This window comes from Homalodisca vitripennis, chromosome 1, assembly GCF_021130785.1.
Source record: "Homalodisca vitripennis isolate AUS2020 chromosome 1, UT_GWSS_2.1, whole genome shotgun sequence".
NCBI lineage: Eukaryota > Metazoa > Arthropoda > Insecta > Hemiptera > Cicadellidae > Homalodisca > Homalodisca vitripennis.
Window position 1 is genome coordinate 220,567,398 of NC_060207.1, and position 72,089 is coordinate 220,639,486.

General features: G+C 34.3%; 2 protein-coding genes across 2 annotated transcripts; both read right to left on the reverse strand.

Annotated features, from left to right (window-relative positions):
• Nucleotides 1-536: 536 nt before the first annotated feature.
• On the reverse strand, nucleotides 537-11,170 carry LOC124356172 (nose resistant to fluoxetine protein 6-like). Its single transcript, XM_046807346.1, has 7 exons — nucleotides 10,834-11,170; nucleotides 9,205-9,395; nucleotides 8,174-8,312; nucleotides 7,546-7,735; nucleotides 4,630-4,772; nucleotides 3,390-3,495; nucleotides 537-723 (listed from the first exon to the last, which is right to left on the reverse strand). The coding sequence occupies exons 1-7, from the start codon at nucleotides 10,915-10,917 to the stop codon at nucleotides 662-664; spliced, it is 915 nt and encodes a 304-aa protein (XP_046663302.1). The 5' UTR covers nucleotides 10,918-11,170; the 3' UTR covers nucleotides 537-661.
• Nucleotides 10,995-25,046, reverse strand: LOC124354918. The gene is made up of 12 exons (XM_046805728.1): nucleotides 24,975-25,046; nucleotides 21,238-21,450; nucleotides 19,185-19,363; nucleotides 18,174-18,364; nucleotides 16,360-16,430; nucleotides 14,927-15,117; nucleotides 13,501-13,661; nucleotides 12,280-12,403; nucleotides 12,036-12,234; nucleotides 11,632-11,786; nucleotides 11,284-11,435; nucleotides 10,995-11,199 (listed from the first exon to the last, which is right to left on the reverse strand). Exons 1-12 carry the CDS (start codon nucleotides 25,030-25,032, stop codon nucleotides 10,995-10,997), a joined length of 1,899 nt encoding a protein of 632 aa, XP_046661684.1. The 5' UTR covers nucleotides 25,033-25,046.
• Nucleotides 25,047-72,089: the final 47,043 nt, after the last annotated feature.

Consider the following 72,089-nt stretch of genomic DNA (forward strand, 5'->3'; position numbering starts at 1 on the left):
CTCTACTAACTGATCTCGATCCATGAGGAAGCTGTTAAACCAAGACTAGGTAGATTTCTGGAATCCAAGAGACCTGAGCTTTGCTAGGATCGTGTCATGGCTAAGGCAGTCGAACGCCTTACTCAGGTCCAGGAAAAGGCTAATGACGTTCTCTCCCTCCTCAATCCGATCGATCACGTGTTCCACAAAGTTCACTAGAGCAGTTTGGGTGGATTTTCTTTGTTGAAAGCCGTGTTGCTCCTTCAATTCGATGTTGTTCCTTTGTAAGTGCTCAAATATTCTGTTGAGGACAACCTTCTCTATAATCTTAGAAAAGGTTGACACCAAGGATATGGGTCTAAAGTTGCTAACGTCATGTTTGCTCCCCTTTTTATGAAGCGGGATAACTTTAGAATGTTTTAATTTACTGGGGAAGAGACCCTGACGGAAACCTTTGTTAATGATATCAATCAAAGGCATTGAAAGCTCCTGTATAGATTCCAATCCTCGAAAATTTTTTTTATACCTTTTGTAACATGTTATCATGTTGTTAACATGTTGTTATCATGTTGTTAACATGTTGTTATCATTAGTTTACTTAACACATAACACCCATTTGATATTATTCTAAAAGTCTTTAAGATGAGATGAAGTGTTTCTGAAGATGTGGAGGATATCTTCATCATGGATTTGTTATTGCAGACATCACAACATTCTGGCTCTTCTCGGTCGACGTTTGCGAGTCTGTGAATACAAAACTATGGTAATTATACATTTAAACAAAATTACGTTAGTTTATTTACTGTAAATTATTTAATCACGACTGTAGATTATCCTCACCTACAATAAAAACTACTTATATAAGAAATAACATTTCATGGAACATCATTTCTGACCCATTAATAACGGGTAGTAACGGTCGGGAGCCAATCGTGATTGAAAATAAGTTCAACGAAGGCAGCATCAGGTTATTGAAAACTTGGCAGCCTGTGATACAAGAGCCATACGTATCGCTGATTGGTCAGACAGATCGGTGGTTGGTCAAGGTTCAGCCAATCACGATAATGCTCCGCCTATTTACTCATCTGCGGAAGTGTATTACTGGTCCTGCCAGTTTTGGTTCAACATGTTTTTACTGAAGATGCGGTTCCCTCCCCGTTGATACCAAAATATTTCTAGTTCTCAATTGTATTGCCTACTTTTCCACGCTGCGTGGACCAGAAAACCTAGATGGTACTCATTGTACAGGTGTATCATACACAAGATGCATGTGCACGGGTGATTCTAAAATGTATGACAAAAATAGGTACACAATTAAAATATTTGAAATTTTAAGATAGAAAAATATTAATATAACCTAGATTATAAAAATGTCTCTTTATATTAAATATCCAAGTTGAAATAGATCAAGTATATATATATATATATATTATATATATATATATATATATATATATATATATATATATATATATATATCCTTTTACAAAGTAATGTTATTACTAGTATCCTTGAGGAACTTAGAGATATCATGACTTCGTATATACATACATGTCGAGAAATATCCGTACTACACTAGAAAATATTCCTGTAAGTCTTTAGATGAGGGCTGACAAAAAGCATATGCACTTGTCTATTAGGTTTTCAGTTCAAACATTTATTTTTTTAGTGCCGTTCCTTTAAAATATTTTCCCTGCACGATAACAGAGGCAAATCAGATGATAATTAAAGCATTTTATGTATTGTAGAAATAAATTAATATGGACCTAAACACTATAAAAAGGTCGTGTCCTTATCTTAAGTTGTTTTCTCTTAAGTTAATTACGAAATTGTTTAAAATTACTACTTTAAATTCATATAACTCCTTGTGAAGTACACAAAAGGACTTCCTCCATTTTACTTTTCTTTGGGAATATCTTTGTAACCTTGAAATTTAAAATTTTTTCACCACCCCAAATTACACATTTTTCTTTAAACACCAAAAGGATTACACCATTAAACGTTATTATTACTTATATTTGACAACGATAAGTTGAGGGTTTATCCTATACTATAATTATAATTATTGATAAAACAGAAATGATCTAAGAAGTTGAGATAATGCGATGTGAGCAGAGTAAATTCGACTAGAATTCTGAGAGCAACAATATGAGTTTTACTCATGTAATAAGATCTGTAAAAGCTCCTCTATAAAAGGAGTGATTTTTATCAGTTCACACCCATGGGAGTCGGGCGGTATTCAATATTATCCAGGTACCTTTCTTTTAATCTTTTTTGCCCTCTTTTAATCTTATTTTACGTGTTTTGCTGTAGATGCTGTAAAATGGTTTTGAATAGACACAACCTCCACTCTTGAAATGAGCCACAACATTAAATTTTGTATAATGTCCCAATAAAATATATTAAATTCTATGAAGGCCCAATCATCGTTCATGTAAGATGAGAAACTGTTACTAAGTAGTTTTTATCTAGTAAGATGAAAGGGAATTGGAGCTTAACTCAACATGCGCATTGAATCAACCCTCCCCATCATTGCTGCGTAATGTGTAGAAGACTCGGTTGCTCCACCGTGCTCTGTTATCGTGTCAGTCATCATAGTGCACTCAATTGTGCACCTGATGAGACAATTAGAATACCTCCTCACCTAGATTACACTTGATTTGTAATCGAGGTGTATCCGATGCCGAAATGACGCAAAAATTCGTTTTGACCTTCTTTGTTCTTCTTCGCCGACTATTTTTGGATCCATTCAGATGAACATGACTCCAGATTTCAGGAGTTAAGTCTGCAACAGCCTCACATTTCAGATTCTGCACGTAAGAGGAAGGTGAATTGGATCTGAACTCAACAATCACATTGAATCAACCCTTCCCACCATAGCTGCGTTATACACAACATGTCGTGTGAGTATTTTTTTTCTTTTTTTGTATATAGTTGATTTAAACATAGAACTGATAGTATTCCAAATATTTCCTCGTAAGAGTTTTTTTATATATTTGCATCAAGTAAAGATTTCAGTAACCCCATGAATAAACATCTGGAGTCAGAAAAACTTACGTATGACAGATTGTAAAATAAATCTATATTCATTTAATCATGCATCATTATGTATTGGACCTGTTGTTGCAACAAAAATAACACTCAGTTATGTGCGAGATTTAAAATGTGCAGTGATGCCAATCACTATTGATTGAAACGTTTCGATTGAATAAACATAATTATTCCATGAGCGAGAACGAATTTGAGTTGGACACATATTTATGGAAATCTACATTGTAACTGTAGTAAATTCCGAAATTTACCCTTTATTCATTTACTAATTTTTCCTTACATTTAGTAACATTTAAAATTGATCTTAGCTTATTATTATCTCTCTAGTTCAAATTTTATAAAAAAACATGCTGGTTTACCTTTGAATAAATTGTTGAAGATATTGCTGACAGGGGCTTCCACGCCCAGGTACAAGAAAGTGGCAAGGATATAACTGATGAAGACATCAGAGAAGAACAAGTACCACTACGAAGAAAAAATTCCAATAATAAAATTTAAAGTCTCACAGTGTAATAAACTTCACAAAATTATTGGCCTAACCAATATTCTAACTTATTTCTAAATTAACGTAACTTAACCTAAACTAACCTATGTGAATGTTTAGTTTAGCTCCAGTTCACCTTCCTTTTAGTGCTCAATATTCACGTTGTTGAATAAATCATTCCCCCATAGCTACGCTAACCTAACCTATTACCGTTATGTCCCTATTAATGAATAGGTTTCTATTCTTGCTCCAGAAGTATACAAGAACAGGTTTCTAAGATTTTTATTTTATTTTTTGTTTTACAATCTAATTTTCATACAAAAATGGTTAGTTCTAATCCATTAGGAATGTTTTCACTTGTTTCTAGCCTTGCTTACTATATATATAGTAGTATAGGCTAGTATATATATAGTATATATATATATATATATATATATATATATATATATATATATATATATATAATAGTATATATAGTATATATATAGTAAAATTTGAAATAGATCTTGAAGTATTGTTACGTGATTTATAGACAGTTTATCATCGGTTACTAATATAATATCTCTGTAGGAAAAATTTCTAAATTTATTTTAACTAAAACCATCAATCTATATTGTAAAATTATTGTACATATTTTCGAGATCTATAATTTCAAATCCTATTTTGGAAGCAAACCTCAAAAATTCTAAGCTGTTTATTTACGCAGTTTAAAACCACCTCTTTTATTTATTAATTTATTTAATACTCAAAAACTACAAAAACTTTTATGTACTAACACGATAAAAAAGTTTTTTATTCAGTCAATTTTATTTTAATGCCATTAAAATGTGTAATTATTTGAGTATTTTCTTCAATATACTGTACATAAATCGAATTGAGTATGCGCCAACAGTTTAAAGTTCCATGAACCCGTGTAATTTAAAATGTTGACAATAAGAATATAACTAGCCGTTTGGTTTATTATTCAGCAAAGCAGGTGAATAAGCCCAGCATTCTTCCGTGAATAACTTTTAGTCAATCATTTAAAATGTTTGATACAAATATAGTTTTTAATTATTTCAGCTCAAACTTAGGGAACCATGACCTGCTATAGAATTAAACCAATAATTACTCACAATGTCAAAGGTGTCAACTGTGACACTAGTTCTTGTCCTGTAGATCTGGAGTTGTTGCACGAAGAAGTGCAGCAGGTACACACAGTACGTGAGACGCGACAGAGGAATCAACGCTTTCCACGACAGTATTTTATCAATTATACCTGAAAACATCACATCCATAACTCGCCGGATTTATTCATATCAAACACGCATATCATACACATTTTTAAAGTAGATGCAATCTGTGCAAATTCCATCTTTAAATAAGATGGTTAAAATTTACTGTTTTACTATTGTTAATATTTACCATCTTATTGGTAACGAAACTTGATTGCAGGACAAAGAAAAACTAGTATGCTAGTACGAGCCCCTACGGGACAGCTGTTAACAGCCAGTGTATATGGTTTTACGTGGTTCGTGTACCCGCCACCAGAGTCGCAATCATCGCTTGCTTCACCCATCAGCCCCGATTGGTTTGTCGGTGGCAGTCGGAACTGCTCGGCTCTGTCTACCTTCTCTTCGCTGCTCGACGATCGCTGCGTGTGTTTCTAGCGTTAGCCGCTAGGTGACGCATATGTGGAGAGATTTCAAACAGAAACAACTAATAGCATAGAAAAGTCTTTCTTCTTTGAATGATTCATAATCAAGGGTATGAGCTATGCATGTGTTAATATATTTTTTGTGTACACATTTTTAACGATTATAAGAAAATATTTAACAAAAGTTTACTAGCTGAGCGTTAGCAAAGTCTCTCCCGTCAATTTCTGATCATGAAACTCGATTTTATCTGTCTGTATCCACGATAACTGTCGATCACATTGACCTAGAGGGTTGAAATTTGTGGTATAACTCTATATTTAGTGTGAACGAATGAATAGATGCTTTCAATACAGCGTAATTTAGTTACCTCTGGACATTATATATGACCTAAAGGAAAAAATAGTGTGAAAAGTCTAGGTTGAAACAGGGTTAGCAAAAATTAACTACCATATTCAGCAGCTCAATGGAAAGGGGATGACCTATATTCAAACACCTACCCGTGGCGCTAATTTAAAATATTCATCATCACAACTCTGGTTCCATCCATGATGAGCAATTATTCAGTTGACTTTCATTTGCACATTTCACTCCAATAGTTCAGCGGTTTTCAATTGCAATTTCGTTTATTGCGATGCAATATACGATTGATTGCCCTCTTATTTGATTGGTGTAAGAAGTAAGGCTTACATTTCGTACGTGTGATAAACGCGATTTTCATTTTATTTTTTTTAGGACAAGAAGCTTAGAAGTTGCACTTCCTAAAAGTACCTTTGCGCTGCTTTCGGATTGACAAGATATTCTGGAGGGGTAAGGTTGGGGTAGGGGCCGCCTCCTGTCAAGATCCACTTAGAAGGATTTAGGGCATAAATCTCAATCATATCTCCTAGGAAGGAGAAGCCAGCTTTGAACCAGCCTCTCCGGTCAAAGTAGACAGGGTACGGCACGCCCTTGTGCCCTTATATCTAGATAATAAGGGTTTTAGTTTAGATATATCTTTTAAAACTATAGATTTTAAGAGAAAATGTTTTAATATTATTTCGCAAACCTTATAAATGTAGTATTATTTTTTTATGTAGCTCTAGTATGTTTAAAATACAATATAATGGTACATTTATATAAATTTTTATTATAAAATTAAGTACTATATTATAATATATGTATACAATTTTTTTTATGATAGAAGTAATAAGTTTGTGTTAATTTTACCACTTCTGTAGTTTGGCAGACTCTTTTACATAGATATCAGATTTATTATGAAAGTTGTTGTTTCTTCAATTTGATATAAGGATTTTATTTAATTTTAGTTTTACCGGGGAGGTAAACCTTAGCATAGGGTTCCCTTATAATTGGGCTTTATGCCTGTAAGGACTACCTTTTGCGTGAATATACATATTTATAGTATATATTTGAGTAGTAATTATTGTTAGTTGTAAGTAATTATTGTTTATTTATGAACTGTTTTAATCATGTGTTATTTGTTTGATTTCATTTGAAATTGAGTTTGTATATTCCTGCAATAAAGAGAGTTTTCTATTCTATTCTATTCGTATGTCTAGAATAGCAACAGCCGTTAACACTTGGGGAGCCTCACCAACTCCAACAGTCATCTCTCTCAGTAGACTAGACCGATCGATCTACCCTTGCACCACAGAATTTGGACATTTGCGGTTACTGATGTGTGTCTCCTGGACATCCATTAGGTTACCCAGGTTTAAGTGACGTAACCCATCGGGTTTTGCTGTAACCAGTGTAGGGTCAATTGGAAAGTTTAAACGGCCAGAAGTGAATCCTTCTAGGGTGTTCAATGGAGTTAAACAAATATGAATGAACATGCCAAAATATAGCGAGCTAACTAAGAATTTTTAATAAACACGACACAATGTAACGAAAGGGGTATCGCAAAGACGCGTGGGCCCTTGAATCCCTCTTTAACATTTTGAACTCAAAATCAATAGGGTTCTTCTTTGTCCCAAGATGTACCTATGCCTAGTATCAAGTATTTGGGACCTTTTTTATCGCGATTTATCGCACAGACACGTGTCTCCTGACCTTTTGGCTCTAAAATCAATAGTCGTTTTCCTTAGAACAGGGAGGAATCCAAGTTTAAAATCTCTAGGACCTTCCCATCAAGAATGTACATAATACAGACAGCACGATTTCAAGGAGGTCTTATCACAAGATCCTTAATAATAAAATAGGAAGAAGTCATATTGATTTGCAACAGCTTCACAAGAAACATATTTCTTTTTCTATACTTTTTCTTACTAAAATTGTTGGAAAACAGTATCCACACATGTATAAACTTTCCAATTCGTAAATCTCTGTGCACCCTTTAATTGTGACTATTGTATTTACGTTGCAAAATTTGTATTTGTATAAGGAAGACGCCGTTACCTCCACTGCCGATTGTGCAGACAAGGATGACCCAGGTGACTCCTAGGCCGACGGCTTGCCGGCTCCAGACATGGTAGACTGAGTCCAGCCAGGGAATGTGCACGTACTGGGGATCGTCGAATATGCTGGTGGACAAGACGGTGCTTAGGATCAAGAGCACCGCCACCGTCCACCCCACCAACAGCTGCGGCTAAGGCAGAAAAGGTATTGAAAATAATTGCACCATTTATCGTCAGGATTTGTGGATGCCAAAGTAGTAAAGTAGCTAAAACCAGAAAGCCATCAAATTGGATAAAAGCAAAAGATTTTTAATAATTGATCCCGCTCACAAGACCTTAAGTTTTCTAGAGTTCCGCACTCAATTGGAACCTAATGCCCTTGTTACTGATCTTACGGTGACTCTCCGTCACCTAAAAGTTTCTGTTATTTGAGTGTAGCATTTGACAAGTTACCTTGTTTGATGTTAATATCAATTAAGACAAACATGGGGACGTAACTTAATTTTCAACTGGTTCTGATTGATCCTGAACAAAATGTTGCCGAGACAAAGGGCTATAATGAACAACGTCAGAATGAATTGGGTTTAATGTAATTAACAATTATTACAATCATGGGGATGATAACTTACCTTTGATAGCTTAATTTTCAACTGGTTTTGTTTGATCCTGAACAAGAGGTTGCCAAGACACAGACCTACGATGAATAATGCCAGTCTGAATTGGGTTTGGACATGTTGTACGAGTGTTATCTTCTGGTGTGACTGGTCTCTGTTAACAAAACACAGAGTTTAATATTTCTTCGCCTATAGGCTGTTATTCAAAAATCGTATCCTATAAATATTTAACAACAATTATAAAATTTTTAGAACTTAAGGATTATTAAAAATAATTTCATTGTTAAAGTCTTAGGCAATTCTTCATACTACTGAAGTAGGATTGGAGGTAAATCTCAGCCTTACAACATTTAGTTTGTCTATTTTAAATACACACAATCTAGTAAAACAAATGTAAAAGAACGCTCACATTTTAATTGAGCAGTAGGCCTAACCCTTCTGCATATTTGTTTTCAAAGCAGAAATTATTACAATAAGTAGTTTACATAATTTGTTGATTTTTGTTATTTTATAGCTACAATAACATTTTGTCTTAGATGTTTTGAGTTGAGGTAGAAATATATTAACTAACACTTTTCGTATTCTGTAAATATTCCAGACTAACAAACTTAAAGGCAGTTCTAAATTTCCTTTATTTTCTGCAGTTTATGGCGTGATTATATTGACTATAAGTTTAATCTATGTGAATGTTGGTTATAGCTCTAGTTCATCTTCCTCTTCGTGCAGCATCTGGAACTAGACTCATCTTGGTGCAGCATCTGGAACCTGAATCCTCTTGGTGCAGCATCTGGAACCTGACTCATCTTGGTGCAGCATCTGGAACCTGACTCCTCTTGGTGCAGCATCTGTGACCTGACACAATCCGGTGCAACTGTGCACCTGATGTGACAATCAGAACACCTCTTTATCTAGATTACAATATATGTTGCAGTTTAGGTGGGTCTGTTCCAGACGCTAGACTAAGAGGAAGGTGAACTGGAGGTAAAAACAACATACAAATTGAACCATCATAGCTACGTCATGTGTAGCTTAATCTAGTCATTTACCTCTGGGCAATTCCACCGGCTGGTATTTCGTACCAAAAGTAGAAGGCCAACGCTCCAGCGATTGAGACCAAGATGATGAAGGCTGCAAGAAGAAACCCTCGAGTTCTATCTTTGTATATCAGTAGGAGCAGAAGAGGAGAGAGGACATGTAGCTGGAAGTCAGCTGACACATACCATGTCCATGGCAAACACTGGAACACGGTGCAAGGTATGCTATAATTAGACAATTTCGTAAGAAGATCTAAATTTACAGCATTTTAAAAGAGAATTCGCCAGTTAACCCAAAATTAAAACTACTTGATCAATTGTCCTGTAATTTCCAAGATATGTTGTTTGAATATATGATACAAAAAGGGTATAATTATCAAAAAACTTGTTATTAAAGTGATATGTTTCTTCTAAATTTTATAACTAAAAAAACACTTTTCTTAATGTAAATTAATTTTCTCCTTCCCAATTCCAAAAATTCTAATACACATTATATACATTTTTAGAATTCAGTTTTTAGAAGTTTTCAAGAGTTTTTGGATGGCGAATTGAACCTAAATATTCAAAACAGTGAGTAAAAACTATAGCTTTTTTTGTTTATATATACTTTTGGCCTACTAAACAACACTCTCTTCACTCTGTTTTGTTTGGTTTATTCATCTGCTCCTTTTTTTGTTTAAAAAATATATACTCTTCAGGTTTTAATGTTATCGTTTAAAAATTTATTAGGTTCTGCCACTCCACCTTATCAAAACAGAAGACATTAAAAGCTTTAACATTTTTTTTTTTATTTCAAACCCAACTTTAGTAATTCTCTTCCAAATGCAAACATACATGAATGTGCAACATTTTGATTTTGGGTATTTCCATAAAGGCACCACTATAGAAGTTCTATAGCAATTAAATTTTTGTAATTAGGCATGATTAATTGATAGAATAACTGCCTCAGGTAATAAATATTTATTTTTATGTGTCTAGATTATTGTTTAGAGTAATAGCTTTATTTGATCGAATTACGTAGAATTTTTGAAATTTTCCTCATTGTAATACTTAAAGCAATATCGAAATAATTTCACCGAACATAGCCCCATGGGCCAAAACAAGTCTTTTTTCCAGAGTATATACATAAAACGTGGTTTGGGAAAACGATAACTGTTCCGAAGAAATCCCAAACAAGTTCAAAATCAGTACAAAAATGTGTTTTATAAATATCTTGGCTGAATTCGGTTCGCTATTTTGTATCTATATAGCGACCGTTCAAGCTTCAAAACCCCTTCGATTTCGTCAACCTGTAGAAAAAATTTTTTTAGAAAAAATCTATGGAATTTTCATTTCTTTATCTCGTAAGGTTTTCGAGATACTGATACTTCGAGAAAATACGTTAATCGTATGAGAAATTAGTTTTTCTACAAGACAAAAATTTGTTTGTCATAAAATCTACCTCATTCTTTCGACTGAACCAGAAGGCCTCTTTTTAGGGCTATATATTTTAAATTTTATGCATGTGGATCACGGAATATTTCATTGGAAAACGAAAACTACATTTGTATTTATATAGATAAAAAACATACCCCGAATACCCACACACTTATAATGCCTTGTTCATGTTTTAAATCTTATATGCTTATCAAAACAACTTACAGTGCTATAAGGGACATAGTTGCTAATGTACAGCAGGTTAATCCACCAACTCTCCTGGCAGTTCTCTTGGTACATGCTGAACATCCTCTTCCAGATAGGACCGTCCGCCACACGTATCAGCAAGGTAGCGTAGAGAATAGATACCAACAACACTGGTGGAGTCAACCTGTCACAATGTATATTGATAAACAACTCACAGTGCTGTAAGGAACCACATAGTTGCTAATGTACAGCAGGTTAATCCACCAACTCTCCTGGCAGTTCTCTTGGTACATGCTGAACATCCTCTTCCAGATAGGACCGTCCGCCACACGTATCAGCAAGGTAGCGTAGAGAATAGATACCAGCAACACTGGTGGAGTCAACCTGTCACAATGTATATTGATAAACAACTCACGGTGCTGTAAGGGACCACATAATTGCTAATGTAAAGCAGGTTAATCCACCAACCTCTCCTGGCAGTTCTCTTGGTACATGCTGAACATCCTCTTCCAGATAGGACCGTCCGCCACACGTATCAGCAAGGTAGCGTAGAGAATAGATACCAGCAACACTGGTGGAGTCAACCTGTCACAATGTATATTGATAAACAACTCACGGTGCTGTAAGGGACCACATAATTGCTAATGTAAAGCAGGTTAATCCACCAATTCTCCTGACAGTTCTCTTGGTACATGCTGAACATCCTCTTCCAGATAGGACCGTCCGCCACACGTATCGGCAAGGTAGCGTAGAGAATAGGCACCAACAACACTGGTGGAGTCAACGTGTCACAATGTATATTGATAAACAACTCACGGTGCTGTAAGGCACCACATAGTTGCTAATGTACAGCAGGTTAATCCACCAATTCTCCTGACAGGTCTCTTGGTACATGCTGAACATCCTCTTCCAGATAGGACCGTCCGCCACACGTATCGGCAAGGTAGCGTAGAGAATAGGCACCAACAACACTGGTGGAGTCAACGTGTCACAATGTATATTGATAAACAACTCACGGTGCTGTAAGGCACCACATAGTTGCTAATGTACAGCAGGTTAATCCACCAATTCTCCTGACAGTTCTCTTGGTATATGGTGAACATCCTCTTCCAGATATCTGGAAGAGGGTAGAGGATTCTTCAGCAAGGTAGCGTAAAGAATAGATACCAGCAACACTGGTGGAGTCAACCTGTCACAATGTATATTGATAAACAACTTACATGCTATAAGGACATAGTTGCTAATGTACAGCAGGTTAATCCACCAATTCTCCTGACAGTTCTCTTGGTACATGCTGAACATCCTCTTCCAGATAGGACCGTCCGCCACACGTATCGGCAAGGTAGCGTAGAGAATAGGCACCAACAACACTGGTGGAGTCAACGTGTCACAATGTATATTGATAAACAATTCACGGTGCTGTAAGGCACCACATAGTTGCTAATGTACAGCAGGTTAATCCACCAATTCTCCTGACAGTTCTCTTGGTATATGGTGAACATCCTCTTCCAGATATCTGGAAGAGGGTAGAGGATTCTTCAGCAAGGTAGCGTAAAGAATAGATACCAACAACACTGGTGGAATCAACCTGTCACAATATAAAAAACTCAGGGTGCTGTAAGGTATCACATAATTGCTAATGTACATGACTCCAGATACTAGAAGTCAAGTCTGAGACACCATCAGACACCAGATGTAGCAATAAAAGGAGGTGAACAGGAGCTAAACTGAACATTAAATTGCAATTAATTCTTAGATGCGTTATGTGTAGAAAACTTGGGAGGATAAATCTTGCAGAGATCGTGTCAGGAACATTTTAGTGCACTCAACTGTGCACTGGTGAGACAATGATACTGCCACTTCACCTATGTACAGGTGTCTTTGATGCCAAAACGATATAAAGGTTAGTTTCGAGCTTCTTCGTCACTGATTTTCTTTGGATCTCATCAGACGAACCCGTCTCCAGGAGTCAGGTTTGAGACAGCGTCAGATACCAGACGCTGCAATAAAAGGATGGTGAACTGGAGCTAAAGTCATTATTCAAATTTAATCTGAGTTATGTTAGAAAACATGCTGCTGAAAACTGTTTGGTTTTATTCATTTTTGCATGTGTATCATAATCAAGGTAGGGTTAATAACGGCATAGTTAAAAACATCTTACTAATTGCCGTAAGAGAAAAAAAATAAAGTTTTTGACTTTAAAAACCTTTCTTGGGACATGCGCCTGCGATTCTGCGAAAGATAGAAGGGCGCTCTCCATCGCTTTATAGTGTTGCCGATGACAACCCCACAATTGTAGCACATTATCAACCAATAGTTACATGATTGTAAAAATAACACGGTTGCTCAACCGGTGTGTATAAAACATCGCAGTCCACTCATTGTAGACCTGATGAGACAATGAGAACACTTCTTCTCCCAGATTACACTATTTTGGAGTCTGGGCGTCCTTGATGTCAAAACTATGTAAAGATTACATTTTATGCTTCTTTTTTTGGATCTCTTTATTCGAACATGACTCCATATTCCAGGAGTCAAGTCTGTGACCGCAGCAGATTCCAGACGCTGCACTGAGAGGAAGGTGAACTGGATCTAAACTCAACATTTACATTGCATAAACCCTTCTATCATAGCTACTATATGTGCAGTCAAATGATGTTTAGCTATACATATATTTCTACAGACCTTCGGTAACGATGACCGCAAATTTTGAGATAGTTGAATTTTTTCCCCTCGAGTCGATCCCGGAGGAAGTTGTAGGCTGCCAGAGTCCCGGAAAGCAGGAAGAATATCCCTAATACTTTGTCGATACTCTGGCTTGGAGTCCAGGCCAGACGGCCGAGATTCTGGAGCAAGGAGAGTTTTAATAGTTCTGCAATTTTGAAAGCTCACAACATAGTAGTTAGCTCAATTTCTAACACTATAGTCACCTAAAGTGATAATACTTTTATTAGGCTTATATTTCATATTATTATACTTATAATTTCATATTCATACTTATTTCATATTAATGCTTATTACTTCATATTTATACTTATTATTTTATATTCATACTTATTATTTCATATTGATGACTTCAACGCCGCGCCACGAGCTCCTGAATCTGCAGTACACAATCACCTCAAGAATATAGACGCAAATTAAACTCAGGAATCCCAACTCCTCGAAAGCTCCCCTACACGACTCTCTATGATCCATTTTGCAAATTATTCTTAAATTCCTTTTTTGAAATCTGGAGACTGGCTCTATTTTATTTCTAGCACAACCTCCCCAAAAATCTCGCTCCATACACAAAATGTGAGTGGATTTAAGCCAAAATAGGCCATTTTTTAAACCCTCGGAGCAGAACATTGGTAGACTTCGCAGAGCACAGATGCCTGAGGTGACTACTACTAGCACAAAGTATTGGAGTATTATTCGTTAAAAATGAGTCACAGCATTTGAATTCCTTGTTAAATTTAAGAACACAAAATACTTTACAAACCGAGGTGAAAGAAAATGTGTTACAATAAAGAGACCTACCATGGTATACGATATCCTAGTTCATTGCTATTACTAATTATTTAATATTTACCCTACTTAACACGTACTTTAGGCCTTGAGACTCTAGTATTTAACTTTTAAAAATGTATAAATTAAATTACACTTAACAAAAACATTTAATTTCTGAAAATACCATATTCGTTTTGGTTCTTGGATCCTGTTGATGACTCTTCCATAGGAAAAAAAAGTGTATTCCATAGCAAATTTTTAACTTTAATTTTACATCCTACTATGACAGTCTTAAAACTTCTACTGGTTCAAAGCTGCTATATATGGCCCTTCTTTCAGGATTCAGTGCTCCAACCTTTTGACCTACTCCAAATTGGGACAAATTCAGATTCAGGAATTTAAAGTCTGTATTTCAATACATCAATCGACTACTCTGAGTCTATATATACAATCACGTATAATTGATTATGACACAGTTTTATGGACAAAGTTTTCAGAAACCATTTTTGACTCCAGTATGGTGCCAAACAATTAAGCAAACTATAAAATAATAGTTAATTTTCTGGATAACTAAAATTATTTATCCTACAATAAATATGGGAGAAAATATGTAACAAACCTGGACAACTTTGAGGCCGTCACTTCCTGGAACGAGGGTTAGGTTGACGAAACGGTGGCCCACGATTATCCAAGCCATGGCGAGGACCCTCAGTCCGTGCAGGCAGGGTAGACTGTTCGGGGACTCGGTGGTGGACAACAGCTGACTAGTATTAGACGTGATAGAGAAACTGACCAGCAGGTCCTTTCGTTCTGGAAGTTAACTCAGTCAACTCAATGTTACAGCAATAATACACCAAATAGTATGCACCGCTAAAACATTATACAGTAAGTCTCTGCAGGCAACGTAGATAGAGATACAGATACGGACCCTATGGTACTGGAGAAGAATAGTTGTTTACCTGTACATTGGTGAACATCAGGAAAGTTTTTGTTCTAGAAGAATCGGTATTGATTAGCATCTTTATGTAAAAGCTAGTGATTTATTGGCCAAGACATAGGAAACTCACAAAGAGTCCTTGACTGGGTGTCATGTTTTTTAACCCTCCTTAAATTTCAGAACTGGTTTTCTACGCGAAATCCAAATTTAATCGTTTACAATTCCTCTATCGATCGCTAAATAGTTCACGTTTTCTGCCGTGACAAAAATAAAAAGCACTGATTTTGAGCTATGACACAGAAAGACTACCCCTTAGATTAGACCTAGACGTTCCACTAGTAATGCTCAGATCATGAGCGAACCGGCTCACTGATCCGGGTCACGAAATCATTTTTCTATGATTTGATATCAAAATAATTAGATTAATCGGTATTTTTGCATAATTTATGAGGTCTGTGGCCAACAAATTACAGTTGAATATTTGTATTTTAGATTTGAGAGGTAGTAATTTTTTTAACAATATATAAAATTGTTTATTTTTATTATTATGTTGATTATTGTAATACCGCTGTGCACAGCAACAAGAATTCGACTCGTCACCACGCACAAGCCTCTGTGGCCCATGTGGGACTAATTTCGTGTATGTAAAGTGTACTATGTATGAAGTTCTGAAATACATTTTATTTTATATAATTACTTATTATACTGATGTTTTGACTTCCACAGCAAACCTTGTGTTCTATTGTGTGAATTAATTATTCTCATTCTTATTGTTACTCTCATAAAGAGAGGCTCAGAGGCCCTGCTCCCCCCCCCCAAAAAAAAACTTAGAAAATAAAATATTAAATTGCACCAGATAGGTTTGTTTTGAACTAGAACACATTTATGAGGGTCTCAATTCCTACGGGAAAGCTTCCCGAGCCCCTGTTTTTTAAGTATATTTTATACCTCCTAAACCACCTAGTTTTTTCAGCCCGTCCGAAATAATTTTCTATGCACGTCACTGCCTCACGATTCGATCATTTCCTATAAATTGACCTTTCTTAGTTATTAAATAGTTACTCCAGGATTCTTAAAACTAGTGTGAGTTACGTTCTATATCTAAAGTTTTTTACCTGACTTCGCAGTGAGATGTTCATAGCATGTGCTCAGAACAACTAGAACCACGATGATGACAAGCACCATTCTGTAAACAACAGTTACAAAATCGTCATTATTCGCAGTTATTTATTCTATGTACTACGATGATTTAATTGTATACTGTTCCTTGAATTATGCTATAAACTATATTTTAAATTATATCAAAATACAGTTACTCTGATAAGCCACAGTTTTGATACTTATGGCTACGGTGGTTTACGGCACTTCTTAAGATGTCATTTAATTTTACAGCATTCTAGAACGCAAAAACATTTTACATTCAAATTCAGTTTTTCATGCAATGAGCTGTTACAGTCGGTGTCGTAGAAACAACTAAAAATATGACGAAATGTGTACCGATTTTAGCACCCAGACACCCATATACATTACACATCGCAGTGTCCATTTTCCAACCAATTCTCTTCAACTTTCTTATGAGTATCATATAGGTGCTTTTAATGGATGGTACCTAACCATATGATAACACAAAACTGAGTAGAACGTAATCCATCCGTGATCTTGTAACCGTATTTATTTCTAATTATGAAGAATCTAAACGATTACACCGTTTGCATAACGAATTTGTTGTCGTAATTGCAAAATGAATTCCCTTGTAAATTAAACTAAAATACGTGCAATCACAGTTTTGCGGTGGGTTATGGTAATAATAACGGAGGATAAGTTATACTAATTCCAGGTTGCGTAATTGACTAAGCAGAATTGTTATTAACGTAGAAAATTCCAAGGACAACTAAGCTCGGAAACATCTAATTATTCTACTCTTGCATTGTTTATGACTGTGGTTACCACTCCAGAGGTTTCTGTCTTCTTAAGCTTTGACAATTTTTATCTTTAAGAAGGGAACACTACAACCTTTTGTTGCAGACCCTCAATGTGTGGCTGGGGGGAGGGGATCTTGAGGATTCTGCACTTGTTTGATCGATTGGAGTTTATTCCATCAAAGCAATTTACATACAAAATTAAATGTGTTTTTTATTTTAAAAGTTTAAAATTATTTTAGGAGTTTTAGCCCCACGTGACCATCAACAGTCTGCGCTTGAGTTCACTCAAAAATCTTTAAATAATAACAAGATAAATTTCGGATAAATGACTACATAAATTTAAACCTTTAAATAACAACAAACAAGATTAAAACAAAATACAAAACTAGAACACGGAATCTATCCATACTACATCAGTTTTTGCCGGTAAAGGAATAATAAGAGCATATTCTTCAATAGCCTACAAAACGGCTAAAGTTAAGAAGTATCTCCTATGCAGCAACATTCTTCGATCCTGCAGTACACTCAAGTTACGTATCAGCCAACCACTAGTGTCCTGGCAATTTTTGAAATATGATGCTAAAACATTTAGGCTTCCTTACAATTTTAATTGAGCCATCATTTTCTGTACCAACACTAATATTTGATATGAGAAGCATAGAGCGCCATTTTTCTAACCACATTCCGACAGCAAAAGTCATGTTTCTGCCTTCGAAGCTTCAATTATTTAATCGTGATAAACGACACAAGAAAAATACGAGCATGTTAAGTTTAGGTAGTATTAAAACATATTGGATTAAATATAGACGTAGACGTGCCTTATTGTGGTAAATCTTCTTTTAAGAAGAAAAAATAGCGTAATAAGCGTAATAGGAATAAGCGTAAGCTGTATGGATTCTTCCGCAATATTCTAGAGATTCCGTAAGCGATTTCATACTGCAACGAGTTGCAAGGAAACAATGACAGGGTTTTCACATTTCCATGTCGAATCAACGAACTTATCTCACATGACGATGTAGTCAGACAGATCCAGGGGCGGGGAGGTGGCAGAAGAGCAGCTCGAGTCGTACATGATGGCAGTCGCGTTGACGGAGTTGAGAGTCACGTCCAGGTGGATCTTGACGTCCTGCGCCGTGCAGGAGTCCGGCACACAGACTGAGAACATCACATCCTTGCGGATCGTGCGCATTATCTCTTCCTGCAACCAACAGAGTATTCTCATAACCATGTTGTAATGGTGGCTACCAATAGCATAGGAGAATCCAGGGAGTTGAGAGTCACGTCCAAGTGGATCTTGGCGGACAAACAACATCACATACTTGCACATAGGATTTGAAACAACGCTAAGTCTAAGACAGTCAAATTTCCGACGCCTTCGATTGCACGGATATCTGCATTATACATTTTAATTTTACTTAACTCTGTAACTAACTGGATTTTTGTTTTGAAGCCATTTTTGCAAAAGAATAAAACAACATCAGGTATAAACATCACTGTATTTCTCTCCATACATATTTATTTAATTATAGTGTCTTAGAATTAATTTGTTTTCCTAAAACATTAGCTAATTTCATAGAACATGATCAATCCAATAGAATTTCTTACATTTTTTTGGGAAAATTTGGTAAAAATTTCAGGTGAACCACCTAGAACCAACAACTGTATACGAGTAAAGTTTCCCTCCATCCTCTGATGCAGAATTTAATTTGTTTCAGCCTAGAGGGAACGGCCCATAGAGAACGTCGTCTAATTAAATTAAATGGTACATCATTTAATGGTATCATTTATTTTTGAGTAAGAAGACGCAAGTTTCAACTTAAAAGGATCACTCTAAAATGGCGAGTGGTATGTAACCAGTTCCTAAGTGCACGAATCTACGAATACTCGAGGAAATGTGCATGGTCTGTATATAAATGTTTCCTATAAGAAGAAGGGAGCAAACAACATATTTCAAGTAACTAATGTGGTGTGTGTTTAATCTATGCTTAGCTGTAGGTTACATTTGACTCAATTATTACCATAGGTGAGAACTTGTCTATTGTATCGGTTGGCAATATGCCTCTGGTCTCGACGATGCAGTGTTGACCTTGGAAGAGACCACCAGGAGCAGAGACAGATAAACATTCGTCATAATTTCCCAGAGACATGATGTTGCCGTCTATGATGCCGGCGCCGGGTTTTCCAGCGGCATCCACCACTGGAAAATAAAACATTTAAATTAATCAACAGTCGATTTGATTGTACCAACCAATGCCCAAACACTTAGGTTTTAAAGTTTTCAATCGATTAGTAATTCCAAAAATCACCAATAAATTATTAAATAATTTTATGGAACTGTAACGCTTGAAAGATTTTTTTCTAATAGTAATTAACTACAAAGACGTATAAATGATTTTGTTACTAAATTTATTTTTTACAATTTTCTTCTAAATTTAATATGAGCCAATGGAAATTATACTGAAAACTTTGATCCTTATGAACTATGAGGTTGCAATTGTACGTCCTCAACCTGAAACAGTATAAAACCTATGAGTGACATTACTACAAATTCAATCAGCAAAATTTGGAGCGTTATTGTTTATGGGTTTCATAGACCTTAGACTAAAAACTATAAAAAATCAAATAAGGACAGACGTCTTGTGTGCCTAGCTCGAAAATTTGAAAGTAAACTTCATTATCTCCCGTAAGGTACATTTAATACATTTTATATCCTGTTTTAGTGAGTAATGTCATCATGTAAATTGTTTTATTTTTAAAGTTGCTCTTAACAATTTGAAGTAACACGTACCATTGTAACAAATTTCAAATCTACATTAAATGAGATCAGAGATAGAGAAAGCACATCGGACTTTAAATTCAATTAACAGAGGTAATACTCTGCTGAAAACATTTAACTTTCTAACTTGCACTGTACATTTTTAAATAGAACGTTTTTTTAACCAAAATTCAAGGTCGTCAAAAGCAGTTAATCGAATCTCATATTAATTATATGAGAGATACAAATTCTAGTTACGAGCCGTGATTTGGTTGAAGAAATTAGAAATGCGCTGGAATTGATACTGACTTTCCGCCAGAGAATAATAAACAACAGCATCAAGTTTGGAAGGGGCACTTTTAAAACCATAAATACAATTTTGATGTTATTCTTTTTTAAATTAATTGAATCATTGTTTTTGTTTAAAGTTTTTTATTGACGATGGAAGGTTTGAAAGGATATATTTGGACATTTGTTATCGTTATAGATTATGAAAGGTATAACAAAATGTTTCACAACGTTCCAGGATTGGAATCTATCCATGGGTACGTCAAAAAGACCCATGAACCCTTTTCTGTCCCTTCTTTAATTCTTTCCGGTTTGTATTTTTGTATTTAGTAATACCTCCCCATCTGACAAAGAGGATAGATTCTAATTCTCGAACCGTTGTGTTATACCTTGTATAACCTATAACGATGGCAAATGTTCGATATCCTGTTATCCTTTCTAACCTTCCATCGTCAATAACAAACTTTAAAAAAATGTATTAAATCCATTTTAAAAAGGCACGTTATTCAAAACTGCGAACCTATAACGATGGCAAATGTCGGAAATCCTGTTATCCTTTCAATTGATTTATGTTGGTTTGTTTGTTTATTATATCTGTAATGACTCCAGTTGCCTTTAACCGTTGTACTACATGAGATACAGCGCATGCGTAGTAACTGCTCATTCTTCTACGCATGCCTACGTCAGTTTCTTCATTCAACTCACGGCAGTACTGTTTCCACTTGTTAAATAAGAAATGTTAATATTCCTTTAACTCTATGTTCTGAATAGTGAAACGGAAGATGCCAAATAATAAAAAAACCCCTTTGGTTGGGCATAAAACCGAATACGAGAGCCGAAACAAACGACTGTGAATTCTTGTTAGTAATTACAATGCCATTTACCTTTAACGCATAACATACTTGAAGAAAGAGACAATTATGTATACATTGTTATAGCTTGTAGAGAATTACTTTTATAATTAATTATAACTTAGTGGTTAAGTTCCACAACCTGTTTGCTTCTTGGTCTCTTAATACAATACTTACTCCTGATGGCCCACATTTCTTCGTTGAGGAAGCTGTCGAAAAGGAAGGAGCTGTGGTTACGGCACCTCTCGGTCTCAGAGTCCAGAGGAATGATGTAAGACCCCATGAAGAACCAGGCTTCCTCCAGCATGTCTTCTGGCACCGGCAGTAGGATCCTTCGTATTGGAACTATCCTGTCTCTAGTCTCCTGTATCAAGTGGTCTGCTATTTCACCTTCAAGTAAAAGTAAGACTATAAATTGACTTCTCTAAGTTTTTAGAGGATTCTTAATTTATTTATTCGTTAAACTATATCTCCTTTATTCTAAACTATTAATAATGAGGTTCTCAGCGGAATTGTAAACAATACGAAAAGTGAATAAACGGCAGCTCTCAATGTGGGCTATGTCTTGTCACAGCAAATCTTCTCTATACCAGTTATTTATTATTCGATTTAAATTATTTGTGTGTCATTATATTTGTGATAAAATCCTCTAAAAACTGTTATTCTTGAGTTGAGCCAATTGTTTTATATTTCTTATTTGATTTCATATATATATATATATATATAACTGTTGTATATTTATACACGTTAATTGTTTTTATATTTATATATTTACTAATTCTCTTGTAAAAATGCGATATATAGAGATCTTTTATACACGATTATTAAAGTTTGTTATAGACGACAGAAGCTTTGACAGAATATAGGATTTTGGACATTTACCATCGTTATATGTTACAAAAAGAATAACACTACGTTTCAAAGATTGAAATCTACCCTCTTCGTCAGGAGTAAGAAATGTACTGCTTAAAAAGTAGTAAAAACACGTGCAGCAATGTATTTTTGAAAATGTATGAACATTTTAAAAATACAAATATACAATATAGGCTACACACAGGCGCAAACACAGGATGAGTTAAAACGATGATATATAATTATTTTTGTTATAGAAACCTGAAACTTTTACATTGTAAAAGCTTATTTCTTATTGGGTTGTATTAGTTAAAAACAAAATAATTTCATAATTTAAATAAAATTATAGAGACTAATAAAAGATTCCGATGCAACACACAGAATATTGAAAATTCTTGTTTAACTGGTTTATTTTTATACTCGTGCATTGCCTTTACGACAACCACAAGGAGAGAAAATATTTCCTCAATATTCAAAAAAAAATATTAAATACTCTTGCCTCTCGCAGTATAAGAGCACTTTCATAACGGTCGAATACCTGAACATCTAAGACATATTTCCCTTGCTACGAAACTAAGAGCTCAACTTCAACTACTGCTTCAGTCTGGTGTATGTGATAACTGCACCTGTGCTAGTTTGGCCGTGTGTCAACTTTCATTCTTTCTTTAACAAAAAAATGAACAATGTGCTCATCGATGACTTCCTTGATAAGAAGTGTCCACGATCAGCAAGGAGCATTTCCAAATCGAACCGAATAAACTACTGCTGGAGAAAAATAAAATAAATGAGCAAGTTTGTTTTACAAACTTTTTTTGGAACTCATCAACTGATTTTTTATACTCCTCGCTCCACCCCATGTTGGGACAATTTAATTTAAAACCCGCGTAAAACCAAGGACGTAGCCAGTGATAGGATCCAAGGGGTCCGGACCCCCACAAAATGTGCATTTTTTTCAATTAATCTTTTAGTAAACAATTATTATTATTTTAAAATTCATTATTACTGACATGTACTGCTTAAAAATCGTTCTAAACAAAGAAATGGGTCAAGAAGTTTTTAAGGAACAAAATGAGCCCTTATTCTCTGACTAGGGGAAAATATCAGTTATCTGGACCCTCCCCCCCCCCAAATTTTTTCCTGTCTACGTTCTTGTGTAAAACTATTAATTGATGTGAAAACAAAACCAAGTGGTTTTTCCCAATGAAAATATCAAGTTTTATATTTCATAATTCTTTAGTTTGGTAAAAGTGACATCTTATTTATAGGTCTCGAACATCTGATCCAATTTTCATTTACCACCCATCATATATCTGTCATACACATAGGTTAAAATGAAAGTTACAGATTGTAAAGTATCATGTGTAACTAACCTAACATAGTTCTAGTCCTGAAAAGTAAAAAATTACAATGCTATTATCATTATTATAGCTATAATATTAAGAAAAAACACAAAAGAAAACTTAGATTGTCCAACAATATTCAATTATTGATATAGCCGTAGGTATGATTCCTACTGTTACCAAACGAATAATCAATCAACTTAACGATTTTAGAGTAATTGTGAAAAAGAAAGGAATTTTGCTTATAATATATTGTATATCTTTTTCATATTCTATCTCTGATATGTTATCTGGTACTTTCATGACATTCGGCTGAAGCACCACGAATTAATCCAGATAGGGCTGTACGACAATTTTCAATTTAAAATAAACATTGATGTGCTTCAAGAAATAAGCTCATTCTTATCTTCCCCTTATCTTATCTCTTGTAACAGACAGAGCGTCTCATTTTTGTTCAGTTTACCAAACTTATTTAGAATTCACAACGTAAACGTTTTTCTTGAATTAACGTGTTACAAATCTCTGATAGTAAATCATAATCACGTCCTAAACTAAATATTTAAATTAATAATTGAGAAATTCATAGAAAAAATGGTAAGATATAAATTTCATCAAAATGAAAACGTTACGAAATTCTAAGGGAAAGTGCAATGCAAGCCATAGCGCTAATGGTTCTCAAGTAAATTTTACACGTCCCAAAATAATCATACAAATATAAATACTGAATGAAAACTAAGAAATTTTCTATTTGCCCCTGATATCATCTTTGGTGGCTATTGTTTCGTGTATTTATCAAGAAATTACTGTATCAAGTACAGCATTGGCTAATTTTACGCGCCTAAAAATTACTTACAGGTTTTCCCACAAGCTCAATTCAATCCCACAAAAAAGTGAAACATTTGGATTATTACTGTTTCACCCAACTACCTACAAATTTTCAAGCTTGTACTAGTACTCAGTATTCAGAAAATACCATATCGACTTAATGTAAAGGAAACAGGATTTTTCCGGACAGTTCCCATCTTTTAGAGATACAAGAAGTCAGTAACACTACGTTTCGAGAACTGCAATCTGATCTCTTCTTCAGGTAAATAACTAACCTAACACATAATTACAAAATAGGTTAAAATAAACAAATCATACCCGGGCGTTGTGACACGCGTAAGTCAGGAATCACAACCACCATGTTGTGTGTCAACTTCAGTAACTCTAAACCATGCACTTAATAGAAAAACTAATAATTAAAACTTAACTACAGAATACGGGTCACAATAGGTCTGTATTCTCCGACCAACTACCTAGGCAGATCTCACTGATTCTTGTATCACTGAACAATGGTAAATGTCCGGAAAAATCTTGTTTCCTTCACAATCCTTCCATCGTCAAAAACAAACTTCATACAAATGACTTAATCTGGATAAAACGTCATAAACGGAATATCTGTGCGAACTTTACATTATTTAAATCTGTCACACATTCAGAACACTAAAATGCAACATGTGTTAGTAGTATTCATTCTTTAGCATTAATATGAGCTCTTTAACTACAGTCCTTAATATAACAGTAAACGTGATTTTGAAAATATAGGCTATACGTAATTGAGCAAATTATTTATCCTGTTAGTAGTATATCTAAAAAAGATTAAGATCAAATAACTTGAAATGTCTCTGAAAAGCTTTGATGAAACAAAACTGTTCATTATGAACTAAATATTTCGGTCACCTGAGCACTGATGAGTAACCACAGATAACAGGAAGATGAGCAAGGCCCAGCCCTCCATGTCCTTTGCACTTCTGCACTTTACCACGCAATACTGACTGTAGTTACGCGACCTTCCGCGTACGTATGCTGTTGCATACAAGTAATAAGTGGTTAATTCAGACAAGTTACGTTATGTAAACAACTCAAGAGAAATACAACATGAACACCTTTATTTAGCTAAACCATTTTGGCTCTTTTCCGGTTTCTCACCATTTATGAAAAATGTTCTATACATTCTAGACTGCAAGGAATGTTTTTAACTATGGGTTATGAATAAGTATGTTTATTATGATAATTAACATAATTAGCTTTGACCTGTGTTATCAACATGAAAAGACGCTTTTATTATCGACTAGCTGTTACCCTCGGAACATCGCTCGGCTCTGGCGAATGGACTTCCTCAAAATACAAGAGCTAGGTTTTTTTGGAAGCTACCCATTCGTTTAAAAAATATAACAGAAACAACTATTTGTAAAAACATCTAAAAGAATACGTATTAGACGGTTGTTTTTATTCGGTTGGGAATTTCTAGCCTAAACTCTACTGTATTAATGATTTGTTTTGTTTTTATTACTTAATGCAAGTTTAGTTTCTTATTCTTCTTGACTTTCGTACAGATATTTATTTTTATATCTTAAGGTACAATAATGTACTACTGACATTTGTCATATATGTAATACATGTATACGGCAGTAAAATATTTAAATTTAAATTGGTTCGCACATAATTTGCTATTAAAAACAGGGACACCATGGGTATATTCTTTGAAGTGGGCATAAGTTAGGTTCTAAACACTCACTGACACATATTCCAATCTAATGATCAATCAAGTTTAAAGAACGGTTTTGGGACCCTGAAGTCGGGGAGTAAAACAGGTTTTAAAAGTACCTATGATATAACACCATCCCTTGATATTTTATTAAATAACTCCAATGATTTCAATAGAAATTGAACTATTTTAGACTAGTGTTGAGGAATTCTCAATCCGAAGTCCTTAGCTTCTCAATAAACGCACTTAGGATGTAGTAACTTTTAGGTACTATATCCAGAGATGCTTTTCAGCCAGCAACGCGAAGTGACTGTCAAATTATTCAACGTGAATTTACCATATGTCAAGGAAAAGAACCAATCAGAAATTCCTCTGGCCATCAGTGCAGACTTCGGTGGTTCGACGACACCCCGCACTGTTGACATGAAAAGAATAACGTCCCTCAAGATCTATTGAATGTTTATCTGTATGTCCTTTGTAGAATCGTAAACTATTTGATCGATCATTATACAAATTTGTATTTCCATGTATTTTATCCACGGAGAAGGTTTATATGCTATAACCATTGATGTAACACGCTACCAGACGGCACTGCAAATATATAAAAGTTTTAAAAAAACGCCTGCACATTATAAACTGCAATTACGAATCAGTTACATATATTAAATAGCCAAACACTTTTTGAAGGCGCTAAGCTTAGACACAGCTTGAGTGTTAGACAAGTCTATAATAAAGTACATGTACAACCGCGGGAAACAGCTAGTAATATATAAAAAATCAACCTCAGATCATTAGCTCTATTACTTAAACGAGGCATAATATATAAACTATTGTTTATACGGATATTTAATTTACTAAAGATAAGAATAAGTTAAATGTAACATGTTCCTAGTTCGATCTCAAATTGCATGTTACACAGAAAAAGTTTCGTAATTCCGGAAAAGATCCACTGTTTTAAATTGATCATACTCAAGTACTTCTACCCTTTTTGGACTCACTGTTCTAGAAACTGAGCCTGTTAAAAGCTCTGTAAGGAAGGCTATTTGTTTAGAAAACGACTTAAAATATTTCCAGAATCGCTGGAAATTGAAGCAATTTATTACATGATGATCATTTGCACAATCTACAGCACATGGGGGTTACATGATTAGCTGCATGATTTATGTACTGCAAGCCGGACCGAACGCAGATGCGTCACTATACTGCACTGAAATAATGACATGTGTAGTAAATTACACACACCATCATCTACAATGTGTGCAATGATATTGTTTTGAAATGCCGTTCTTTATATTTTATCTATTGCTTTAATTTCTTGTACATTACAGGACGCCACTTTGAAATGAATGGGCAAAATATATTTTTTACCAAGCACACAGTAGGTGCCTAAAAACTGTTTGTTTTATGTACTTTCCAAGCTGAGCTGAATGTTTGGATACTCGGCCAATCCAACATCCTAGCATAGACTGTCTCCCTGTCCGATTGCTGGGACCTGGTCTTACAATTGAACGTTCAATGCTTCTAAAGTGGAGCGGAAAAGTGGAGTTTACGAACGCCCATCCCTTATTCCAGGAAAACATAACGAAGTTCATTAAAAAGGGCTAATCTGCATTTGAGATGCCGTGGGTAACAGCTAGAAGCATACACTTTTAGGAATTTTGCGCTACTGATTGCATTATTAGTTTTTTCCTAATTTAAAATTAAAGCCAGCTAAACATTTCAAAATATTTTATTTCAAATGGATATAAATCAATTCTAGTGATTTCAGTGCAAAGATTTCTTACTTTATTTGCATCCAAAAATAAGTTGTCCAAATCAGATTAGTTTATTGATTAGATGATGTGATTACTTTGTGAGATGTCTTCCACAAAATAAGAATAGAGAAATAATCGATCAGATATAGAGATATCAATCAGTTGTGAATTTTTCATTCCTTTAATGTAATTTCTTCATAACACTTCCTTGTTAGCTGGCAAGGTGAAGTAGAGTCTCGATATTCTTTTTTATTTTCAAACTTAAGTTTAGTGAAATCATACCATTTTTCAGTGTTAAATTTCCCCTTGTTGTCTGCCTAATAATATTCAACCAATAGTGAGGAGTGCCATATTAACGTCGTCATATTAAGACGTACATTAGTGTAAATTTTAGTGTATGAGATATTTTAGACAAGGACTGTGATTCAGAATGCCGGTTCTAACAAATGGAGCAATTTTCTTCTGTCAGGTGTTCGCGGGATTACCGGTGAAATATAGGTCAAGGTCAGCCGACGTCCCAAGACTCGTATTCTCCCCTACGATATTCCGATGGAGCTTGATTGTTACCGTACTACAAACAGTGATCCTGGGCCTTTATATTTACAACAACTTCATTCACAATTTCCCTCGACTGCCCTCCATGGTAATATCCAAGATCATACGCCTAGCTTTAACTATGGATTTAACCTCTGCTTGGTTGACGGGCATCATCTTGTTCAACAGCTACGCCAGGAAGTATTCAAAGTTCATTGACCTCTTGAAAATTTTGGAGAAGTTCGACAATATCCTACAAATATCCGTGTTGCAATACTGGCCATCTGTTCCCATAGCTGTTCTTTTTCCATTTATTGCAATACTATTCGAAGTAGGACTGTATATACGCTCATCAACTGTTGATGTCTATTCACTTATTGGATCGTGTGTCTTTGTCAGTGCCACATTCTGCCGACGGACTGGCATGTTACTTCATTTTCAACAAGTCACCTTCGGCATCGCCAAGAGATTCAGACTCATCAACACCAAGATTAGACAAGAAGTGATGATACAGAGTTTTAGACTTCCTGTGCAACAGGAAGTACACATTTTTCAAGAGTTGACTTCCTACAAGAAGATCAGACTGCTTATGGGCACCCATCACTTACTAAGTGACGCAGTTTACGAAGCCAACCTCTTCTACAACGACCAACTATTGGCCTCTATAATTTGTTCACTTTGTAATGTCACTGCGGCTCTTTTCATGTTCTTACAGCATGCCAGCATACCAAATTTGGTTGGTATCGCTAAAACGAGTTTATGGATCTTGTTTATCACATATTTCCTAGTGATGATCACTATTTCGAGTTCTAGTGTCACCGAAGCATCTCATGAGACAGCACAGATTGTTCGCAAACTTGCCAGCAAGAATTTGAACCCGGAGTTGAAAGATCTGCTAGAGTCTTTTATGCTGCAGTTAGTCAGCCAAAACAATACATTCTCTGCGATGGGATATTTCCAAGTGAATAAAGAAAATTTAACTTCGATTGTTGCAACAGTTGCTACCTACCTCGTAGTCTTACTTCAGTTTCAGACCCAATCTACATAGGATATATAGTCTACGTTTCATGCACAATTACGTTACTTATACTATATAACTTATACTGATTAACATATTATATCCATGATCTAAGACTACTTTTACTTTCAAAAGTCCGTTATTTTACTCAACAGCCTTCATTTCATATTACAATGTTCTTCGTAATATAAAGAGGAACGTTTTATTTATTCTGAAAGCACTGAACGTTTTGTTAAGTTAAACCATGACATTTGGTTATAATGTTGTAAAAAGTAGAAAAGAGGTTCAATAAAGATTTATAAAAATATACATTTTCTTGTTACATTTGAGGGAAACCTAAACGAATTTTCTTACAGGTTTTCTTAATGGTGTCAACAAGACAAACTCAACATTGGCGTCGGAAACATTTCACTCGAACCAGAAGTGGTCATACACGTTCAAAGCATACGAAATCGTGTGCGAAGCCGCTGGTAACTACCAGTAAAAGACTAATTTCTTTCGATCCTCTAATGCTGTCAACTCCTACCGAACTGTAACATGGTTGTAACTCCAGTTTTGTTTGCTATTGCGAATGTTACTCAGATGAAGAGACGAGCAGACTCTGTATTCGGTTCGGACGACGAACTGTAACTAACTCTGAGTTAATGTAATACTCTCGGCCACTGTACAATCGTGTTATCTCGGTATTGACTGTGATTTGTTCTACTAATACACTACGTTCACCTGTGGATTTATAGCTGTATCCGGTTTATATATGTATAATTCAATACACTTTTTACATGATCAGTACAAAGACTAACAGAGAGTGTTTTTCACATGTTGTCACAATGAACTCCAACGACACAACGGTAGTAATAAACTTCAACGACACAACAGTAGTAATAAACTTCAACGACACAACTGTAGTAATAAACTTCAACGACACAACTGTAGTAATAAACTCCAACGACACAACTGTAGTAATAAACTTCAACGACACAACTGTAGTAATAAACTCCAACGACACAACGGTAGTAATAAATTTCAACAATACAACTGTAGTAATAAACTCCAACGACACAACTTAAATTTAAATAGGATTGTACATACCTTTAGTCACCTCCAAACACAATATTGTGGTTACGCGTCTCGATATTATAACATCATTGTCGCAGCCGTACAACAAAGTGTTATAATGTTACATCACTGAGTCTGTTATAAATTTAAATCACGGACACGGTCACATACATGGACTAGGACAGAGAAACATAAAAAAAATTATTTTAAAACCACTATAAACACGTTTGGTAGGAAGGCCTGTGGAGAGGTACGAAAATCCTATCTGAATAGAAAGAATATATAACGGTCTTTGAGTTGAAATATATAAGTATGTATCTTAAAGCGCGTTGGTTTATGTTTTAAAAGAGTACAACTTGTTTCTCTAATATAATCAAACTATTTGAGGGTTTTTCAGATCCCAAAAAACTGTAACAGGTATCACGAGGATCACAACTTCTGAATCCAGACTACCAACAAACATTTCAAAAGGGATTTAATTTTGGAACTTTTTATGGAATTAGCCATGTACCTAGATAATACTAGGACAATCATTCTAACAGGCATTTAAAAGAAACTTGTTTTTTAACTTTCATCTACAGTATGTGTTTCACTTAATTGTGTTTTAAAAAATTACGATTTTTTACTTAAATGTAGATTATATTATTATTAAGAATGTACTATACAGTTGGTCTCAATTATTTGTTTTATTTTTTAGAATTAAAAATAAATTAATCCTTTTTATGAAAATGTACGTTATTGTAAAAATAATTAACATTAATACGGCGACTGAAAATGATATTATTTCACATTAAAATAATACTTTATTGATAAATTTTATATGTAAAAGAATATTTTTGAAAACGTGGGATTGTGACAAGCACACAGATTTGTCACCCAGGTCCGCTAACTCTCAAACAATAGTTAGCACTATTTCATTTCGTAGTACTGTAAATTCTCAAGCAGTATTATCCTCGACTTCTTTGCTAATCCGGCAAGAATTACATGTGCAGTGTTTAAGAAATGTAATATAGGCGAGTCTGAGCCCAGCTTAACCGGATCTTAGAGCCATCTCGTGGGGGTTAGTGGAACTAATCAACTTTAGTGTTTCAGTTTCTCTGTCTACCCGCTTAGCATTCTGTAGCATGGATCAGTTGAAACATAAACTTATTGGTTTACGATTTTATCACTAATCAATACTAATTTAATGGTTCTGTTATATTTTGTTTTATAAATCAGTTATCATCTTACCGGTTACACCTGCTTGTCGTTTTTCTAGGAAACAGAATGCCGCGTGTACATATTATAACTACCAACGACAATACTATGTTCTTGAACAGTAAAACATCGTAGTGATTCCAATAAAATCAATTAATAATTTTAATTTATTATTGTCTATAATTTCTTTAAAAGTCATAAGTACGATTAATGTAATTAAAGTCCGGTACCTTAATGACTTATGTAAGTCATCTTGGTTGAGCTCAATAAAATGTTACACCTCACTAATTGTTTTGGAAGTAGATCCATGTGACTAAGTTTTTAATGGATTCACATTACATATCAACTCTTTTTTTTGTTTCGCCATTATTGGGTGCACAAAAAAACTCATTTTTATTTCATTGTTTTAAATATACCAAAAAGTATACATTATAAGTAAGAGCTATCACATAGACGAACAGACGGACGGACGGACTGTCCTTTGACTCTCTGACCCCAAAAACAGTTCAATTCCTCCTTGGATAAAGGGGGAAATGTTTAAAGTATTTTATATCTGATTTTATATACGTTACTGTTGCAGATGTATACACATTATTTGTTTTTATGTTTATATATTTTTTAATTGTCTCTTGGGAAAATAGAGAATATAGAGAGTTTTTATACACGATGATTAAAGTTTGTTATAGACTATAGAAGCTTTGAAAGGATATAGGATTTTGGACATTTACCATCGTTATATGTTACAAAAAAAATAGCACTACGTTTAGAAGATTGAAATCTATCGAAACAAAGAAATTTAATGCTTATAAAATACTAAAACGCGTGCAGCAACGGACTGCCACTAAAAACAATCGTACGCCTGACGAAGAGGGTAGATTATAATCCTCGAAACGTAGTGCTATACATTTTCTATCATATAACCACTACTATAACTACAGTCCGTAATATAACAGTAAACGTGATTTTGAAAATATATACGTAATTGAGTTATTCGCAAATTATTTGTCCTGTTTGTTAGGAACTATAAAAAAGATTAAGATCAAATAACTTGAAATGTCTCTGAAAAGCTTTGATGAAACACTACTGTTAATTATGAACTAAATATTTCGGTCACCTGAGCACTGATGAGTAGCCACAGATAACAGAAAGATGAGCAAGGCCCAGCCCTCCATGTCCTTTGCACTTCTGCACTTTACCACGCAATACTGACTGTAGTTGCTCGCCGCGACCTTCCGCGTACGTATGCTGTTGCATACAAGTAATAAGTGGTTAATTCAGACAAGTTACGTTATGTAAACACTCAAGAGAAATACAACATGAACACCTTTATTTAGCTAAACCATTTTGGCTCTTTTCCAATCTGTCCCGACAGTTACAAAAATGTTCTATACATTCTAGACTACAAGGAATGTTTTTTACTATGGAGATGAATAATTATGTTTATGACAAGAATTAACATAATTAGCTTTGACCTGTGTTATCAACATGAAAAAGACGCTTTTATTATAGACTAGCTCTTACCCGCGTATTCGCACGTAATTTTCTATTGAAAAACGGTGACACCATGGACATACCCTTTTAAGTGGGCACTGAAATATATTCCAATCTCCTGATCAATCAATGTTTAAAGAACGGTTTTCGGGCCCTGAAGTCGGGGAGTGAAACAGATACTAAAAGTACCTGTGAAATAACTCCATTCCTCGACATCTGATGAAATAGCTCCAACTATTTCAGTAGAAGTTGAACTATTTAAGACCAGTGTCTAGTAATTCTAAAGTCGAAGTACTTAGCTTTTGAGTGAACGCACTTAAAATGTAATAAAATACGGGGCTCATTTAATTTTGAAACTGGATTAGGCATATTTTAGGTACACTTTATTTCTGCGTTCATGCTTTAAAGCTTAAGATTTTAAAGGTTCTTATTTAAGGCTTTAGGCGTGTGTGAGCACTTCTGGTTCGAATAAATTATACTTCCGACGCCAAGGTTGAGTTTGCCTTCTTGCATGTAAGACTGAAGAACCTATATCGGTCAAAAATCGTATACTTCTTTTCTTGTACGTATTCTTCTGGTCTAGAGTATTCGCGGTGATATTGTTGATTTATCTCCGATCAGGAAAATATATACATACATAGGTCTGAGAAGCTTCCTTCAATGTCAAAAAGACTAGAACGTAATTTATATTACCCTTTAAATAGTAGTAAAAGTTAGATAGTAACTTGTTTTTGATATCTGCATTACAGTACTGTAATTTATATTAGTATTAGTATATTTTTACTAATAACTTTAAAAATGTGTATATGGACTCTGTGCCCAACAGTGATTACAGAAAGTGTTAATATAAGAAGTATTGTTAGTTTCAAGATTACTCTGTTCTTTCAAGACTATTTTATTGTAAACAAATCTAAAATATCAGTTAAATTAATCATACATATGAGTGTGTTGTCATATCAAATGTTTACACAGAACAGTTGATTAAATTCAATAAGTTTTAAAATTGATAACTTCTTTTTGCTGCAATGCATTTATAACGGGGATTTCGCAACTTTAGAAGCCAGTGGAGTGCAGCCCTGAGGTCGGAGAAAGAAAACCTTCCAAGTGTACCTCTAAGGAACAAGGTACCAAAACCTTCATATCTCTTTCATGGATTTTATTGGGCGATGATGAATTAGTCAGTCAGTCAGGACATATTGTTATATATACTGTATATAGATAAGCGCCACCTGATATGTACATAGAAAATTCTGGACTATTGTTGGGTCAACATCAATTTCTTCCATTTTTTAAGCATGACCACCAGGCAATCGTAGAAAGTAAGAAACGTTACAACTAAGCAAAAATGCCTTCGTTGCCGTTGCCGAGCAATAAGAATTTTCATAGTCCACGCGTTACCGTTACGCGTTTTTATTTTTCGTTACTGCTAATACGACTCGATGGCGAGTCTATAATACAAAAGTGTAAATTTATCCTTACCTTAGTTAACTAATTGACACAATGTTCATTGGGATTGTAACGCTAACGTGGTATGAACGTGAATTTAGATACTATATCGAGGTTGCAATTTTTAGATGTATTAGTGAAAAGGAATAATGGCGACATAGAATATGACATTTACAGAAAACCCACTTGCAACAACAGATACATACCACACGATTCGAACCATCCACCCTCCCAAAAAAGAGCTGCTTTCCACACAATGATTTATAGATTACTTACAACACCTTTAAAATACGATGAATACATGAAGGAAATAAGAAACATAAAAAGTATAGCAGCTTTCAATGGATAATCAACTAAATTAATTGACAGTTTATTAAAAAAACAAAAGGAGAATTTATCAAAAACATCGAGGACAACTTTAAAAAGTGAACAAAAAAACGAAACTGGCAATCCATGAGTTATGGTCCATTTTATAAAGAAATTAAAAAAGTATTTAGAAAACATCTTGACATGAACATAACATTTTACACACCATATAAGATAAATAACCTAATTGGAAATTCTAAAGATAAAATTTTAGATGAAAATAAAAGTGGCATTTACAAAATTAATTGTGAAGATTGTGATAAAATTTATATTGGCCAAACAAAAAGAACCATTAAAAAAAGATTTAAAGAACACGAAAGATATTATAAATATTGACAAACTGAAAAATCTACTATTTCCAAACATGCTTTTGAAACAAACCACACCTTTAAAAACTTTACATTATTAAAACAAGTCCATAAACAAGAAGAACTCGACGCATATGAAACATTATACTTAACAAAACACAAAGATAAAATATTAAACAATGATTTTGGACCGATTCAAATTCACCATTCCTTTAAAATATAACTAAATTCTTTTTTGACCCAAACTTTTATACATATACTGATATTAATTTTATTATATTTTAATTTTAACCATATAAATCTTGTTAGTTTTACTCAGCTGATATTTGTTTTTAAATTGTTGATTCACACCTGATGATGGCATCTTCGATGTCGAAAGGCCTCGTGAAAAATACACAAATTATTGGAGAATTGTGAGTTTTCTTTTCTAAAATAATAGAAAACTATATCGAGGGTTGCTTTTCACCCAGCAACGCGAAGTGGCTACCAAATCATTCAACGTGATCTGAGTAAGGGAAAGAACCAATCAGAATCTCCGCTGCTCATCAGTGCAGGCTTCGGTGGTTCGATGCCACCCCGCACTGCTGATATGAAAGGAATGTCCCTCGAGATCTATACATATATAAATTAATGTTTGTATGTATGTCCTTTATAGAATCGTAAACTATTCATTAATAAAAGTTGTATGTACATGTATTTTTCCACGGAGGTTTACATGCTATACCCATTGATGTAACTCGCCACCAGGCGGCACTGGAAAGAGTACAAAGCTTTCAAAGCGCCTGTACATTATAAACTGCAATTACGAGACAGTTAGATATATTACATAGACAAACACTATTTGAAGGCGCTAAGTTAAGACACAGCTTGAGTGTTAGACAACTCTATAGTAAAGTACATGTACAACAGCTATAAACATACACTTTTAACAGATATTCTTGATCGTGGCAACAAGGCAAACTCTAATTTGGCGCTGAAAATATAATTCATTTGAACTAGAAATGCTCATATACAGGCAAAGCTTATGAAAAGCTTGAGAAGCCGCGGGAAACAGCTAGTAATATATAAAAAGTCAACCTCAGATCATTAGCTCTATTACTTAAACGATGCAATAATATATAAACTACTGTTTATACATATATTTTATTTACTAAAGATAAGTTACATTTAACATGTTCCTAGTTTGATCTCAAATTGTATGTTACACAGAAAAAGTTTCGTAATTCCGCAAAAGATCCACTGTTTTAAATTGATCCTACTCAACTACTTCTACCCTTTTTGGGCTCATTGTTACAGAACTGAGTCTGTAAAAGCTCTGTCAGGAAGGCTATTTGTTTAGAAAACAACTTAAAATATTTCCAGAATCGCTGTAAATTGAAGCAATTTATAACATGATGATCATTTGCACAATCTACGGCACATAGGGGGTACATGATTAGCTGCATGATTTATGTACTGCAAGCCGGACCGAACGCAGATGCGTCACTATACTGCACTGAAATAATGACATGTGTAGTAAATTACACACACCATCATCTACAATGTGTGCAATGATATTGTTTCTAAATACCGTTCTTTATATTTGCATAGAAGTTTTTATCTATTGCTTTAATTTCTTGTACATTACAGAACGCCGCTTTGAAATGAATGGGCAACATATATTTTTTTACCAAACACACTGTAGATGCCTAAAATAATTAATCAGATAATAACGGTTTATTTATGTACTTTCCAAGCTGAGCTCTATGTTTGAACACTCGGCCAAACCATACAATCATGCATAGACGTACATGTTATCTTATTGATTTGTTAAGAAACTGTCTCGCTGTCTCATTGCTAGGACCTGGTCTTACAATTGGGTGTTCAATGCTTCTAAAGTGGAGCGGAAAAGGGGAATATACGAACTGGCCATCATTTATTTCAGGAATTCATAAGGAAGCGTGCATTAAAAAGAGCTTAACTGCATTTGAGATGCGGTGGGTAACAGCTAGAATCTTGCACTTTTAGGAATTCTGCGCTACTGATTATATTATTAGTGTTTTCCTACTTTAAAATTAAAGTCAGCTAAACGTTTCAAAACCTTTTATTTAAAATGGATATGATTCAGTTCTAGTGATGTCAGTGCAAAGATTTCTTACTTTATTTTTATCCAAAATTTAGTTGTCCAAATCAGATTAGTTTATTGATTAGATTATGTGATTACTTTGTGGGACGTCTTCCACAAAAAAAAGAATAAAGGCACAATCGATTGCACTCAGATATACAGATATCAATCAGTTGTGAAAGTTTAATTCCTTTAATGTAATTTCTTCATAACACTTCCTTGTTAGCTGGCAAGGTGAAGTAGAGTCTCGATATTCTTTTGTATTTTCAAACTTAAATTTAGTGAAATTATACCATTTCTCAGTGTTAAATTTCCCCTTGTTGTCTGCCTAATAATATTCAACCAATAGTGAGGAGTGTCATATTAACGTCGTCATATTAAGACCTACATTAGTGTAAATTGTAGTGTATAAGATATTTTGGACAAGGACTGTGATTCAGAATGCCGGTTCTAACAAATGGAGCCATTTTCTTCTGTCAGGTGTTCGCGGGATTACCGGTGAAATATAGGTCAAAGTCAGCCGACGTCCCAAGACTCGTATTCTCCCCTACGATATACCGATGGAGCTTGATTGTTACCGTACTACAAACAGTGGTCCTGGGCCTTTATATTTACAACAGCTTCATTCACAATTTCACTCGACTGCCTTCCTTGGTAATGTCCAAAATCTCACGCCTAGCTGTAACTATGGATTTAGCCTGTGCTTGGTTGACGGGCTTACTCTTGTTCAACAGCTACGCCAGGAAGTATTCAAAGTTCATTGACCTCTTGAAAATTTTTGAGAAGTTCGACAATATCCTACAAATATCCGTGTTGCAATGCTGGCCATCTGTTCCCATAGCTGTTCTTTTTCCATTTATTGCAATACTATTCGAAGTAGGACTGTATATAAGTTCATCATTTGTTGATGTCTATTTTTTTATTGGATCGTGTGTCTTTGTCATTGCCACATTCTGCCGACGGACTGGCATGTTACTTCATTTTCAACAAGTCACCTTCGGCATCGCCAAGAGATTTAGACTCATCAACACCAAGATTAGACAAGAAGTGATGATACAGAGTTTTAGACTTCCTGTGCAACAGGAAGTACACATTTTTCAAGAGTTGACTTCTTACAAGAAGATCAGACTACTTATGGGCACCCATCAGTTACTATGTGACGCAGTTTACGAAGCCAACCTCTTCTACAACGACCAACTATTGGCCTTCATCATTTGTTCACTTTGTAATGTCACTGCGGCTCTTTTCATGTTGTTACAGCATGCCAGCATTACAAATGTGGTTGGTATCGCTAAAATGAGTTTATGGATCTTGTTTAACACATATTTCCTAGTGATGATCACTATTTCGAGTTCTAGTGTCACCGAAGCATCTCATGAGACAGCACAGATTGTTCGCAAACTTGCCAGCAAGAATTTGAACCCGGAGTTGAAAGATCTGCTAGAGTCTTTTATGCTGCAGTTAGTCAGCCAAAACAATACATTCTCTGCGATGGGATATTTCCAAGTGAATAAAGAAAATTTAACTTCGATTGTTGCAACAGTGGCTACCTACCTCGTAGTCTTACTTCAGTTTCAGATCCAATCTACATAGGATATATAGTCTACGTTATATGCATAATTACGTTACTTAGACTTATAATATATTACTAATACTTATTTATATATTTTTTCCATGATCTAAGACTACTTTTACTTTCAAAAGTCCGTTATTTTACTCAACAGCCTTCATTTCATATTAAAATTTTCTTCATAATATAAAGAGGAACGTTTTATTTATTCTGAAAGCACTGAAACGTTTTGTTAAGTTAAACCATGAAATTTGGTTATAATGTTGTAAAAAGTAGAAAAGAGGTTCAATAAAGATTTATAAAAATATAAATTTTCTTTTTACATTTGAGGGAAACCTAAACAAATGTAATATTACAGCTTTGAAGGCATATTTATAACCGTTAAAATATTATGACTATTAGAGGTAGTTAATAAATTATTATAATTCGTTCAAGACATTATTCAACAACGAAGCACCAACTTACTTAATAAGCGGTTAGGATGAAATACATGGTCGTTAAAAGAAGCACCCATCCTATAGTAGTCTACGTAATATATTTCCAGTGCGATGATGAAAACAGTGAAATCCTGTGGTTTTGGTAAATGGACGAGTATTTATGAAATAGTACGAGGCATATCCGGAAAGTAATTGTACCAAGCCTTTCACGGCCGGGATGAATTTTTTCGGCATGTTGGGTACACTGCCGTGTCTTTCAATTTTTTTCTAGAATTGTAGTCACAACTGAAGGTCTTTCGCTCTTCTGATCGTCATGCACAGACGTACAACCGTTTTTAAACTCGCGACACCATATGGAAAACACTCGTACGATTCACAGCTTTTTCACCAAATGTAGTTTTTACCTCATTATAAACCTGAACTGAAGTTTTTCCCTTACAAACCGTGTATTTCGCACTTGGAGGAAGATTGGATTGACATTTTTAACGAAACGTATTATCGCATTGACAGTTCTCAACGCACTGGCCTCCTCCTGGTCTCGTTGCGGAGGGGAGGAATCAGGCTACACGGCAGTGTAGTCAACATGAAGAAAAAAATCCTCCCAGCCGCGAGAGCCTCAGTACACTTACTTTCCGGATATCCTCGTAAATTGCGATTTTGGTGATCTTTCTTGTGACCAAATCTTTTCTGCTTTAAAATAGTAAACAATGAAAGAGCTTTAATCGTACAAAAAGCTAAAATGTCTGAACTTGATATCTGAAATTGGATTCTAAAGATGTAAAATGGAAAATTATTTTCATTCAATTTCAAGCTGCTATTTATTTTCCTTTGCAGTGTCTAAAGACAGGCTGAAAAGCCAACATGGATCTATAGTTTATATTTGTGAAAATTAACGTCAGCGGTTCTGAACTCCTGGATTATTCTTTAAATTCACTTCAAAACCCCCTACACTAATATTAAACTTAAAACATGTCATAAACTTTTAATTTCAATTTCAGGTTAATTTTATTTCATGATTTTAAATTTAATCTTAATTATATTTGACTTAGTGGAAAAATTAAAGTTGTCATATATTTGATAATTATAAATGTTTCAAATATCTTATTGGAAAAATCGAAATAAGGCATAGTTCTATTATTTAATGAACAAGATTTTCTGTGTGTATTTGCATACTATCTTGTATTTTAAACCCAAATTGACAACTGTAATTCTTAACGTAAAATCAAAATGACCAAGATAAAACATGTAAAAAAATAATCGGATTTTGAACAATCTGTTTCGATGATTGAATTAAATCTATCATCTATGTCAGGTGTGAAGATATGTATCACACGTTTTATGTCATTAAGTAATACATACAAAATAAAGAAATAAAAGAAAAAATAGAAAGAACAGGGTTCAAACATGCCCGAAAACTTCGTTTTCATACTCTAATTATCTCCTCGCCTGACGAAGACGATAGATTTCGATCCTCGAAACGTCCTCTTATAAATTTTATAACACATAACGATGGCAAATATCCAAAATCGATTGTCCTTTCAAACTTCCATCGTCAATAACAAACTTTAAACAAAGAATGCCAAAATGCATACTTTTTGCACAATTCACAAATTGTGAATTAAACGAATGAATTAACATGATAACCGATTAATCTTACCATATTAAAAATAGATTATGGCTATTACCAGTAACTTGAATGATTTTCATCGTACCTTTTTATTTTATTTTATGCTGCTTTCCGCTCAAGAAACGTTTCTAGATCACGGATGAAAATCGTTTGTGCGTGAGTTTCTCCTTTTACATAGTCGAAGATCCGATCAGTTGTAGGACTGACCAATGGTACGCAGACGATCTGAAGAACTATGAACAATTGTAGAATGAGTGAATCAATAGACGTCCCACTGGGTCAGCAGGTCTGACTGTGTCTGTTCAACATATAACTATTAAAGATTGGTCACTAACAACTCTACAGTGAAATATTTCAATATTTAGCTATATTTACAACGCCTCGACAGTGTGAGCCAATTGAGCAAGCGGTCTGAATTGAAAACAACAAAAGAACTAACAGCCAACCTCAAATTATTGTATTGGTTTGTTTTGTTGTTACGCTTAAACTATTCAACCGATTGTGCTGAAATTATACATGGACATTCTTACGGTCCCTGGTATGAATATAGGCCTATAATTATTTCGAAAGTCCCTCTGAGCTACGTCTCAATGGTCTTGAAAGTAGCGAAAAATTCCATCTTAGTAAACATTTCTTTATCACAGCACAACCACATGTTTAATTAATTAACCGATATTTTCAAATTTTCACATTTATAGTGTGTAACTTCTCTTAAGGATTATTCATTAGTTTCCACGTCTTTTTTTGGATTTCAGCGATTAGTTAAGTAGTCATCTACCTTAGAAAATTTCCTAAAAATTAAGATGGTCAGAATTTAACTCCGAAGACTCCTTTTGATGCAGTCAATAAGAACTGTGCTAAATAAAAGCTCGCTGGACTGAGCTTTTGAACTAATGTAACAATTCCAGCTCTAAATGTTCTAAAATATCCTAAATATTTTTCAGTTTATAAAGAAACAAACACGTATATAGTGTCATTTTAATATACTTTTAACTGTACATGCTTAGCAAATATTAAGTGTTAGATATAAAAGACAAAGTTACTGTCTAACTTTTACTATAAATTTACAGTATATCATATCACCCATCCATCTCTTTTGACAGAATTAGTCTTCTCTGATCTGTAATATTTATTTTTGTATTGGGAAACAAGACGAAATCAACTATGGAACATCAAATACTACGAAAGAAGTGATTTACAAAGGCCATACATATACACTTTTTAACAGATTTTCTTGATGGTGGGAACAAGGCAAACTCAACATTGGCGTCGGAAACATTTCACTCGAACCAGAAGTGGTCATACACGTTCAAAGCATACGAAATTGCGTGTGAAGCCGCTGGTAACTACTAGTAAAAGACTAATTTCTTTCGATCCTCTAATGCTGTCAACTCCTACCGAACTGTAACATGGTTGTAACTCCAGTTTTGTTTTCTATTGCGAATGTTACTCAGATGAAGAGACGAGCAGACTCTGTATTCGGACGACGAACTGTAACTAACTCTGAGTTAATGTAATACTCTCGGCCACTGTACAATCGTGTTATCTCGGTATTGACTGTGATTTGTTCTACTAATACACTACGTTCACATGTGGATTTATAGCTGTATCCGGTTTATATATGTATAATTCAATACACTTTTTACATGATCAGTACAAAGACTAACAGAGAGTGTTTTTCACATGTTGTCACAATGAACTCCAACGACACAACGGTAGTAATAAACTTCAACGACACAACTGTAGTAGTGAACTCCAACGACACAACGGTAGTAATAAACTTCAACGACACAACTGTAGTAATAAACTTCAACGACACAACGGTAGTAATTAACTCCAACGACACAACGGTAGTAATGAACTCCAACGACACAACTGTAGTAATGAACTTAACGATACAACGGTAGTAATGAACTCCAACGATAAAACGGTAATAATAACCTACGACAAAACTGTAGTAATGACCTTCAACGGCACAACTGTAGTAATGAACTTACGACACAACGGTAGTAATGAACTTACGACACAACTGTAGTAATGACCTTCAACGCAATAACTGTAGTAATGAACTTAACGATACACCTGTAGTAATGAACTCCAACGATACAACGGTAATAATAACCTACGACAAAACTATAGTAATGACCTTCAACGCCACAACTGTAGTAATGAACTTACGACACAACGGTAGTAATGAACTTACGACACAACTGTAGTAATGACCTTCAACGCAACAACCGTAGTAATGAACTTAACTATACAACGGTAGTAATGAAATTAAAGATACAACGGTAGTAATGAACTCCAACGATACAACTGTAGTAATGAAATTAAAGATACAACGGTAGTAATGAACTCCAACGATACAACTGTAGTAATGAACTTACAACACAACTGTAGTAATACACTTCAACAATACAACTGTAGTAATGAACTCCAACGACACAACTTAAATTTAAATAGGATTGTACATACCTTTAGTCACCTCCAAACACAATATTGTGATTATGCGTTTCGATATTATAACATCATTGTCGCAGCCGTTCAACAAAGTGTTATAATGTTACATCACTGAGTCTGTTATAAATTTAAATCACGGACACGGTCACATACATGGACTAGGACAGAGAAACATAAATAAAATTATTTTAAAACCACTATAAACACGTTTGGTAGGAAGGCCTGTGGAGAGGTACGAAAATCCTATCTGAATAGAAAGAATATATAACGCTCTTTGAGTTGAAATATATAAGTATGTATCTTAAAGCGCGTTGGTTTATGTTTTAAAAGAGTACAACTTGTTTCTCTAATATAATCAAACTATTTGAGGGTTTTTCAGATCCCAAAAAACTGTAACAGGTATCACGAGGATCACAACTTTTGAATCCAGTCTACCAACAAACATTTCAAAAGTGATTTAATTTTGGAACTCTGTCCAGGCAACTGTTTATGGAAATTAGCCATGTACCTAGATAATACTATGACATCCATTTTAATAGGCATTTAAAAGAAACTTATTTTTTAACTTTAGTGAATATTATGTGTTTCACTTAATTGTGTTTTGAAAAGTTACGATCTTTTACTTAAATATAGAACATTGTATTATTATTATTAAGTACTATACAGTTGGTTTCAATTATTTTTTTTTTTTTTTTTTTTTGAGAGTAAAAAATTAATTAATCCTTTTTCTGAAAATGTACGTTATCGTAAAAATAGTTCAAATTAATACAGCGACTGAAAATGATATTATTTCACATTAAAATAATACTTTATTGATAAATTTTATATGTAAAAGAATATTTTTGAAAACGTGGGATTGTGACAAGCACACAGATTTGCCACCCAGTTCCGCTAACTCTCAAACAATAGTTAGTACTATTTCATTTCGCAGTGCTGCACATTCTCAAGCAGTATTATCCTCGACTTGTTTACTAATCCGGCAAGAATTACATGTGCAGTGTTTAAGAAATGTAATATAGGCGAGTCTGAGCCCAGCTTAACCGGATCTTAGAGCCATCTCGTGGGGGTTAGTGGAACTAATCAACTTTAGTGTTTCAGTTACTCTGTCTACCCGCTTAGCATTCTGTAAGATGGATCAGTTAAAACATAAACTTATTGGTTTAACGATTTTATTACCAATCAATACTAATTTACTGATTCTGTTATATTCTATTCTATAAATCAATAGCCATGATACTACTGCTTGTCGTTTTTCTAGGAAACAGAATGCCGCGTGTACATTGTATAACTACCAACGACAATACTATGTTCTTGAACAGTAGAATAGTGTCATATGGTAAGTGATTCCAATAAAATCAATTAATAATTTTAATTTATTATCGTCTATAATTTTTTCTAAAACTCATAAGTGTTATTTATGTAATTTAAGTCCGGTACCTTAATGACTTATGGAAGTCATCTTGGTTTAGCTCCATAAAATGTTACACCTCACTCATTTTTTTGGAAGTGACCAAAAAAAAACACCATGACTAAATTCCATGGACCAAAAAACAACCATGACTAAATACATACATTATATTTAGTCCATGTGACTAAATTTTTAAATGGATTCACATTACATATCAACTCTTTTTATTGTTTCGCCATTATTGGGTGCACAAAAAACTCATTTTTATTTCATCGTTTAAATGTTCCAAAATGAATACATTATAAATTGAGCTATCACACAGACGAACAGACGAACGGACGGACTGTCCTTTGACTCTCTGACCCCAAAAACAATTCAATTCCTCCTTGGATAAAGGGGGAAATGTTTAAAGTATCTTGGACTTTTCTATCAAGAGTTATCGTACAGGCAGCGGACATACGGACGATCAAACCGAAAACGAAGCGCTTTTAAAAAGGACTGGTTCAAACCCTTAATTACATATAAATACTCGGTTGGTATGTAACTAAAACATAATAAATCTAATTATAATTTATAATTGCGCGTGGGTAAATTATAATATTTAAACTGTAAAGTCCTTTCTAATCTGGTTTATTTTTATTATTTGTTTTATTTTTTGTTTTTTTTTGCTCGTTTATTGTCTATAATGAGCACAATTATTGTCGTCTGCCCTGGGCGGTGTTGTCGCGTAATGTTTGCCTTCGGATCACAAATTTTACGAATTTTGAAAAATTTCAGTTTCTTTGAAAACTACCAAAAATTTTGTTCATACCGACCAAAAACTGGAAGTTATTTTTTGTAATTAATTTACTTTTTATTTCTAGACGCATAAGTAAACAAGCAAAATATAATAATATAATATAATTCCCATTATTGTACCTATTTAGCTGTTGGTTAGCTTTCAAACTCGTTTATTTATTTTTGGGCGTCGAGAAAAAAATTCGAACCTTGATCCTCGGAGGTAAGCTCGTGCGGATACACCCATTAGCCAGTGACGCAACTGTACTGTGTATGGTACAAGTATTAAAAAATATTATTTTTAAATTGAACCATGTAGTATTAAATCTATATAATATAAAAAAAACTCGTGTTTTGCGGATTTTACACGCCAACAATAGTAAAATTCAATTGATATAATAATTGAAAATTAAACATTTAAAATAAAATGCACGGTATTTTAACCCATCCAGTGATTTAATTGGAAGCTAATCGCAATACACCGTGTAGCATGAGGACATATCCCAACTGCAAGTCATTCAAATGTAACAATCGCTTTCACCAACTGGACCAGAATATTTAAACAATTTCCTTTTGGAGATAGATGTGTCCATTTAGGGCGGAAGTGGCTCACGCAGCATTATCGGCGTATAGGTATGTGAGCTATTAATATTCTCCCCTTCATTGTAATTTGCAACATGATTTCCGCTGAAGAAAATTTATCCTATGAGATGTAATTTCACGTACAGTATTCAAGCACTTACATGTTGGAGCGAGTTCCCAAAAATAGCGTCTATACAACAGGAATAAGATGCCTCCTTTACTTCGATAATAGATAAAGCTGACAAGTCATAAATAATTTGGTCCTAAATTCTTTTCATCAATTTAATGTTCCTTTTTAGTTTCCACAAACAATCCATCTTACAACTTTACAAAAATGTTTAGATTTTTCTCAAATTGGAACTTATTTCCCACAACAATAAAATGCTTTATTATAGTTCAATATGTTAAGTAATTTTCTATTTACTAGTGCAACACATGTAACAGTATCATTATTTGTAAAGGAGCGGTTAGGGTCAGAACTTATCATCGTGGATCAGGGTTCGAATCCAGGTTAGGGCATGGTATTTTTATACGCTAAAATGGCCCAGTGATCTATTAAGTATTTAAAATTATAGATATAGATTCGGCAACCTTTAATTTCTAATAATACCTATATTAAGAGGTAGGAGCACGACACCCTCTGGATACCCTACTGTTTGGAAGCGGTAGACATATCCATGGCGGCATCCTAGCCAGGTGAGGGACAATACCATGAAGGGACATGTACCATAATCGAACTTCTTCATCTTCTCTATGTATAAATAAAGTGTTATGCAAAATTATTCTATTGTTCAATTTGTTTCCAAAATTTTCCACGACAAGTAGGAAGAGAGTTTTTGCCGGCCCAAAGTATGTATCCAAAATATAGAAGTCCAACGTATGTACTCCTGGAATCTTGAGCCCACGTCAATCCGAAGAGATCCAAAACAGTCGGTAAAGAAATGTATCTGTGGATAACATTGTATGGCTGTTGGATAATACAGACATACTTGTTTTGTAGTCTAAGTGACTTTGATATCCAGACGATGTTGGGGGTTCGTTCTGGACGTTTTCGCTGTCTCTTCGGACGGACCAAGACTCCAGATTCCAGGAGCCAGTCTGTGACATTGTCAGACTTTAGAAGCTCCTCGAAGCGGAAGGTGAAATGGAACTAAAATTCAACTCCCGCAAGAATCCACCGATGTGATCACAGGATACAATATTGAATGTGGTGTTAGAGTTTTTGTAAAAACAGTTCTTTGTGGTTGCTCATAAGAAGTCGCCATACATCGAGGAAGGAGTGAAGTGAATGTTATAAAGTAAGGCAAGGGAGGTGCCGGTATGTCTCACTCTATTAAGTCTATAATGCTCTTCACTCGCAGCTTATTACTGCTAAGTGACGGCGATGAATCCCGAGCCAAAGTGAACCTGTTACCAACACTGAGTGAGACCGTTGGTTATTTATTATGAATATGATCAAGAATCCTTCTTGATGTATTATTATAAAAATATGTAATGTTGTTCTAAAAGCCTCAGTGTTAGTATAGCACTAAACACATCACTAGACCGAGTACCTTACAGGACTAGAGGTAATTAGGTACTGTAAAATACACACCTAACAAGCTACATGAAGAGTAACTAAAACATCCAAGAGTTCAAAGACAACTATACAGACGTAAAGGTAATATTGAATACCATGAAACCTCCATTACTAATCCGACAAGAAACATGAACAGTAACTTTACTCAAAACAGCTGAGAGTTCAAAAATTACAATACGGATGTGAAGATAATATTGAATACCATGAAACCTCCATTACTAATTCAACAAATAACAGTAACACAAAATAACTAAGAGTTTAAAAACGATGATACGAATGTGGTTTAGAAACCATGAAACCCCCATTACTAATCCAACAAGCAACATGCACAGTAACTCATAATTACTTAGAGATCAAGGACAACAACATGGATTTGAAGATAATCTAGAAAACCATGAAACCTTCATTACTAATCCAATATGAACAGCAACAAAAATTCAAAACCACTTAGAGTTCAAAGATGATGATAGGGATGTGAAGATAGTATTGGAAACCATGAAACTTCCATTACTAATCCAACAATCAACATGAACAGTACCTTAAAAAATAAAAGCTCAAAACGACGATATGGATGTGAACATAATATAGAAAACAATAAAAGCCACCATTACTAATACAACATGAACAGAGACTCCAAACAAGTGAGAGTTCAAAGACGACAATACGGATTTGAAGATAGTAGTCGAGACAACGATGTCTCCATTACTAATCCAACAAGCAACATGAAACGTAACTCAAAATAACTGTGAGTTCACGGACGAAGATACGTACATAAAGATAGTATTGGAAACCATGAATCCTCCATTAAATTACTTTCTTGGTCTTTAGCCATAACTCTTATGTAGTTTATATCACAGAGTAATAAGGTATATATACCTTATTACTCTGTGCTTATATGATAGTCGAGGGATCGGCTATGGTGGCACCATCTTGATTTTAACCTATAAAACAATGTTAGACTTACACTTTTACGATATTATTTTTATTTATAGAATCACGACAGATGTTTCATTTTAAAGACATCATTTATCTGTATCCAAATCCTTTTTTAGTTGTGTATAATTTTATTGGATTATCTAAAAAATCGTTATTGTACTTCATCATTTAAATATTAAACATGTATAAACTCACAATAAAAACCATTGAAATGAGACATTTCTCATAATGCCACTGCCAGAAATAAACGTGTAAAAGTGCATAAGGTCATCAAAACCCTTTCATTTGTTTTAAATCATACAGCCATATAATGCAGTCCCAAGCACCATAAAGGTGAGCGAGACAAAAAAAATTATTTGTAACACTTTCTACGACTTTTTAGATTTTGTAACTTTTTCCTCTTAATTGTTTTCGAAAAAAATATTTTTTCTTATCGTAATGATGATAATTTTTAATTTTTAACTTACTCCACCATTAAACTATTTCAAAAGTACATAAAATAATTTAATTTATATTTACTATTTTCCCAGTTACATTCATACATATAAAATTACTCATGGCCATCCGCTTTTCTGCAATTACAGTACTTCGTGCAATTCATCAGTCGGCAGACGGCGCTACTCCCACTGTACTGCAGTGGGGTGACGCTCGGATCATCTGACTGATCCGGCTCAGTCCAGCTCTTTCACTGTCGTGACCCGATCAAAAGAGGTTTAACATTGGTCTTATACTCAAGGTCATTTCAGAGCAGCTGGACCTTAAAATATCCGGATAATAAAATAAAATTGGGATACAACATAAATCTACGTAAAAAGGTACATGGGGGTTTTTATAGAAACCCTGAATTTAATAAACATTTTAAACAAGTAGTTTTAACATAAAATCGTATGTTTAACTATTTATTGCCATTGAGACAGTAAAATCTAAGTTTCTGAAGGGAAACACTCCAGGATTTGAGAGGGTTTTTTTATTTGTAATTCGGTTTAAAACTGCATTAAAACCCGTCTTACTCAAATACATGGTTCACAGCTGACTAGTGTTCCCTCACCATACCTACAGAGTGTTCAGTAAAAGTGTTCCAATAATTTGGGATTTTAATCTACACTTAACAATAAGCAAAAATGTTCATATGAAGGTATGTCCTAAAACCTTTGATTTTACGACTATCTGTCTGCATGTGTTTTTTTATTTAAAAACGCACTTAGGATGTAGTAACTTTTAGGTACTATATCGAGCGATGCTTTTCAGCCAGCAACTCGAAGTTGCTGCAAAATCATTTAACGTAATCAAGGAAAAGAACGACTCAGAAATTCCATGTCCTCTGAAAAATGAAATTCTTCGGCGGTTAGACGACACCTCGCACTGTTGATATGAAAAGAATAACGTCCCTCAAGATCTATTGAATGTTTATCTGTATGTCCTTTATGGAATCGTAAACTATTTGATCGATGATTATGCAAATTTGTATGTACATGTATTTTATCCACGGAGAAGGTTTACATGCTATATCCATTGATGTAACTTGCCACCAGGTGGCACTGGAGAGGGTAAAAGTTTTCAAAGCGCCTGCACATTATAAACTGCAATTACGAAACAGTTACATATATTAAATAGCTAAACACTTTTTGAAGGTTGCTAAGTTAAGACACAGCTTGAGTGTTAGACAACTATATAATAAAGTACATATACAACAGCTATAAACATACACTTTTAACAGATTTTCTTCATCGTGGCAACAAGGAAAACTCTAATTTGGCGCTGAAAATATAATTCATTTGAACTATAAATGCTCATACACAGGCAAAGCTTATGAAAAGCATGAAAAGCCGCGGGAAACAGCTAGTAATATATAAAAAATCAACCTCAGATCATTAGCTCTATTACTTAAACTATGCAATAATATATAAACTACTGTTTATACACATATTTTATTTACTAAAGATAAGTTACATTTAACATGTTCCTAGTTCGATCTCATATTGTATGTTACACAGAAAAAGTTTCGTAATTCCGGAAAAGATCCACTGTTTTAAATTGATCATATTCAAGTACTTCTACCCTTTTTGGACTCACTGTTCTAGAAACTGAGCCTGTTAAAAGCTATGTAAGGAAGGCTATTTGTTTAGAAACCGACTTCAAATATTTCCAGAATCGCTGGAAATTGAAGCAATTTATAACATGATGATCATTTGCACAATCTACAGCACATGGGGGTTACATGATTAGCTGCATGATTTATGTACTGCAAGCCGGACCGAACGCAGATGCGTCACTATACTTCACTGAAATAATGACATGTTTAGTAAATTACACACACCATCATCTACAATGTGTACAATAATATTGTTTTGAAATGCCGTTCTTTATATTTTCATAGAAGTTTTTATCTATCGCTTTAATTTCTTGTACATTACAGGACGCCATTTTGGAATTTATGGGCAAAATATATGTTTTACCAAACACACAGTAGATGCCTAAAATAATTAATCATATAATAAAGGTTTGTTTTATGTACTTTCCAAGCTGAGCTTGTTTCAACACTCGGCCAATCCATACTATTTAGCATAGGCGTACATGTAACTTAACTGGTTTATTAAAAAAACTGTCTCGCTGTTCGATTGCTGGGACCTGGTCTTACAATTGGTCGTTTAATGCTTCTAAATTTCAGCGGAAACAGGGAATTTACGTAGAGCCATGAATTATTTCAAGAATTCATAAGGAAGCGTGCATAAAAAGAGTTTATCTGCGTTTGAGATACCGTGGGTAACAGCTAGAAACTCGCACTTTTGAGAATTCTGCTCTACTGATTGTATTATTGGTTTTTTCTTAATTTAAAATTGAAGCCAGCTAAACATTTCAAAATATTTTATTTCAAATGGATATAAATCAATTCTAGTGATTTCAGTGCAAAGATTTCTTACTTTATTTGCATCCAAAAATAAGTTGTCCAAATCAGATTAGTTTATTGATTAGATTATGTGATTACTTTGTGAGATGTCTTCCACAAAATATGAATAGAGGAACAATCGATTGCACTCAGATATAGAGATATCAATCAGATACGAATTTTTCATTCCTTTAATGTAATTTCTTCATAACACTTCCTTGTTAGCTGGCAAGGTGAAGTAGAGCCTCGATATTCTTTTTTATTTTCAAACTTAAGTTTAGTGAAATCATACCATTTTTCAGTGTTAAATTTCCTCTTGTTGTCTGCCTAATAATATTCAACCAATAGTGAGGAGTGCCATATTAACGTCGTCATATTAAGACGTATATTAGTGTAAATTTTAGTGTATGAGATATTTTAGACAAGGACTGTGATTCAGAATGCCGGTTCTAACAAATGGAGCAATTTTCTTCTGTCAGCTGTTCGCGGGATTACCGGTGAAATATAGGTCAAGGTCAGCCGACGTCCCAAGACTCGTATTCTCCCCTACGATATTCCGATGGAGCTTGATTGTTACCGTACTACAAACAGTGATCCTGGGCCTTTATATTTACAACAACTTCATTCACAATTTCCCTCGACTGCCCTCCATGGTAATATCCAAGATCATACGCCTAGCTTTAACTATGGATTTAACCTCTGCTTGGTTGACGGGCATCATCTTGTTCAACAGCTACGCCAGGAAGTATTCAAAGTTCATTGACCTCTTGAAAATTTTGGAGAAGTTCGACAATACCCTACAAATATCCGTGTTGCAATACTGGCCATCTGTTCCCATAGCTGTTCTTTTTCCATTTATTGCAATACTATTCGAAGTAGGACTGTATATACGTTCATCAACTGTTGATGTCTATTCACTTATTGGATCGTGTGTCTTTGTCAGTGCCACATTCTGCCGACGGACTGGCATGTTACTTCATTTTCAACAAGTCACCTTCGGCATCGCCAAGAGATTCAGACTCATCAACACCAAGATTAGACAAGAAGTGATGATACAGAGTTTTAGACTTCCTGTGCAACAGGAAGTACACATTTTTCAAGAGTTGACTTCCTACAAGAGGATCAGACTGCTTATGGGCACCCATCAGTTACTAAGTGACGCAGTTTACGAAGCCAACCTCTTCTACAACGACCAACTATTGGCCTCTATAATTTGTTCACTTTGTAATGTCACTGCGGCTCTTTTCATGTTCTTACAGCATGCCAGCATACCAAATTTGGTTGGTATCGCTAAAACGAGTTTATGGATCTTGTTTATCACATATTTCCTAGTGATGATCACTATTTCGAGTTCTAGTGTCACCGAAGCATCTCATGAGACAGCACAGATTGTTCGCAAACTTGCCAGCAAGAATTTGAACCCGGAGTTGAAAGATCTGCTAGAGTCTTTTATGCTGCAGTTAGTCAGCCAAAACAATACATTCTCTGCGATGGGATATTTCCAAGTGAATAAAGAAAATTTAACTTCGATTGTTGCAACAGTTGCTACCTACCTCGTAGTCTTACTTCAGTTTCAGACCCAATCTACATAGGATATATAGTCTACGTTTCATGCATAATTACGTTACTTATACTATATAACTTATACTGATTAACATATTATATCCATGATCTAAGACTACTTTTACTTTCAAAAGTCCGTTATTTTACTCAACAGCATTCATTTCATATTACAATTTTCTTCGTAATATAAAGAGGAACGTTTTATTTATTCTGAAAGCACTGAACGTTTTGTTAAGTTAAACCATGACATTTGGTTATAATGTTGTAAAAAGTAGAAAAGAGGTTCAATAAAGATTTATAAAAATATAAATTTTCTTGTTACATTTGAGGGAAACCTAAACGAATTTTCTTACAGGTTTTCTTAATGGTGTCAACAAGACAAACTCAACATTGGCGTCGGAAACATTTCACTCGAACCAGAAGTGGTCATACATGTTCAAAGCATACGAAATCGTGTGCGAAGCCGCTGGTAACTACCAGTAAAAGACTAATTTCTTTCGATCCTCTAATGCTGTCAACTCCTACCGAACTATAACATGGTTATAACTCCAGTTTTGTTTGCTATTGTGAATGTTACTCAGATGAAGAGACGAGCAGACTCTGTATTCGGTTCGGACGACGAACTGTAACTAACTCTGAGTTAATGTAATACTCTCGGCCACTGTACAATCGTGTTATCTCGGTATTGACTGTGATTTGTTCTACTAATACACTACGTTCACCTGTGGATTTATAGCTGTATCCGGTTTATATATGTATAATTCAATACACTTTTTACATGATCAGTACAAAGACTAACAGAGAGTGTTTTTCACATGTTGCCACAATGAACTCCAACGACACAACGGTAGTAATAAACTTCAACGACACAACTGTAGTAGTGAACTCCAACGACACAACGGTAGTAATAAACTTCAATGACTTAACAGTAGTAATAAACTTCAATGACATAACTGTAGTAATAAACTTTAACGACACAACTGTTGTAATAAACTTCAACGACACAACTGTAGTAATAAACTTCAACGACACAACTGTAGTAATAAACTCCAACGACACAATGGTAGTAATAAACTTCAACGACACAACTTTAATAATGAACTCCAACGACACTACTTAAATTTAAATAGGATTGTACATACCTTTAGTCACCTCCAAACACAATATTGTGATTATGCGTTTCAATATTATAACATCATTGTCGCAGCCGTACAACAAAGTGTTATAATGTTACAGCACTGAGTCTGTTATAAATTTAAATCACGGACACGGTCACATACATGGAAGAGGACAGAGAAATATAAATAAAATTATTTTAAAACCACTATAAACACGTTTGGTAGACCGGCCTGTGGAAAAATACGAAAATCCTATCTGAATAGAAAGAATATATAACGCTCTTTGAGTTGAAATATATAAGTATGTATCTTAAAGCGCGTAGGTTTATGTTTTAAAAGAGTACAACTTGTTTTAACAATATAATCAAACTAATTGAGGGTTTTTCAGATCCCAAAAAACTGTAACAGGTATCACGAGGATCACAACTTTTGAATCCAGTCTACCAACAAACATTTCAAAAGTGATTTAACTTTGGAACTCTGTTCAGGCAACTGTTTATGGAAATTAGCCATGTACCTAGATAATACTAGGACAACCATTTTAACAGGCATTTAAAAGAAACTTATTTTTTAACTTTAGTCGACAGTATGTGTTTCACTTAATTGTGTTTTTAAAAGTTACGATCTTTTACTTAAATATAGAACATTGTATTATTATTATTAAGTACTATACAGTTGGTTTCAATTATTTTTTTTATTTTTGAGAATAACAAATTAATTAATCCTTTTTATTAATATGTACGTTATTGTAAGAATAGTTAAAATTAATACGGCGACTGAAAATGACACTATTTCACATTAAAATAATACTTTATCAATAAATTCGAAATGTGAAAGAATATTTTAGAAAACGGGATTGTGACAAGCACACAGATTTGTCACCCAGTTCCGCTAACTCACAAACAATAGTTAGCACTATTTCATTTCGTAGTGCTGTCAATTCTCAAGCAGTATTATCCTCGACTTGTTTACTAATCCGGCAAGAATTACATGTGCAGTGTTTAAGAAATGTAATATAGGCGAGTCTGAGCCCAGCTTAACCGGATCTTAGAGCCATCTCGTGGGGTTTAGTGGAACTAATCAACTTTAGTGTTTCAGTTTCTCTGTCTACCCGCTTAGCATTCTGTAGCATGGATCAGTTGAAACATAAACTTATTGGTTTTACGATTTTATTACCAATCAATACTAATTTACTGGTTCTGTTATATTCTATTCTATAAATCAATAGTCATCTTATCGGTTACTACTGCTTGTCGTTTTTCTAGGAAACAGAATGCCGCGTGTACATGTTATAACTACCAACGACAATACTATGTTCTTGAACAGTAGAATAGTATCATATGGTAAGTGATTCCAATAATATCAATTTAATTTAATTTATTTAGTGTTAATGTACTTTCGTCCATAATTTCTCTAAAACTCATAAGTGTTATTAATGTAATTTAAAGTCCGGTACCTTAATGACTTATGGAAGTCATCTTGGTTTAGCTCCATAAAATGTTACACCTCACTCATTTTTTTGGAAGTGACCAAAAAAAAACACCATGACTAAATTCCATGGACCAAAAAACAACCATGACTAAATACATACATTATATTTAGTCCATGTGACTAAGTTTTTAATGGATTCACATTACATATCAACTCTTTTTATTGTTTCGCCATTATTGGGTGCACAAAAAACTCATTTTTATTTCATTGTTTAAATGTTCCAAATAGGATACATTATAAGTGAGAGCTATCACACAGACGAACAGACGAACGGACGGACTGTCCTTTGACTCTCTGACCCCAAAAACAATTCAATTCCTCCTTGGATAAAGGGGGAAATGTTTAAAGTATTTTTATATCTGATTTTATATACGTTACTGTTGCAGATGTATACACAATATTTGTTTTTATGTTTATATATTTTTTAATTGTCTCTTGGAAAAATAGGGAATATAGAGTTTTTATACACGATGATTAAAGTTTGTTATACACAATAGAAGATTTGAAAGGATATAGGATTTTGGACATTTACCATCGTTATATGTTACAAAAAAAATAGCACTACGTTTAGAAGATTGAAATCTATCGAAACAAAGAAATTTAATGCTTATAAAATACTAAAACGCGTGCAGCAATAGAGTGCCACTAGAAACAATCGGACACCTGATGAAGAGGGTAGATTATAATCCTCGAAACGTAGTGCTATACATTTTCTATCATATAACCACTACTATAACTACAGTCCGTAATATAACAGTAAACGTAATTTTGAAAATATATACGTAATTGAGTTATTCGCAAATTATTTGTCCTGTTTGTTAGGCACTATAAAAAAGATTAAGATCAAATAACTTGAAATGTCTCTGAAATGCTTTGATGAAACACTACTGTTAATTATGAACTAAATATTTCGGTCACCTGAGCACTGATGAGTAGCCACAGATAACAGAAAGATGAGCAAGGCCCAGCCCTCCATGTCCTTTGCACTTCTGCACTTTACCACGCAATACTGACTGTAGTTACGCGACCTTCCGCGTACGTATGCTGTTGCATACAAGTAATAAGTGGTTAATTCAGACAAGTTACGTTATGTAACAACTCAAGAGAAATACAACATGAACACCTTTATTTAGCTAAACAATTTTGGCTCTTTTCCAATCTGTCCCGACAATTACAAAAAATGTTCTATACATTCTAGACTACAAGGAATGTTTTTTTACTATGGAGATGAATAATTATGTTTATGACAAGAATTAACATAATTAGCTTTGACCTGTGTTATCAACATGAAAAAGACGCTTTTATTATGGACTAGCTGTTACCCGCGTATTCGCACGTAATTTTCTATTGAAAAACAGTGACACCATGGGCATACTCTTTTAAGTGGGCACTGAAATATATTCCAATCTCCTGATCAATCAAGTTTAAAGAACGGTTTTCGGGCCCTGAAGTCGGGGAGTGAAACAGGGTTTAAAAGTACCTGTGAAATAACTCCATTCCTCGACATCTGATTAAATAGCTCCAACTATTTCAGTAGAAGTTGAACTATTTAAGACCAGTGTCGAGTAATTCTAAAGTCGAAGTACTTAGCTTTTGAGTGAACGCACTTAAAATGTAATAAAATACGGGGCTCATTTAATTTTGAAACGGATTAGGCATATTTTAGGTACACTTTATTTCTGCGTTCATGCTTTAAAGCTTAAGATTTTAAAGGTTCTTATTTAAGGCTTTAGGCGTGTGTGAGCACTTCTGGTTCGAATAAATTATACTTCCGACGCCAAGGTTGAGTTTGCCTTCTTGCATGTAAGACTGAAGAACCTATATCGGTCAAAAATCGTATACTTCTTTTCTTGTACGTATTCTTCTGGTCTAGAGTATTCGCGGTGATATTGTTGATTTATCTCCGATCAGGAAAATATATACATACATAGGTCTGAGAAGCTTCCTTCAATGTCAAAAAGACTAGAACGTAATTTATATTACCCTTTAAATAGTAGTAAAAGTTAGATAGTAACTTGTTTTTGATATCTGCATTACAGTACTGTAATTTATATTAGTATTAGTATATTTTTACTAATAACTTTAAAAATGTGTATATGGACTCTGTGCCCAACAGTGATTACAGAAAGTGTTAATATAAGAAGTATTGTTAGTTTCAAGATTACTCTGTTCTTTCAAGACTATTTTATTGTAAACAAATCTAAAATATCAGTTAAATTAATCATACATATGAGTGTGTTGTCATATCAAATGTTTACACAGAACAGTTGATTAAATTCAATAAGTTTTAAAATTGATAACTTCTTTTTGCTGCAATGCATTTATAACGGGGATTTCGCAACTTAGGAAGCCAGTGAAAGAAGAAAACCTTCCAAGTGTACCTCTAAGGAACAAGGTACCAAAACCTTCATATCTCTTTCATGGATTTTATTGGGCGATGATGAATTAGTCAGTCAGTCAGGACATATTGTTATATATACTGTATATAGATAAGCGCCACCTGATATGTACATAGAAAATTCTGGACTATTGTTGGGTCAACATCAATTTCTTCCATTTTTTAAGCATGACCACCAGGCAATCGTAGAAAGTAAGAAACGTTACAACTAAGCAAAAATGCCTTCGTTGCCGTTGCCGAGCAATAAGAATTTTCATAGTCCACGCGTTACCGTTACGCGTTTTTATTTTTCGTTACTGCTAATACGACTCGATGGCGAGTCTATAATACAAAAGTGTAAATTTATCCTTACCTTAGTTAACTAATTGACACAATGTTCATTGGGATTGTAACGCTAACGTGGTATGAACGTGAATTTAGATACTATATCGAGGTTGCAATTTTTAGATGTATTAGTGAAAAGGAATAATGGCGACATAGAATATGACATTTACAGAAAACCCACTTGCAACAACAGATACATACCACACGATTCGAACCATCCACCCTCCCAAAAAAGAGCTGCTTTCCACACAATGATTTATAGATTACTTACAACACCTTTAAAATACGATGAATACATGAAGGAAATAAGAAACATAAAAAGTATAGCAGCTTTCAATGGATAATCAACTAAATTAATTGACAGTTTATTAAAAAAACAAAAGGAGAATTTATCAAAAACATCGAGGACAACTTTAAAAAGTGAACAAAAAAACGAAACTGGCAATCCATGAGTTATGGTCCATTTTATAAAGAAATTAAAAAAAGTATTTAGAAAACATCTTGACATGAACATAACATTTTACACACCATATAAGATAAATAACCTAATTGGAAATTCTAAAGATAAAATTTTAGATGAAAATAAAAGTGGCATTTACAAAATTAATTGTGAAGATTGTGATAAAATTTATATTGGCCAAACAAAAAGAACCATTAAAAAAAGATTTAAAGAACACGAAAGATATTATAAATATTGACAAACTGAAAAATCTACTATTTCCAAACATGCTTTTGAAACAAACCACACCTTTAAAAACTTTACATTATTAAAACAAGTCCATAAACAAGAAGAACTCGACGCATATGAAACATTATACTTAACAAAACACAAAGATAAAATATTAAACAATGATTTTGGACCGATTCAAATTCACCATTCCTTTAAAATATAACTAAATTCTTTTTTGACCCAAACTTTTATACATATACTGATATTAATTTTATTATATTTTAATCATATAAATCTTGTTAGTTTTACTCAGCTGATATTTGTTTTTAAATTGTTGATTCACACCTGATGATGGCATCTTCGATGTCGAAAGGCCTCGTGAAAAATACACAAATTATTGGAGAATTGTGAGTTTTCTTTTCTAAAATAATAGAAAACTATATCGAGGGTTGCTTTTCACCCAGCAACGCGAAGTGGCTACCAAATCATTCAACGTGATCTGAGTAAGGGAAAGAACCAATCAGAATCTCCGCTGCTCATCTAGTGCAGGCTTCGGTGGTTCGATGCCACCCCGCACTGCTGATATGAAAGGAATGTCCCTCGAGATCTATACATATATAAATTAATGTTTGTATGTATGTCCTTTATAGAATCGTAAACTATTCATTAATAAAAGTTGTATGTACATGTATTTTTCCACGGAGAAGGTTTACATGCTATACCCATTGATGTAACTCGCCACCAGGCGGCACTGGAAAGAGTACAAAGCTTTCAAAGCGCCTGTACATTATAAACTGCAATTACGAGACAGTTAGATATATTACATAGACAAACACTATTTGAAGGCGCTAAGTTAAGACACAGCTTGAGTGTTAGACAACTCTATAGTAAAGTACATGTACAACAGCTATAAACATACACTTTTAACAGATATTCTTGATCGTGGCAACAAGGCAAACTCTAATTTGGCGCTGAAAAATATAATTCATTTAAACTAGAAATGCTCATATACAGGCAAAGCTTATGAAAAGCTTGAGAAGCCGCGGGAAACAGCTAGTAATATATAAAAAGTCAACCTCAGATCATTAGCTCTATTACTTAAACGATGCAATAATATATAAACTACTGTTTATACATATATTTTATTTACTAAAGAAAAGGATAAGTTACATTTAACATGTTCCTAGTTTGATCTCAAATTGTATGTTACACAGAAAAAGTTTCGTAATTCCGCAAAAGATCCACTGTTTTAAATTGATCCTACTCAACTACTTCTACCCTTTTTGGGCTCATTGTTACAGAAACTGAGTCTGTAAAAGCTCTGTCAGGAAGGCTATTTGTTTAGAAAACAACTTAAAATATTTCCAGAATCGCTGTAAATTGAAGCAATTTATAACATGATGATCATTTGCACAATCTACGGCACATAGGGGGTACATGATTAGCTGCATGATTTATGTACTGCAAGCCGGACCGAACGCAGATGCGTCACTATACTGCACTGAAATAATGACATGTGTAGTAAATTACTCACACCATCATCTACAATGTGTGCAATGATATTGTTTCTAAATACCGTTCTTTATATTTGCATAGAAGTTTGTATCTATTGCTTTAATTTCTTGTACATTACAGAACGCCGCTTTGAAATGAATGGGCAACATATATTTTTTACCAAACACACTGTAGATGCCTAAAATAATTAATCAGATAATAACGGTTTATTTATGTACTTTCCAAGCTGAGCTCTATGTTTGAACACTCGGCCAAACCATACAATCATGCATAGACGTACATGTTATCTTATTGATTTGTTAAGAAACTGTCTCGCTGTCTCATTGCTAGGACCTGGTCTTACAATTGGGTGTTCAATGCTTCTAAAGTGGAGCGGAAAAGGGGAATATACAACTGGCCATCATTTATTTCAGGAATTCATAAGGAAGCGTGCATTAAAAAGAGCTTAACTGCGTTGAGATGCGGTGGGTAACAGCTAGAATCTTGCACTTTTGAGAATTCTGCGCTACTGATTATATTATTAGTGTTTTCTTACTTTAAAATTAAAGTCAGCTAAACGTTTCAAAACCTTTTATTTAAAATGGATATGATTCAGTTCTAGTGATGTCAGTGCAAAGATTTCTTACTTTATTTTTATCCGAAATTTAGTTGTCCAAATCAGATTAGTTTATTGATTAGATTATGTGATTACTTTGTGGGACGTCTTCCACAAAAAAAAGAATAAAGGCACAATCGATTGCACTCAGATATACAGATATCAATCAGTTACAAAAGTTTAATTCCTTTAATGTAATTTCTTCATAACACTTCCTTGTTAGCTGGCAAGGTGAAGTAGAGTCTCGATATTCTTTTGTATTTTCAAACTTAAATTTAGTGAAATTATACCATTTCTCAGTGTTAAATTTCCCCGTGTTGTCTGCCTAATAATATTCAACCAATAGTGAGGAGTGTCATATTAACGTCGTCGTAAGACCTACATTAGTGTAAATTGTAGTGTATAAGATATTTTGGACAAGGACTGTGATTCAGAATGCCGGTTCTAACAAATGGAGCAATTTTCTTCTGTCAGGTGTTCGCGGGATTACCGGTGAAATATAGGTCAAAGTCAGCCGACGTCCCAAGACTCGTATTCTCCCCTACGATATACCGATGGAGCTTGATTGTTACCGTACTACAAACAGTGGTCCTGGGCCTTTATATTTACAACAGCTTCATTCACAATTTCACTCGACTGCCTTCCTTGGTAATGTCCAAAATCTCACGCCTAGCTGTAACTATGGATTTAGCCTGTGCTTTGTTGACGGGCTTACTCTTGTTCAACAGCTACGCCAGGAAGTATTCAAAGTTCATTGACCTCTTGAAAATTTTTGAGAAGTTCGACAATATCCTACAAATATCCGTGGTGCAATGCTGGCCATCTGTTCCCATAGCTGTTCTTTTTCCATTTATTGCAATACTATTCGAAGTAGGACTGTATATAAGTTCATCATTTGTTGATGTCTATTTTTTTATTGGATCGTGTGTCTTTGTCATTGCCACATTCTGCCGAGGGACTGGCATGTTACTTCATTTTCAACAAGTCACCTTCGGCATCGCCAAGAGATTTAGACTCATCAACACCAAGATTAGACAAGAAGTGATAATACAGAGTTTTAGACTTCCTGTGCAACAGGAAGTACACATTTTTCAAGAGTTGATGCCCTACAAGAAGATCAGACTACTTATGGGCACCCATCAGTTACTATGTGACGCAGTTTACGAAGCCAACCTCTTCTACAACGACCAACTATTGGCCTTCATCATTTGTTCACTTTGTAATGTCACTGCGGCTCTTTTCATGTTGTTACAACATGCCAGGATACCAAATGTGGTTGGTATCTCTAAAATGAGTTTATGGATCTTTTTTAACACATATTTCCTATTGATGATCACTATTTCGAGTTCTAGTGTCACCGAAGCATCTCATGAGACGGCACAGATTATTCGCAAACTTGCCAGCAAGAATTTGAACCCGGAGTTGAAAGAAGTGCTAGAGTCTTTTATGTTGCAGTTACTTAGCCAAAACAATACATTCTCTTCGATGGGATATTTCCAAGTGAATAAAGAAAATTTAACTTCGATTGTTGCAACAGTGGCTACCTACCTCGTAGTCTTACTTCAGTTTCAGATCCAATCTACATAGGATATATAGTCTACGTTTCATGCATAATTACGTTACTTAGACTTATAATATATTACTAATACTTATTTATATATTTTTTCCATGATCTAAGACCACATTTACTTATAAAAGTCCATTATTTTACTTAACAGCCTTCATTTCATATTACAATTTTCTTCGTAATATAAAGAGGAACGTTTTATTTATTCTGAAAGCACTGAACGTTTTGTTAAGTTAAACCATGACATTTGGTTATAATGTTGTAAATGGTGTAAAAGAAGTTCAATAAAAATTTATAAAAATATAAATTTTCTTTTTACATTTGAGGTAAACCTTAACAAATTTAATATTACAGCTTTGAAGACATATTTATAACGGTTAAATTATTGTAAATATTATAGAGGTAGTTAATAAAGTATTGTAATTCGTTTAAGACATTATTCAACAACGAAGCACCAACTTACTTAATAAGCAGTTAGGATGAAATACGATGGTCGTTAAAAGAAGCACCCACCATGTAGTACGTAATATATTTCCAGTGCGATGATGAAAACAGTGAAATCCTGTGGTTTTGGTAAATGGACGAGTATTTATGAGTACGATATAGTACGAGGCATATCCGGAAAGTAATTGTACCAAGCCATTCACGGCCAGGGATGATTTTTTTCGGCATGTTGGCTACACTGCCGTGTCTTTCAATTTTTTTCTAGAATTTCAGTCACAACTGAAGGTCTTTCGCTCTTCTGATCGTCATGCACAAACGTACAACCGTTTTGAAACTCGCGACACCATATGGAAAACACTCGTACGATTCACAGCTTTTTCACCAAATGTAGTTTTTACCTCATTATAAACCTGAACTGAAGTTTTTCCCTTACAAACCGTGTATTTCGCACTTGGAGGAAGATTGGATTGACATTTTTTAACGAACCGTATTATCGCATTGACAGTTTTCAACGCACTGGCCTCCTCCTGGTCTCGTTGCGGAGGGGAGGAACAGGCTACACGACAGTGTAGTCAACATGAAGAAACAAATTCTCCCAGCCGCGAGAGCCTCAGTACACTTACTTTCTGGATATCCTCGTAAATTACGATTTTGGTGATCTTTCTTGTGACCAAATCTTTTCTGCTTTAAAATAGTAAGCAATGAAGAGCTTTAATTACGAAAAGCTAAAATGTCTGAACTTGATATCTGAAATTGGATTCTAAAGATGTAAAATGGAAAATTATTTTCATTCAATTTCAAGCTGCTATTTATTTTCCTTTGCATTGTTTAAAGACAGGTGTGAAAAGCCAATATGGATCTATAGTTTACATTTTTGAAAATTAACGTCAGCGGTTCTGAACTCCTGGATTATTCTTTAAATTCACTTCAAAACCCCCTACACTAATATTAAACTTAAAACATTACATAAACTTTTAATTTCTTAAGGTCAATTTTATTTCATAGTTTTAAATTTAACCTTAATTATATTTGACTTAGTGGAAAAATTAAAGATGTCATGTGTATATGATAATTATAAATGTTTCAAATATCTTATTGGAGAAATCGAAATAAGGCATACCTCTATTATTTAATGAACAAGATTTTCTGTGTGTATTTCCATACTATCTTGTATTTTACACCCAAAGACACCACTGCAGTTCTTAAAGTAAATACAGAATGTTCAATAATAAAACATGTAAAAAGAATAAAAAGAATTTCGAACAATCTGTTTCGAGGATTGAATTAAATCTATCCTCCATGTCAGGTGTGAAGATATGTATCACATGTTTTATGTCATTAAGTAATACATACAAAATAAAGAAATAAAAGAAAGAGAAGAGGGTACAAACATGCCCTAAAACTTCTTTTTCATACTCTAATTATCTCCTCGCCTGACGAAGACGATAGATTTCGATCCTCGAAACGTCCTCTTATAAATTTTATAACACATAACGATGGCAAATATCCAAAATCGATTGTCCTTTTAAACTTCCATCGTCAATAACAAACTTTAAACAAAAAATGCCAAAATGCATACTTTTTGCACAATTCACAAATTGTGAATTAAACGAATGAATTAACATGATAACCGATTAATCTTACCATATTAAAAATAGATTATGGCTATTAGCAGTAACTTGAATGATTTTCATCGTACCTTGTTATTTTATTTTATGCTGCTTTCCGCACAAGAAACGTTTCTAGATCCCGGATGAAAATCGTTTGTGCGTGAGTTTCTCCTTTTACATAGTCGAAGATCCGATCAGTTGTAGGACTGACCAATGGTACGCAGACGATCTGAAGAACTATGAACAATTGTAGAATGAGTGAATCAATAGACGTCCCACTGGGTCAGCAGGTCTGACTGTGTCTGTTCAACATATAACTATTAAAGATTGGTCACTAACAACTCTACAGTGAAATATTTCAATATTTAGCTATATTTACAACGCCTCAACAGTGTGAGCCAATTGAGCAAGCGGTCTGAATTGAAAACAACAAAAGAACTAACAGCCAACCTCAAATTATTGTATTGGTTTGTTTTGTTGTTACGCTTAAACTATTCAACCGATTGTGCTGAAATTATACATGGACATTCTTACGGTCCCTGGTATGAATATAGGCCTATAATTATTTCGAAAGTCCCTCTGAGCTACGTCTCAATGGTCTTGAAAGTAGCGAAAAATTCCATCTTAGTAAACATTTCTTTATCACAGCACAACCACATGTTTAATTAATTAACCGATATTTTCAAATTTTCACATTTATAGTGTGTAACTTCTCTTAAGGATTATTCATTAGTTTCCACGTCTTTTTTGGATTTCAGCGATTAGTTAAGTAGTCATCTACCTTAGAAAATTTCTTAAAAATTAAGATGGTCAGAATTTAACTCCGAAGACTCCTTTTGATGCAGTCAATAAGAACTGTGCTAAATAAAAGCTCGCTGGACTGAGCTTTTGAACTAATGTAACAATTCCAGCTCTAAATGTTCTAAAATATCCGAAATATTTTTCAGTTTATAAAGAAACAAACACGTATATAGTATCATTTTAATATACTTTTAACTGTACATGTTTAGCAAATATTAAGTGTTAGATATAAAAGACAAAGTTACTGTCTAACTTTTACTATACATTTACAGTATATCATATCACCCATCCATCTCTTTTGACAGAATTAGTCTTCTCTGATCTGTAATATTTATTTTTGTATTGGGAAACAAGACGAAATCAACTATGGAACATCAAATACTACGAAAGAAGTGATTTACAAAGGCCATACATATACACTTTTTAACAGATTTTCTTGATGGTGGGAACAAGGCAAACTCAACATTGGCGTCGGAAACATTTCACTCGAACCAGAAGTGGTCATACACGTTCAAAGCATACGAAATCGTGTGCGAAGCCGCTGGTAACTACCAGTAAAAGCCTAATTTCTTTCGATCCTCTAATGCTGTCAACTCCTACCGAACTGTAACATGGTTGTAACTCCAGTTTTTTTTGTTATTGTGAATGTTACTCAGATGAAGAGACGAGCAGACTCTGTATTCGTTCGGACGACGAACTGTAACTAACTCTGAGTTAATGTAATACTCTCGGCCACTGTACAATCGTGTTATCTCGGTATTGACTGTGATTTGTTCTACTAATACACTACTTCACATGTGGATTTATAGCTGTATCCGGTTTATATATGTATAATTCAATACACTTTTTACATGATCAGTACAAAGACTAACAGAGAGTGTTTTTCACATGTTGTCACAATGAACTCCAACGACACAACGGTAGTAATAAACTTCAACGACACAACTGTAGTAGTGAACTCCAACGACACAACGGTAGTAATAAACTTCAACGACACAACTGTAGTAATAAACTTCAACGACACAACGGTAGTAATGAACTCCAACGACACAACTGTAGTAATGAACTCCAACGACACAACTGTAGTAATTAACTCCAATGATACAACGGTAGTAATAAACTTCAACGACACAACGGTAGTAATAAACTTCAACGACACAACGGTAGTAATAAACTTCAACTACACAAAAGTAGTAATAAACTTCAACGACACAACTGTAGTAATAAACTCCAACGACACAACGGTAGTAATGAACTCCAACGACACAACGGTAGTAATAAACTCCAACGACACAACTTAAATTTAAATAGGATTGTACATACCTTTAGTCACCTCCAAACACAATATTGTGATTATGCGTTTCGATATTATAACATCATTGTCGCAGCCGTACAACAAAGTGTTATAATGTTACAGTACTGAGTCTGTTATAAATTTAAATCACGGACACGGTCACATACATGGACGAGGACAAAGAAACAGAAATAAAATTATTTTAAAACCACTCTAAACACGTTTGGTAGGAGGCCTGTGGAGAGGTACGAAAATCCTATCTGAATAGAAAGAATATATAACGCTCTTTGAATTGAAATATATAAGTATGTATCTTAAAGCGCGTTGGTTTATGTTTTAAAAGAGTACAACTTGTTTCTCTAATATAATCAAACTATTTGAGGGTTTTTCAGATCCCAAAAAACTGTAACAGGTATCACGAGGATCACAACTTTTGAATCCAGTCTACCAACAAACATTTCAAAAGTGATTTAATTTTGGAACTCTGTCCAGGCAACTGTTTATGGAAATTAGCCATGTACCTAGATAATACTATGACATCCATTTTAATAGGCATTTAAAAGAAACTTATTTTTTAACTTTAGTGAATATTATGTGTTTCACTTAATTGTGTTTTGAAAAGTTACGATCTTTTACTTAAATATAGAACATTGTATTATTATTATTATTAAGTACTATACAGTTGGTTTCAATTTTTTTTTTTTTTTTTTTTTTTTTTGAGAGTAAAAAATTAATTAATCCTTTTTCTGAAAATGTACGTTATCGTAAAAATAGTTCAAATTAATACAGCGACTGAAAATGATATTATTTCACATTAAAATAATACTTTATTGATAAATTTTATATGTAAAAGAATATTTTTGAAAACGTGGGATTGTGACAAGCACACAGATTTGCCACCCAGTTCCGCTAACTCTCAAACAATAGTTAGTACTATTTCATTTCGCAGTGCTGCACATTCTCAAGCAGTATTATCCTCGACTTGTTTACTAATCCGGCAAGAATTACATGTGCAGTGTTTAAGAAATGTAATATAGGCGAGTCTGAGCCCGGCTTAACCGGATCTTAGAGCCATCTCGTGGGGGTTAGTGGAACTAATCAACTTTAGTGTTTCAGTTTCTCTGTCTACCCGCTTAGCATTCTGTAGCATGGATCAGTTAAAACATAAACTTATTGGTTTTACGATTTTATTACCAATCAATACTAATTTACTGATTCTGTTATATTCTATTCTATAGATCAATAGTCATGATACTACTACTGCTTGTCGTTTTTCTAGGAAACAGAATGCCGCGTGTACATTTTATAACTACCAACGACAATACTATGTTCTTGAACAGTAGAATACATCGTAGTGATTCCAATAAAATCAATTAATAATTTTAATTTATTATCGTCTATAATTTCTCTAAAACTCATAAGTGTTATTTATGTAATTTAAGTCCGGTACCTTAATGACTTATGGAAGTCATCTTGGTTTAGCTCCATAAAATGTTACACCTCACTCATTTTTTTGGAAGTGACCAAAAAAAACACCATGACTAAAATCCATGGACCAAAAAACAACCATGACTAAATACATACATTATATTTAGTCCATGTGACTAAATTTTTAAATGGATTCACATTACATATCAACTCTTTTTATTGTTTCGCCATTCAATAATGGCGAAACACAAAAAACTCATTTTTATTTCATCGTTTAAATGTTCCAAAGTGAATACATTATAAATTGAGCTATCACACAGACGAACAGACGAACGGACGGACTGTCCTTTGACTCTCTGACCCCAAAAACAATTCAATTCCTCCTTGGATAAAGGGGGAAATGTTTAAAGTATCTTGGACTTTTCTATCAAGAGTTATCGTACAGGCAGCGGACATACGGACGATCAAACCGAAAATGAAGCGCTTTTAAAAAGGACTGGTTTAACCCTTAATTACATATAAATACTCGGTTGGTATGTAACTAAAACATAATAAATCTAATTATAATTTATAATTGCGCGTGGGTAAATTATAATATTTAAACGATAAATTCCTTTCTATCCTGGCTTTTTTGGCTTGTTTATTGTCTATAATGAGCACAATTATTGTCGTCTGCCCTGGACGGTGTTGTCGCGTAATGTTTGCCTTCGGATCACAAATTTTACGAATTTTGAAAAATTTCAGTTTCTTTGAAAACTACCAAAAATTTTGTTCATACCGACCAAAAACTGGAAGTTATATTTTGTAATTAATTTACTTTTTATTTCTAGACGCATAAGTAAACAAGCAAAATATAATAATATAATATAATTCCCATTATTGTACCTATTTAGCTGTTGGTAAGCTTTCAAACTCGTTTATTTATTTTTGGGCGTCGAGAAAAAAATTCTAACCTTGATCCTCGGAGGTAAGCTCATACGGAAAACACCCATTAGCCAGTGACATAATGGTACTGTGTATGGTACAAATATATAAAAAATATTACTTTAAATTGAACTATAATATGGCAGAACATCAACATAACCCAAAAAAACTGGTGTTTAGCGAATACACACCAACAATAGCAAAAATCAGTTGATAAAATAATTGAAAATTAAACATTTAAAATAAAATGCACGGTATTTTAACCCATCCAGTGATTTAATTGAAAACTAATCGCAATACACCGTGTAGCAGGACATATCCCAACTGCAAGTCATTCAAATGTAACAATCGCTTTCGCCAACTGGACCAGAATATTTAAACAATTTCCTTTTGGAGATAGATGTGTCCATTTAGGGCGGAAGTGGCTCACGCAGCATTACCGGGGTATAGCTAGGTGAGCTATTAATATTCTCCCCTTCATTGTAACTTTCCACATGATTTCCGCTGAAGAAAATTTATCCTACGAGATGTAATTTCACGTACAGTATTGAAGCACTTACATGTTGGAAACAGCGTCCATACAGCAGGAATAAGATGCCTACTTTACTTCGATAATAGATAAAGCTGACAAGTCATAAATAATTTAGTCCTAAATTCTTTTCATCAATTTAATGTTTATTTTTAGTTTCCACAAATAATCCAGCTTACAACTGCACAAAAATGTTTAGATTTTTCTCAAATTGGAACTTATTACCCACAACAATAAAATGCTTTATTATAGTTCAATGATGTTAAGTAATGTTCTATTTACTAGAGCAACACATAGTAGTATCATTATTTGTAAAGGAACTGTTAGGGTCAGAACTTATCATCGTAGATCAGGGTTCGAATCCAGGTTAGGGCATGGTATTTTTATACGCTAAAATGGCCCAGTGATCTATTAAGGGTCTTAAAAATTATAGATATAGATCCGGCAACCTTTAATTTCTAATAAGACCTATATTACAAGGCAGGAGCACGATAATCACCCTCTGGGTACCCTACTGTTTGGAAGCGGTAGACATATCCATGACGGCATCCTAGCCAGGTGAGGGACAATACCATGAAGGGACATGTACCATAATCGAACTTCTTCATCTTCTCTATGTATAAATAAACTGTTATGAAAAATTATTCTATAGCTAATTTCGTTTCCAGAATACTCTACGATCAAGTAGGAGAGTTTTTGCCGGCCCAAAGTATGTATCCAAAATATAGAAGTCTAACGTATGTACTCCTGGAATCTTGAGCCCACGTCAATCCGAAGAGATCCAAAACAGTCGGTAAAGAAATGTATCTGTGGATAACATTGTATGGCTGTTGGATAATACAGACATACTTTTTTGTAGTCTAAGTGACTTCGATATCCAGACGATGTTGGGGGTTCGTTCTGGACTTTTTCGCTGTCGCTTTGTTGTCTCTTTGGAAGGACCGACTCCAGATTCCAGGAGCCAGTCCGTGACATTGTCAGACTTCAGAAGCTCCACGAAGCGGAAGGTGAAATGGAACTAAAATTCAACTCCCGCAGGAATCCACCGATGTGATCACAGGATCCAATATTGAATGTGGTGTTAGGGGTTTTGTAAAAATATTTCTTTGTGATTGCCCATAAAATGTCGCCGCACATCGAGGAAGGAGTGAAGTGGATGTTATAAAGTAAGGCAAGGGAGGTGCCTTTATGTCTCACTCTATTAGGTCTATAATGCTCTGTCACTCGTAGCTTATTACTGCTAAGTGACGGCGATGAATCTCGAGCTAGAGTGAACCTGTTACCAACACTGAGTGAGACCGTTGGTTATTTATTATGAATATAATCAAGATTCCGTCTTGATGTACTATTAGAAAAATATTAAATATTGTTCTAAACGTCTGTGTTAGTATAGCACTAAACACATTACTAGACCGAGTACCTTACAGGACTAGAGGTAATTACTGTAAAATACACACCTAACAAGCTACATGAAGAGTAACTAAAACATCCGAGAGTTCAAAGACAACTATACAGACGTACAATGTCATTGTAAACAGTTCTTTGTGATTGCTCTAAAGGAGTCGCCATACATCGAGGAAGGAGTGAAGTGAATGTTATAAAGTAAGGCAAGGGAGGTGCTGGTATGCCTCATTCTATTAAGTCTATAATGCTCTTCACTTGCAGCTTATTACTGCTAAGTGACGGCGATGAATCCCGAGCCAAAGTGAACCTGTTACCAACACTGAGTGAGACCGTTGGTTATTTATAATGAATATGATCAAGAATCCTTATTGATATATTATTATAAAAATATGTAATGTTGTTCTAAAAGCCTCAGTGTTAGTATAGCACTAAACACATCACTAGACCGAGTACCTTACAGGACTAGAGGTAATTACTGTAAAATACACACCTAACAAGCTACATGAAGAGTAACTAAAACATCCGAGAGTTCAAAGACAACTATACAGACGTAAAGGTAATATTGAATACCATGAAACCTCCATTACTAATCCGACAAGAAACATGAACAGTAACTTTACTCCACACAGCAGAGAGTTCAAAAATTACAATACGGATGTGAAGATAATATTGAATACCATGAAACCTCCATTACTAATTCAACAAATAACAGTAACACAAAATAACTAAGAGTTTAAAAACGATGATACGAATGTGGTTTAGAAACCATGAAACCCCCATTACTAATCCAACAAGCAACATGCACAGTAACTCATAATTACTTAGAGATCAAGGACAACAACATGGATTTGAAGATAATCTAGAAAACCATGAAACCTTCATTACTAATCCAATATGAACAGCAACAAAAATTCAAAACCACTTAGAGTTCAAAGATGATGATAGGGATGTGAAGATAGTATTGGAAACCATGAAACTTCCATTACTAATCCAACAATCAACATGAACAGTACCTTAAAAAACAAAAGCTCAAAACGACGATATGGATGTGAACATAATATAGAAAACAATAAAAGCCACCATTACTAATACAAC

Excerpts from the sequence above, each read along its gene's own strand:
- LOC124356172 (XM_046807346.1), bottom strand. The coding sequence starts at position 10,917 with ATGTTCAGCATGTACCAAGAGAACTGCCAGGAGAGTTGGTGGATTAAC. Across the intron at positions 8,313-9,204 it reads GCCGGTGGAATTGCCCAGAG|AGACCAGTCACACCAGAAGA; the intron begins GTAAATGACTAG and ends TTTTGTTAACAG. Across the intron at positions 724-3,389 it reads CTTCAACAATTTATTCAAAG|ACTCGCAAACGTCGACCGAG; the intron begins GTAAACCAGCAT and ends TTGTATTCACAG.
- LOC124354918 (XM_046805728.1), bottom strand. The coding sequence starts at position 25,032 with ATGGAGGGCTGGGCCTTGCTCATCTTCCTGTTATCTGTGGTTACTCAT. Across the intron at positions 13,662-14,926 it reads ACGGCCTCAAAGTTGTCCAG|AATCTCGGCCGTCTGGCCTG; the intron begins GTTTGTTACATA and ends TCCTTGCTCCAG. Across the intron at positions 11,200-11,283 it reads CAAGAGAACTGCCAGGAGAG|GTTGACTCCACCAGTGTTGC; the intron begins GTTGGTGGATTA and ends ACATTGTGACAG.